Raw genomic sequence first — 57,500 nt, forward strand, 5'->3', positions numbered from 1 at the left:
CAAACAGACACCAGGAAAACCTCTATGTGGGCTACCTCTCAAACAGACACCAGGAAAACCTCTATGTGGGCTACCTCTCAAACAGACACCAGGAAAACCTCTATGTGGGCTACCACTCAAAACAGACACCAGGAAAACTTCTTGGCTCTACACCAACCTTTCTCTACCTGTTGTCTACAACCCTCGCTATATCCCAACTTATTTTGTATACATTTGCCTGACCTGTGGTCCATATTCACTGTAGACAGGCTGGTTAGGCTAGAGGTCTGATGATTGATGTTGCATATACGCCACCTTCCCAGAAACTCTGATGTCTGAGCCAAGCAGATTACAGCAATCAATCAACGTACAGCACAGACTAGCAGCTCAACCTCATATCATAAAATTAATATCTGACAGGACAATAGCTGATTCTCTGTGAACTCGAAACTCATCAGGGACTTGAAACATAAGCTTGCTGCTTGTTATGTGATTACAGTAAACTACTGTAGTCAATAAGCTAAGTACAAACACCTGATCAACAGTTGTTGATGGCGTAAAATGAATCAGTGCCATTTTAACAGAATGGAAATGTAATAGAATACAATAACAATGTAATGGAATACAATAACAATGGAATGGAATGCAAGAACAATGTAATTGAATACAATAACAATGTAATAAAATACAAGAACAATGTCATAGAATACAAGAACAATAGAATAGAATACAATAACAATGTAACAGAATACAAGAACAATGTAATAGAATACAAGAACAATGTAATAGAATGCAAGAATACACATCAATATTCATGTCACTATACACATCAATACACAATATACACATCACTATACATTATACACATCAATATTCACATCTATATACACTATATACATCACTATTCACATCTATATACACTATACACATCAATATTCACATCTATATACACTAGACACATCAATATTCACATCTATATACACTATACACATCAATATTCACATCTATATACACATCAATATTAACATCTATATACACATCAATATTCACATCTATATACACATCAATATTCACATCTATATACACTATACACATCTATATACACTATACACATCAATATTCACATCTATATACACTAGACACATCAATATTCACATCTATATACACTATACCCATCAATATTCACATCTATATACACTATACACATCTATATACACTATACACATCTATATACACTATACACATCAATATTCACATCTATATACACTATACACATCAATATTCACATCTATATACACTATACACATCAATATTCACATCTATATACACTATACACATCAATATTCACATCTATATGCACTATACACATCAATATTCACATCTATATACACATCAATATTCACATCTATATACACATCAATATTCACATCTATATACACTATACACATCTATATACACTATACACATCAATATTCACATCTATATACACTAGACACATCAATATTCACATCTATATATACTATACACGTCAATATTCACATCTATATACACTATACACATCTATATACACTATACACATCAATATTCACATCTATATACACTATACACATCTATATACACTATACACATCTATATACACTATACACATCAATATTCACATCTATATACACATCAATATTCACATCTATATACACATCAATATTCACATCTATATACACTATACACATCTATATACACTAGACACATCAATATTCACATCTATATACACTATACACATCAATATTCACATCTATATACACTAGACACATCAATATTCACATCTATATACACATCAATATTCACATCTATATACACTATACACATCAATATTTACATCTATATACACTATACACATCTATATACACTATACACATCAATATTCACATCTATATACACTATACACATCAATATTCACATCTATATACACATCAATATTCACATCTATATACACTATACACATCTATATACACTATACACATCTATATACACTATACACATCAATATTCACATCTATATACACTATACACATCAATATTCACATCTATATACACTATACACATCAATATTCACATCTATATACACATCAATATTCACATCTATATACACATCAATATTCACATCTATATACACATCACTACAAGAAAAGTAAAAGACAATCATAGAAAATAATCATAATTTTCAGTAAAAGGTGAAATCACATTCCTTTCCTTTCCCTCTCACTTGTATGTCTCTTTGCAGGCTGCAAACAAGATGGATCTCGGCCACCTTGGTAGTTTGGATGAAACTGAAGAACGGACCTGAATGTTCATTTTGAAGGACTTATTATCAAACTTGATCATACCTTATTTAACACAATTATACGCTATTATACATAATAACAAGCAGCAAGTTTCAGTTTCGTACCATAATTCATCCATAATGACTTCGTATGTCTGTCTGTCATTCTCTCTCTCTCTCCCTCTGTCTGTTTATATCTGTCTCTCTCTCTCTTTCTCTCAGTCTGTCTTTTTGTTTACGTCGACCTGTCTCTGTCTCTCTCTCCCTCCGTTCTCTCTGCCAGAACACCCATCACCTTACATCATCAGTTAGATTAGACTACATTATAAAGAAATGTCTGTGTCAGCATGATATGGATATCAGATTTACTGTGTTGCAATCAATATGTTCTATAATCTGATTAAATGTTATGACCATGTTCATTACTTTGTGTTATGTATAATGGTTAAATGGTGTTGGTCTTTGGAAGCCGAACTCTGGTTTATAGTCAGCCTATAGCTATTTAGATCAAACTCGTGTTGCACAAAATTGCATTCAGCCTACCTTTCAAAACCTATATTATCCAGATTACAGACTATACTTTTGCTGCAAAAGTTTTGCTGTTATACTGTGGTTATGAAGTGGCGACCTTAAACTGTTAGGCACTACGTGATTTGTCTATAAATACTCTAACACAAATAACATGCTTGGCCACTGTTGCTAGAGAGACATTTAACCATATTACATTTTGCGTAATGTATGCACAAGGAAAATCCATAGGTCACACCATTTCCCGACACTGTAAAATCCTGCGTAAAGTTCATCCACACAGGGCTGGAATATCGTCAACAAGTTTCATCAAGAAGTTTGTGTTGCATGTAAATGTCCGCGGCAAAGCCAACTGTCTGCGGCCAAGAAAACACTCCTCTCCCTTCATCCCGTTTCCTTCATTGCCCAATCCCCTGAACAAAAACAAACTCCTTACCTGTGATATCGACATATTCAGGTAGACGAACAGACCTGTAGTAGAAGCAATCTGTAGAACGACTACCACAATCACCACCATAGCGACCCACATCTTGGACGGCGCGGCATCGCGACGCGTGTTTGCCGCTGCCGTCGTGGCCGGGACCATCATATACGTGGTGGATTCGCTGCTGACGCTTCTGAAGTAATCTTGCTGCTGCTGTAGACTGTTTGGCGTAGCCATAGTGGCATTCCCGACGCATGAGTATCCTTTAAAAAAAACACAACAAAGAAGTCGCTGACCGGACGGGTAAATTAAATCAATGTCTTATGCTAAACGAGTGTGTCTCCTGCTATTCCGATTCCGAAAGAGTCCTTCCATTCAGTTTTGAGTGGGAGGAGAAATCAGGGTAAAACTCCTATTCCTTCCTCTTTGGCACGATGACTGCTGTGCAAGGCGAGTTGAGAAAGAAAGTTGTCTGGGGCAAGCCACGTTCCGGCGAGATAGAGATAGAGAGAGAGAGAGAGAGAGAGAGAGATAGAGAGAGAGAGAGAGAGAGAGAGAGAGATAGAGAGAGAGAGAGAGATAGAGAGAGAGAGAGAGATAGAGAGAGAGAGAGAGAGAGAGAGAGATAGAGAGAGAGAGAGAGAGATAGAGAGAGAGAGATAGAGAGAGAGAGAGAGAGAGAGAGAGATAGAGAGAGAGAGAGAGAGAGAGAGAGAGAGAGAGAGAGAGAGAGAGAGAGAGAGAGAGAGAGAGAGAGAGAGAGAGAGAGAGAGAGAGAGAGAGAGAGAGAGAGATAGAGAGAGAGAGAGAGAGAGAGAGAGAGAGAGAGAGAGAGAGAGAGAGAGAGAGAGAGAGAGAGAGAGAGAGCGGCAGAGAAAGTGCAGAGTGCAGACTAAGGAAGAGAGAGATAGAGATTTTAAATGTCTTCATTCTTTTGGAACTTCTGTGAGTGCAATGTTTACTGTTCATTTTTTATTGTTTATCTCACTTTGTTTATTATCTACTTCACTTGCTTTGGCAACGTTAACATATGTTTCCCATGCCAATGAAGCCCTTAAATTGAATCAAATTGAGAGAGAGCGGGAGAGAGAGAGAGTCATGCCAGTGCTCTAAACAGAATTGGACGAGGGAGGACAAATATTTAGCCAACACTCTGCTGGTTATTAATGTGGAAAACTTGCCTTGATTAAATAAGTGAACTTTCCAGAAAACATTACACGCCACCCGGTTGATAAAAGCTTATATATTATTGTTAGTAGGTGGAAATATGCATTTGAAATACAGGGGTTTTGTTTTTTACACATGGTCATTTAAAAGTGTGTTTTTTTTCATCTAACATTGATTTATCTGTCAAGATGATACGTTTAGGCCATGTACAACTAAAAGGAAACATTTACAGGAAAATAAACGTCTTTCATCACAAACACATGAACTCTCAATGAAGATATGGAGTTGCATTTGAAAGCACTGATAAAGTTGGGAACAGAGAAGTGACTGCTTTTAGTGGTATTGAAGTTTACATACACTTAGGTTGGAGTCATTAACACTAGTTTACATACAGTGCCTTGCGAAAGTATTCGGCCCCCTTGAACTTTGCAACCTTTTGCCACATTTCAGGCTTCAAACATAAAGATATAAAACTGTATTTTTTTGTGAAGAATCAACAACAAGTGGGACACAATCATGAAGTGGAACGACATTTATTGGATATTTCAAACTTTTTTAACAAATCTAAAACTGAAAAATTGGGCGTGCAAAATTATTCAGGCCCTTTACTTTCAGTGCAGCAAACTCTCTCCAGAAGTTCAGTGAGGATCTCTGAATGATCCAATGTTGACCTAAATGACTAATGATGATAAATACAATCCACCTGTGTGTAATCAAGTCTCCGTATAAATGCACCTGCACTGTGATAGTCTCGGAGGTCCGTTAAAAGCGCAAAGAGCATCATGAAGAACAAGGAACACACCAGGCAGGTCCGAGATACTGTTGTGAAGATGTTTAAAGCCGGATTTGGATACAAAAAGATTTCCCAAGCTTTAAACATCCCAAGGAGCACTGTGCAAGCGATAATATTGAAATGGAAGGAGTATCAGACCACTGCAAATCTACCAAGACCTGGCCGTCCCTCTAAACTTTCAGCTCAAACAAGGAGAAGACTGATCAGAGATACAGCCAAGAGGCCCATGATCACTCTGGATGAACTGCAGAGATCTACAGCTGAGGTGGGAGACTCTGTCCATAGGACAACAATCAGTCGTATATTGCACAAATCTGGCCTTTATGGAAGAGTGGCAAGAAGAAAGCCATTTCTTAAAGATATCCATAAAAAGTGTCATTTAAAGTTTGCCACAAGCCACCTGGGAGACACACCAAACATGTGGAAGAAGGTGCTCTGGTCAGATGAAACCAAAATTGAACTTTTTGGCAACAATGCAAAAAGTTATATTTGGCGTAAAAGCAACACAGCTCATCACCCTGAACCCACCATACCCACTGTCAAACATGGTGGTGGCAGCATCATGGTTTGGGCCTGCTTTTCTTCAGCAGGGACAGGGAAGATGGTTAAAATTGATGGGAAGATGGATGGAGCCAAATATAGGACCATTCTGGAAGAAAACCTGATGGAGTCTGCAAAAGACCTGAGACTGGGACGGAGATTTGTCTTTCAACAAGACAATGATCCAAAACATAAAGCATAATCTACAATGGAATGGTTCAAAAATAAACATATCCAGGTGTTAGAATGGCCAAGTCAAAGTCCAGACCTGATTCCAATCGAGAATCTGTGGAAAGAACTAAAAACTGCTGTTCACAAATGCTCTCCATCCAACCTCACTGAGCTAGAGCTGTTTTGCAAGGAGGAATGGGAAAAAAATTCAGTCTCTCGATGTGCAAAACTGATAGAGACATACCCCAAGCGACTTACAGCTGTAATCGCAGCAAAAGGTGGCGTTACAAAGTATTAACTTAAGGGGGCTGAATAATTTTGCACGCCCAATTTTTCAGTTTTTGATTTGTTAAAAAAGTTTGAAATATCCAATAAATGTTGTTCCACTTCATGATTGTGTCCCACTTGTTGTTGATTCTTCACAAAAAAATACAGTTTTATATCTTTATGTTGAAGCTTGAAATGTGGCATAAGGTCGCAAAGTTCACGGGGGCCGAATACTTTTGCAAGGCACTGTACACTTAGGTTGGAGTCATTAAAACTAGTTTACATACACTAAGGTTAGAGCCATTAAAACTAGTTTACATACACTTAGTGTCACACCCTGACCATAGTTTGCTTTGTATGTTTCTATGTTTTGTTTGGTCAGGGTGTGATATGAGTGGGCATTCTATGTTACATGTCTAGTTTGTCTAGTTCTATGTTTGGCCTGATATGGTTCTCAATCAGAGGCATGTGTTCGTCATTGTCTCTGGTTGGGAACCATATTTAGGTAGCCTGTTGGGTTTTGTGGGTGATTGTTCCTGTTCCTGTCTTGTGTTAGTTTGCACCAGTTTAGGCTGTTTTGGTTTTCATGTTACGTTGAATGTTTTTGTATTGATTCGTGTTTCCATTGTTTCATTAAACATGAATCTCAGTAGCCACGCCGCATTTCGGTCCGACTCTCCCTCACCTATAGAAAACCGTTACAGAATCACCCACCACAACAGGACCAAGCGGCGTGGTGACAGGCAGCGGCAGCAGGAGCTACGAAGTCTGGAGTATACGACTTGGGAGGAAATAGACAGGTGGGCGGTCGACCTAGGGAGAGTGCCGAAGCCCGCCTGGGATTCGCTGGAGCAGTGCGAAGAGGGTTACAGGAGAATGGAGTTGGAGAAACAAGCACGGCGACACGGATGGAAGCCTGAGAGTCAGCCCCAAAAATGTATTTGGGGGGCTCACAGGAAGTATGGCGAAGCCAGGTAGGAGACCTCAACTTCCTGTGGTTACCGGGGGGCTAGAGAGACCGGGCCGGCACCGTGTTATGCTGTGAAGCGCACGGTGTCCCCAGTGCGGGTGCATAGCAAGGTGCTATACATTCCAGCTCCGCGTATCGGCCGGGCTAGAGTGGGCATCGAGCCAAGTGCCATGAAGCCGGCTCTACGCATCTGGTCTCCAGTGCGTCTCCTTGTGCCGGCTTACATGGCACCAGCCTTGCGCATGGTGTCCCCGGGTTCGCCTGCATAGCCCAGTGCGGGCTATTCCACCTTGCCACACAAGCAGGGCGACCGGGAACATTCAACCGGGTAAGGTTGGGCAGGCTCGATGCTCAAGAGCTCCAGTGCGCCTGCACGGTCCGGTCTATCCGTCACCACCTCCGCACCAGCCCTCCGGTGGCAGCCCCCCGCACCAGGCTGTCTCTCCGGCTAATCCGTACAGGTGCTCCCGCCTGTCCGGTGCTGCTGCCGGAGTCTCCCGCCTGTCCGGCGCTGCTGCCGGAGTCTCCCGCCTGTCCCCGCCGCTGCAAGAGCCCCTCTGAAGAGCCCCTCTTCCCAGAGCTGCCAGAGCCTCTCTGCCCAAAGCTGCCAGAGCCCCTCTGCCCAGAGCTGCCAGAGCCCCTCTGCCCAGAGCTGCCACAGCCCCTCTGCCTAGAGCTGCCAGACCCCCTCTGCCCTCTGCCCCCCGCACCAGGCCTGTCCGGAGCCGCCAGAGTCTCCCGCCTGTCCGGAGCCGCCAGAGTCTCCTGCCTGTCCGGAGCCGCCAGAGTCTCCCGCCTGTCCGGAGCCGCCAGAGTCTCCCGCCTGTCCGGAGGCGCCAGAGTCTCCCGCCTGTCCGGAGCCGCCAGAGTCTCCCGCCTGTCCGGAGCCGCCAGAGTCTCCCGCCTGTCCGGAGCCGCCAGAGTCGCCAGCCAGCCAGGAGCCGCCAGAGCCGCCAGCCAGGCAGGAGCCGCCAGAGCTGCCAGCCAGGAGCTGCCAGAGCCGTCAGTCAGTACTGAGCTACCCTTCAGTCCTGAGCTGCCCCTCAGTCCCGAGCTGCCCCTCAGTCCCCAGCTGCCCCTCAGTCCCCAGCTGCCCCTCAGTCCCCAGCTGCCCCTCAGTCCCGAGCTGCCCCTCAGTCCCCAGCTGCCCCTCAGTCCCGAGCTGCCCCTCAGTCCCCAGCTGCCCCTCAGTACCGAGCTGCCCAACAGTCCCGAGCTGCCCCTCTGTCTGGAGCTGCCCCTCAGTCCCCAGCTGCCCCTCAGTCCTGAGCTGCCCCTCTGTCCAGTGGGGCCTTTAGTAAGGTTGCCAGTCCAAGGTCGGTGGCGAGGGTCGCCGTTCCTAGGAGGCCACAGAAGCGGACTAAGACTATGATGGAGTGGGGTCCACATCCAGCACCAGAGCCGCCACCACTGACAGATGCCCACACAGACCCTCCCCTATAGGTTCAAGTTTTGTGGCCGGGGTCCGCACCTTGGGCGGGGGGGTACTGTCACGCCCTGACCATAGTTTGCTTTGTATGTTTATAGGTTTTGTTTGGTCAGGGTGTGATCTGAGTGGGCATTTTATGTTGTATGTCTAGTTTGTCTGTTTCTGTGTTTGGCCTGATGTTGTGGGTTGTGGGTGACTGTCTATGTTAGTTGCTTGTGTCAGCACATTTCGTATATAGCCTCACGGTCGTTGTTCATTTATTGTTTTGTTCAGTTTACTTTGTGTTTTCGTCATCCATTAAAATGATGCATTCACACCACGCTGCGCTTTGGTCCACTTCTTACCCACGATCGTGACACCTCCCTTCAAACTCACTGCCTCTTTGCTTGACATCATAGGAAAATCAAAAGAAATCAGCCAAGACCTCAAAAAAAAATTGTAGAGCTCCACAAGTCTGGTTCATCCTTGGGAGCAATTTCCAAACGCCTGAAGGTACGTTCATCAAATCAAATCAAATCAAATTTATTTATATAGCCCTTCGTACATCAGCTGATATCTCAAAGTGCTGTACAGAAACCCAGCCTAAAACCCCAAACAGCAAGCAATGCAGGTGTAGAAGCACGGTGGTTAGGAAAAACTCCCTCGAAAGGCCAAAACCTAGGAAGAAACCTACAGAGGAACCAGGGTATGTGGGGTGGCCAGTCCTCTTCTGGCTGTGCCGGGTAGAGATTATAACAGAACATGGCCAAGATGTTCAAATGTTCATAAATGACCAGCATGGTCGAATAATAATAAGGCAGAACAGTTGAAACTAGAGCAGCAGCATGGCCAGGTGGACTGGGGACAGCAAGGAGTCATCATGTCAGGTAGTCCTGGGGCATGGTCCTAGGGCTCAGGTCCTCCGAGAGAGAGAAAGAAAGAGAATTAGAGAGAGCATATGTGGGGTGGCCAGTCCTCTTCCGGCTGTGCCGGGTGGAGATTATAACAGAACATGGCCAAGATGTTCAAATGTTCATAAATGACCAGCATGGTCCTGGGGCATGGGGCATGGTCCTAGGGCTCAGGTCCTCCGAGAGAGAGAAAGAGAGAGAGAGGAGAGAATTAGAGAACGCACACTTAGATTCACACAGGACACCAAATTGGACAGGAGAAGTAGTCCAGATATAACAAACTGACCCCAGCCCCCCGACACATAAACTACTGCAGCATAAATACTGGAGGCTGAGACAGGAGGGGTCAGAAGACACTGTGGCCCCATCCGAGGACACCCCCGGGCAGGGCCAAACAGGAAGGATATAACCCCACCCACTTTGCCAAAGCACAGCTCCCACACCACTAAAGGGATATCTTCAACCACCAACTTACCATCCTGAGACAAAGCTAAGTATAGCCCACAAAGATCTCCGCCATGGCACAACCCAAGGGGGGGCGCCAACCCAGACAGGATGACCACATCAGTGAATCAACCCACTCAGGTGACGTTCATCTGTACAAACAATAGTACGCAAGTATAAACACCATGGGACCACGCAGCCGTCATACCGCCCAGGAAAGAGACGTGTTCTGTCTCCTAGAGATGAATGTACTTTGGTCTGAAAAGGGAAAATCAATCCCAGAACAACGGACCTTGTGAAGATGCTGGAGGAAACAGGTACAAAAGTATCTATATCCACAGTAAAACGAGTCCTCTATCGACATAACCTGAAATGCCGTCAGCAAGGAAGAAGCCCCTGCTCCAAAACCGCCATTAAAAAGCCAGACTACGGTTTGCAACTGCACATGGGGACAAAGATCGAACTTTTTGGAGAAACGACCTCTTGTCTGATGATACAAAAATCGAACTGTTTGGCCATAATGACCATTATTATGTTTGGAGGAAAAAGGGGGAGGCTTGCAAGCCGAAGAACACCATCCCATCCGTGAAGCACGGGGGTGGAAGCATCATGTTGTGGGGGTGCTTTACTGCAGGAGGGACTGCTGCACTTCACAAAATAGATGGCATCATGAGGATGGAAAATGATGTGGATATATTGAAGCAACATCTCAAGATATCAGTCAGGAAGTTCACAAATGGGTCTTCCAAATGAACAATGACCCCAAGCATTCTTCCAAAGTTGTGGCAAAATGGCTTAAGGACAACAAAGTCAAGGTATTGGAGGTGCCATCACAAAGCCCTGACCTCAATCCAATAGAAAATGTGTGGGCAGAACTGAAAAAGCATGTGCAAGCAAGGAGGCCTACAAACCTGACTCAGGTACACCAGCTCTGTCAGGAGGAATAGGCCAAAATTCACCCAACTTATTGTGGGAAGCTTGTGGAAGGCTTCCCAAAATGTTTGACCCAAGCTACCAGATACTAATTGAGTATATGTAAATTTCTGACCCACACGTGATGAAAGAAATAAAAGCTAAAATAGAATAATTTATCTACTATTATTCTAAAATGTCACATTCTTAAAATAAAGTAGTGATCCTAACTGACCTAAGATAGGGAATTTTTACTCAGATTAAATGTCAGGAATTGTCAGGAATTGTGAAAACATGAGTTTTCACAATAGTCTAGTGAATGTGTATATAGTGTGTCTATATAGTCTAGTGAATGTGGATATAGTGTGTGTATATAGTGTGTGTATATATTCTAGTGAGTGTGTATGTAGTGTGTGTATATATAGTCTAGTGGGTGTGTATATGGTGTATATATAGTCTAGTGAGTGTGTATATGGTGTATATATAGTCTAGTGAGTTGTATATTGTGTATATATAGTCTAGTAAGTGTATATATTGTGTATATATAGTCTAGTAAGTGTATATATTGTGTATATATAGTCTAGTGAGTGTATATATTGGGTATATATAGTCTAGTGAGTGTGTATATTGGGTATATATAGTCTAGTGAGTGTGTATATTGTGTATATATAGTCTAGTGAGTGTGTATGTAGTGTGTGTATATATAGTCTAGTGGGTGTGTACAGTATATAGTGAAAAATAGTCTAATGAGTGTGTATATTGTGTATATATAGTCTAGTGAGTGAGTATATTGTGTGTATATATAGTCTAGTGGGTGTGTACAGTATATAGTGAAAAATAGTCTAATGAGTGTGTATATATAGTCTAGTGAGTGTGTATATTGTGTATATATAGTCTAGTGAGTGAGTATATTGTGTGTATATATAGTCTAGTGAGTGTGTATATTGTGTGTATATATAGTCTAGTAAGTGTGTATATATAGTTTAGAGAGTGTGTATATGGTGTGTGTATATAGAGTCTAGTGAGTGTGTATATAGTGTGTATATAGTCTAGTGATTGTGTATATAGTGTGTATATAGTCTAGTGAGTGTGTATATTGTCTATATAGTCTAGTGAGTGTGTATATAGTGTGTATATAGTCTGGTGATTGTGTATATTGTGTGTCTATATAGTCTAGTGAGTGTGTATATTGCGTGTAAATGTAGTTGAGTAAGTGTGTATGTAGTGTATATATAGTCTAGGTGTATATATTGTGTATATATAGTCTAGTGAGTGTGTATATTGTGTATATATAGTCTAGTGAGTGTGTATATTGTGTATATATAGTCTAGTGAGTGTGTATATTGTGTATATATACATAGTCTAGTGAGTGTGTATATGGTGTATATATAGTCTAGTGAGTGTGTATATTGTGTATATATATATAGTCTAGTGAGTGTGTATATGGTGTATATATAGTCTAGTGAGTGTGTATATGGTGTATATATAGTCTAGTGAGTGTGTATATTGTGTATATATAGTCTAGTGAGTGTGTATAGTGTGTATATTGTGTATATATAGTCTAGTGAGTGTGTATATTGTGTGTATATAGTCTTGTGAGTGTGTATATTGTGTATATATAGTCTAGTGAGTGTGTATATTGTGTATATATAGTCTAGTGAGTGTGTATATTGGGTATATATAGTCTAGTGAGTGTGTATATTGTGTATATATGTTATACGCCAACCCATGTACCCCGACCAACCTCCCTCCTCTTACGTAACCTACTAATTTACTGTGTACAAAATTGCGCACTTTTTCGTGCAAGAATGGATGCTCTTCTCTGTCGATAATGCCTCCATCTATACATCCTTCTGCTGCGATCCTCCTTCTCCCTTTTGGCAGCCCACCCCCTGACACTAGCACGAGTGGTTCTCCAGATGCAGTGTGTGTGTGTGTGTGTGTGTGTGTGTGTGTGTGTGTGTGTGTGTGTGTGTGTGTGTGTGTGTGTGTGTGTGTGTGTGTGTGTGTGTGTGTGTGTGTGTGTGTGTGTGTGTGTGTGTGTGTGTGTGTGTGAGGGGAGCTCTGAGTATTTTGTCCACATCTCCTCTGACACCACAGCTGGCCGCCCAGCCCTACATGGGTGGGTGTGTGTGTGTCTGTTTCTGCCCCTGCCGTGAAGCCTACTTTTCCAAACCTCTGTGCGTTTCCATGTATCCGTCTAAACCTGGCCTCTTTGTATATATATTTTTCCTGTATGTGTGTGTGTGTGTGTAACTGTTCCTGTCCGTGTGTGTGTGCATATGTTCCTGTCCGTGTGTGTGTGCATATGTTCCTGTCCGTGTGTGTGTGTGTGTATGTCCTGCGGTGGGGCCGCCCTGTGGCCAAATATGGGAGGCAAAAGTTCACAATCTACATTCCTGCCATGTTAGCTATCTGAGCAGGGGGAATACCTCATTAAAACATGCACACACACACACACACACACACACACACACACACACACACACACACACACACACACACACACACACACATACATACAGTAGTTGAACTGGAGAACTAGACGAGGGGTCTTGATGGGACCTTACAGACTTCCCAGTGGGCAGCATACAGGAAGGAGGGAGGGAGGGAGGAGAGAGGAGGAGAGAGGGAGGAGAGAGGGGGGAGGGAGGGAAGCAGAGAGAAAGTAGAGAGTGATAGGAGGGAGAGAGGGAGGAGAGAGGGGGGAGGGAGTGAAGCAGAGAGAAAGTAGAGAGTGATAGGAGGGAGAGAGGGATGAGAGAGGAGGAGAGAGGGGGGAGGGAAGCAGAGAAAGTAGAGAGTGATGAGAGGGAGGGAGGGAAGGAGGGAAGCAGAGAGAAAGTAGAGAGTGATAGGAGGGAGGGAGGGAGGGAGAGAGGGAGAGAGAGAGAGAGAGAGAGAGAGAGAGAGAGAGAGAGAGAGAGAGAGAGAGAGAGAGAGAGAGAGAGAGAGAGAGAGAGAGAGAGAGAGAGAGAGAGAGAGAGAGAGAGAGAGAGAGAGAGAGAGAGGGAGGGAGGGAGGGAGGGAGGGACAAACCTCTCACCTGGGAACTGGACATGTTTTTTTGAAGGGCAATTATTAGAAACACACACTGATTAATTGCATTTCATACTTGTCTCAAATGGCACCCTATTCCCTATTCAGTGCACTACTTGGCACCCTATTCCCTATTCAGTGCACTACTTGGCACCCTATTCCCTATTTAGTGCACTACTTGGCACCCTATTCCCTATGTAGTGTACTACTTGGCACCCTATTCCCTATTTAGTGCACTACTTGGCACCCTATTCCCTATTTAGTGCACTACTTGGCACCCTATTCCCTATGTAGTGTACTACTTGGCACCCTATTCCCTATTTAGTGCACTACTTGGCACCCTATTCCCTATTTAGTGCACTACTTGGCACCCTATTCCCTATTTAGTGTACTACTTGGCACCCTAATCCCTATTTACTGCACTACTTGGCCCTGGTATATATGGAATATTGAGCTATTTGGATTTTATGCTAAAATCATTGTTTTGTCGAGTCCGAGTTTTCTTGTCTTCTCAATATGCCTCCCTGTCTGAGTAACTTCACCAAAGCAGTTCAACTGAGTGAATAACCCAAAACATACACACTGACCTCATCCTCTCTCCCACTCACTGTGGCAGCTGTGGATAGTGTGTGTGTGTGTGTGTGTGTGTGTGTGTGTGTGTGTGTGTGTGTGTGTGTGTGTGTGTGTGTGTGTGTGTGTGTGTGTGTGTGTGTGTGTGTGTGTGTGTGTGTGAGTGCGTGAGTGCGTGCGTGAGTGCGTGAGTGCGTGCGTGCATGCATGTACAGGTGCATAAGTATTTGCACAGTGACACAAATTGCATCATTTTGATTTTTGCCTTCAGCAAGTGAAATGCATGCTCAATTGGATTCAGGTCAGGTGATTGACTTGGCCACTTGCTGAACATTCCACTTCGTTGACTTTAAAAAGTATTGGGTTGCTTTCACAGTATGCTTCGGGGTCGTTGTCCATCTGCACTGTGAAGCGCCGTCCAATGAGTTTTGAAGCATTTGGCTGAATCTGAGCAGATAACAACATCAGCCCTAAACACTTCAGAATTCATCCTGCTGTTTTTTATCAGCAGTCACCACATCATCAGTAAATACAAGGGAACCAGTTCCATTGGCAGCCATACATGCCCACGCCGTAACACCACCTCCTCCATGCTTCACAGACGAGGTGGTATAGTATGTTAGTATAGTACAGTATGCTTCACAGACGAGGTGGTATAGTATGTTAGTATAGTACAGTATGCTTCACAGACGAGGTGGTATAGTATGTTAGTATAGTACAGTATGCTTCACAGACGAGGTGGTATAGTATGTTAGTATAGTACAGTATGCTTCACAGACGAGGTGGTATAGTATGTTAGTATAGTACAGTATGCTTCACAGACGAGGTGGTATAGTATGTTAGTATAGTACAGTATGCTTCACAGACGAGGTGGTATAGTATGTTAGTATAGTACAGTATGCTTCACAGACGAGGTGGTATAGTATGTTAGTATAGTACAGTATGCTTCACAGACGAGGTGGTATAGTATGTTAGTATAGTACAGTATGCTTCACAGACGAGGTGGTATAGTATGATAGTACAGTATGCTTCACAGACGAGGTGGTATAGTATGTTAGTATAGTACAGTATGCTTCACAGACGAGGTGGTATAGTATGTTAGTATAGTACAGTATGCTTCACAGACGAGGTGGTATAGTATGTTAGTATAGTACAGTATGCTTCACAGACGAGGTGGTATAGTATGCTTCGGATCACAAGCAGTTCCTTCCCTTCTCCATATTCTACTCTACTCATCATTCTGGTACAAGTTGATCTTGGTTTCATCTGTCCATAGGATGTTGTTCCAAAACAGTACAATCTTTTTTTTAGATGTTTTTCAAACTCTAATCTGGTCTTCCTGTTTTTGAGGCTTACCAATGTTTTACAACTTGTGGGAAACACTCTGTATTTACTCTGGTGAAGTCTTCTCTTGATTGTTGTCTTTGACCCAGATACCTCTACCTGCTGGAGGGTGTTATTGATCGGGACAACGGTTGTGAAGGGTTTTTTCTCCACCAGGAAAATAATTCTTCTGTTATCCACAACAGTTTTTTTCCGTGGTCTTCTGGGCCTTTTGATATTCCTGAGCTCACCAGTTCTTTCTCTTTAAGAATGTAGCAAATAGTTGATTTGGCCACAGCTAATATTTTTGTTATCTCACTGATGGGTTTGTTTTGATTTGTCAGCCTAATGATGGCTGGCTTCACTGGCAGTGACAGCTCTTTGGACTTCATATTGAGGGTTAAAATAGCAACAGATTACAAATGCAAATGCCACACTTGAAGTCAAATCTAGATGTTTTATCTTGCTTACCTGTAAATGAACCATTGAGGGAATAACACACACCTGGCCATGGAACAGCTGAGCAACCAATTCTCCAATTACTTTCGGTCCCTTAAAAAAAGGGGGGGCCCACATATAAGAAGTGCTGTAATTCCTAAACCGTTCACCTGATTTGGATATCATTACCCTCAAATTAAAGCTGAAGTCTGCACTTTCAGCTCATATTCATTATTTAATTTCAATAACTTGGTCAATGTCCAAATATTTATGGACCTGACTGTATGTGAGTGTTAGGCTGACCCAATAATGTGAATGAAGCTGACCCAATAATGTGATTGAAGCTGACCCAATAATGTGAATGAAGCCGACCCAATAATGTGAATGAAGCTGACCCAATAATGTGAATGAAGCTGACCCAATAATGTGATTGAAGCTGACCCAATAATGTGAATGAAGCTGACCCAATAATGTGATTGAAGCTGACCCAATAATGTGAATGAAGCTGACCCAATAATGTGATTGAAGCTGACCCAATAATGTGATTGAAGCTGACCCAATAATGTGATTGAAGCTGACCCAATAATGTGATTGAAGCTGACCCAATAATGTGAATGAAGCTGACCCAATAATGTGATTGAAGCTGACCCAATAATGTGAATGAGGCGGACCCAATAATGTGAATGAAGCTGACCCAATAATGTGAATGAAGCTGACCCAATAATGTGATTGAAGCTGACCCAATAATGTGAATGAGGCTGACCCAATAATGTGATTGAAGCTGACCCAATAATGTGAATGAAGCTGACTCAATAATGTGATTGAAGCCACCCAATAATGTGACTGAAGCTGACCCAATAATGTGAATGAAGCTGACCCAATAATGTGATTGAAGCCACCCAATAATGTGACTGAAGCTGACCCAATAATGTGAATGAAGCTGACCCAATAATGTGAATGAAGCTGACCCAATAATGTGATTGAAGCCGACCCAATAATGTGATTGAAGCTGACCCAATAATGTGACTGAAGCTGACCCAATAATGTGAATGAAGCCGACCCAATAATGTGAATGAAGCCGACCCAATAATGTGAATGAAGCTGACCCAATAATGTGAATGAAGCTGACCCAATAATGTGAATGAAGCTGACTCAATAATGTGAATGAAGCCGACCCAATAATGTGAATGAAGCTGACCCAATAATGTGATTGAAGCCGACCCAATAATGTGAATGAAGCTGACCCAATAATGTGAATGAAGCTGACCCAATAATGTGAATGACGCCACCCAATAATGTGAATGAAGCCGACCCAATAATGTGATTGAAGCTGACCCAATAATGTGACTGAAGCTGACCCAATAATGTGAATGAACCCGACCCAATAATGTGATTGAAGCTGACCCAATAATGTGATTGAAGCAGACCCAATAATGTGACTGAAGCTGACCCAATAATGTGATTGAAGCTGACCCAATAATGTGAATGAAGCTGACCCAATAATGTGATCTGAAGCTGACCAAATAATGTGAATGAACCCGACCCAATAATGTGATTGAAGCTGACCCAATAATGTGAATGAAGCTGACCCAATAATGTGTTTGAAGCTGACCCAATAATGTGAATGAAGCTGACCCAACAATAATGTGATTGAAGCTGACCCAATAATGTGATTGAAGCTGACCCAATAATGTGAATGAGGCTGACCCAATAATGTGAATGAAGCTGACCCAACAATAATGTGATTGAAGCTGACCCAATAATGTGATCTGAAGCTGACCCAATAATGTGAATGAACCCGACCCAATAATGTGATTGAAGCTGACCCAATAATGTGATTGAAGCTGACCCAATAATGTGATTGAAGCTGGCCCAATAATGTGAATGAAGCTGACCCAATAATGTGATTGAAGCTGACCCAATAATGTGATTGAAGCTGACCCAATAATGTGATTGAAGCTGACCCAATAATGTGAATGAGGCTGACCCAATAATGTGATTGAAGCTGACCCAACAATAATGTGATTGAAGCTGACCCAATAATGTGATTGAAGCTGACCCAATAATGTGATTGAAGCTGACCCAATAATGTGATTGAAGCTGACCCAATAATGTGATTGAAGCTGACCCAATAATGTGATTGAAGCCGACCCAATAATGTGATTGAAGCTGACCCAGTAATGTGACTGAAGCCGACCCAATAATGTGAATGAAGCTGACCCAATAATGTGAATGAAGCTGACCCAATAATGTGAATGAAGCTGACCCAATAATGTGAATGAAGCTGACCCAATAATGTGAATGAAGCTGACCCAATAATGTGAATGAAGCTGACCCAATAACGTGATTGAAGCTGACCCAATAATGTGATTGAAGCTGACCCAATAATGTGAATGAAGCTGACCCAATAATGTGAATGAAGCTGACCCAATAATGTGAATGAAGCTGACCCAATAATGTGATTGAAGCTGACCCAATAATGTGATTGAAGCTGACCCAATGCAGTGGTTACAGACGAGACAAACAATTGCAAAATGACAATCCCTTCCTAGTTCTGCACTGTTGGATCTAGGATCCATCATTTCGCTAAACCCGCAATAACATCTGCTAAAAATGTGTATGTGACCAATACAATTTTATTTGATTTGATAACAATGCCAATATGATAGCCCCATAGTAACTTTGCCATTCCAAACGTAAAAACCGTGAAAATAAACCAAAATACACAACGCGGCGGCAGTAGTGGCGCTTGTTTTGATCCTAAAATGAAGAAAATCTATGCGAAATGGAAGGAGTAGACTAGACCCTCCCGCAGCTGAAATACTTACGGTATTAGACTATTGCTAATATCGATGATTTAGCTACCATTTATAATGGTTGGATCTTGAAATGATCCTATAAACGTTATAGGCCTACTTTTAAAACGAATAGCCTAGCCCCATTAATGTATTTTCCCGTGTCTATTCCTTAGTTGTCTGTCAGTGTTATAGCGAGAGTAAACGTTTATGAATGGATAATTTGCCGTTTATAATGGGTGGCATCCAACCGTTGGAATGTGTTGTCAACGTTTTAAATAAATACATTGTTTTAATGTATGTATTTATTAGGGACAGATACAATGACTCAACGTTTTAATTGTAGTCTATATATCCCTAACAGGCTATTACTATCTAGGCTACTTATCTATAATTAACTCTACTGCCTAAAACTCTTATAAACCATTTAATAATAAAAAGTCAAAGTCATAACAGTTTTAGGTAAAAGCCCATCTTTTATTTAAGCAGACTTTAACATCGCTACACTACCAGGGTTCGGGAGGGAGAACAGGCAGAGGGGGCGGTTATGTCAGGTAGGTTGCCCGGCCTGTCTTAACGCCTCCTACGGCCTCCTCTTCTGCGACGACGGGACACCCTCGGGCGGCGGCGTCTGCGGACAGGGCGGCTGCTTGATCTGCGTCTTCTGGGCATTTTTGATTGATAGATAGATAATACTATGAATGACTTTAAGACGAACCGGGGGTCCATTTTATAGGGCTGGAGGGTGCGGGCGTGACGTCATCGTGTGTTTAAATGATGACGCAATAATTATTCATGACTGTTTGAATTTTGAAAACTGCAGGATGAGGCAATGGGGATCTTTTTTGTTTTGCAAATTTAAATAGTGTTTGTTCTTGGTCATTCCATCAATTCGGTGCCTTTTCAGAAGTGTTACTTTTCATTTCAAATAAATGTAACATTCTGTCATAAAGGAAACATGTTCATCTTCAGAAAAAACGTGTTTTCCCATCTCAAGAGGTTCAATATACAAATAAATGAGTGAGAGGTTAGACATGTGTTTTCCACCAGAAAAATCCCCAAAAGTGTAGAACCAGCTCACCTGCTTTTACACTTGATTTGATTATTAGGTGTTCAATGTTTCTGTTGAAAATATATATTTTTTAATTGAATAACGTTTAGTTTCACCATATTAAAACGAGAATTCAGTTCACGTAACGGGGTTGACCTTAAAATGAGGGAAATATATACACTACTGTTCAAAACGTTTGGGGTCACTTAGAAATGTCCTTGTTTTGAAGGAAAACGTGTTTTTTTTGTCCATTAAAATAACATCAAATTGATCAGAAATACATTGTAGACATTGTTATTGTTGTAAATGACTATTGAAGCTGGAAACAGCTGATTTTTAATGCAATATCTACAAAGGCGTACAGAGGCCCATTATCAGCAACCATCACTCCTGTGTTCCAATGGCACGTTGTGTTAGCTAATCCAAGTTTATAATTTTAAAAGGCTAATTGATCATTAGAAAACCCACAGACGAAGCACAGATAAACTGTTGTTCTGATTAAAGAAGCAATAAAACTGGCCTTCTTTAGACTAGTTGAGTATCTGGAGCATCAACATTTGTGGGTTCGATTACAGGCTCAAAATGGCCAGAAACAAAATACTTTCTTCTGAAACTCGTCAGTCTGTTCTTGTTCTGAGAAATGAAGGCTATTCATGCGAGAAATTACCAAGAAACTGAAGATCTCATACAACACTGTGTACTACTCCCTTCACAGAGCAGCACAAACTGGCTCTAACCAGAATAGAAAGAGGAGTGGGAGGCCCCGGTGCACAACTGAGCAAGAGGACAAATACATTAGAGTGTCTAGTTTGAGTGTCTAGTGTCTAGTGTCTAGCCTAATCATCCAGGGCCCAATCTCTCCAGGGCCGAATCACTCCAGGGCCTAATCTCTCCAGGGCCTAATCTCTCCAGGGTGTAATGTCTCCAGGGCCTAATCTCTCCAGGGCGTAATCTCTCCAGGGCCTAATCTCTCCAGGGCCTAATCTCTCCAGGGCGTAATCTCTCCAGGGTGTAATCTCTCCAGGGTGTAATCTCTCCAGGGCCTAATCTCTCCAGGGCCTAATCTCTCCAGGGCGTAATCTCTCCAGGGCCTAATCTCTCCAGGGCCTAATCTCTCCAGGGCGTAATCTCTCCAGGGCGTAATCTCTCCAGGGCCTAATCCCTCCAGGGCCTAATCACTCCAGGGCCTAATCTCTCCAGGGCCTAATCACTCCAAGGCATGGTTTCCTAAAAGCATATTTGGGCTAAAGATCCTATGATTCTAACAATAAATTTATCCTTAAGGTGCTTTTGGGAAACCGGGCCCAGGGCTTTAGTAATTTGGAATGTAAAATCAATGAGCATTATGGGTAAAATGTACAAAACACAACAGAAGAGGACAACACAATTATTTTGATCCTGAAATGGATCAAATCTGAGCCAAACTGTAGAATATAATTTTTGGTTGTTGTATAACCCATATATGTCAAGCTCATCCGTTCTGACAACATTGTCCGACCACTAACTCTAACCTTGTTGCAGCGTCAGGAAGGAAATATAAGGCTACAATAAATTATCTTTTAATGTTGGGTTAAATTCATTAAACTCTAAAGTTCTATCAACTTTGCAAAGTTGTTCCTGAGATCTGGAGATAAATAATTTTAACTACCAACTCTAACCTTGTGGTAATATCATCAGTGAGTAAACAAATACAAAGTCAATTTAATCCCAGGTTTAATTTGAGGTTCAGGTTATGGATCAAGCTCATGAATTCAATTTAGTCAAATTGTGACCACTAACCCTAACCTTGTGGAAAGCAATATTGTCAGTAAGCAATTATACACAAGCAACGCTATAGCTCATGAACATCGAGGTCATCAATTCTGACACTTGTCCAACAGTTGCTCCAGGAGCTGAATATCCATCCGGATGGCGCCCTCTTGTGGTCATTCTGTGTCATTACCACCAGGCCTCCCACTGTGTCATTCAGCCACTGGAGAACGACATGTCAAACTACACGTGGAAAACATTTCTAGTTTCTATTGTCATGTGTACAAGTATATTGAAATGCCTTTATTGAAACTCTTTATCAGTAATCAATATCAGTAGTACTGTAAAGTTACACAGAACGTAAGCAGAGAACAGTCTATGGCTTGGGTGGCTGGAGTCGAACCATTATCATGGCTCTCCTTTCACACCGCCTGATATAGAGTTTGTGAATGGCAGGGAGCTCAGCCCCAGTGATGTACTGGGTTGTCTGTGACATACCACCTCACCACAGCTTAGGCCAAGCACACAGCAGCGGAGTGACTGGGGTGAAGAGTGGGCTGTCATGTTGGGGGTCCGATCTGAATTCAACTCATAGGGTTTGGGTGAACCAAGCTGGATGCTGGATGACGGGCTGGGACTGGTTAGACAGGGATATGGATAGACAGTGGTGTGGTTAGGTCAGCTTTTGTCCACTGGCCTTGGTTCCACTCTCCCCTTCTGCTCCTGTTGGAGAACCAGGGAGTCATGGAGAGAGGCCAGGCTCCGCTCTAGCCAGAGAGACCAGCCTTCCAGCATAGTTGGTGGTTGGATGTAGAACCAGGGTATCTTGGACTGAGGCTATCTTTAGGTCTTTCCAACCCAGGGAGAATATATCCGAGACCAGCCTTCCAGCATACCCCCTCAACCTCACCTCAGTTAATAAAGACGTGATGATTTTATCAGACAAATGAGAGCAGAGATCGTCAATATTTGTTGTGTTATTGTTCAGCCATGTGATTATGTCATCAGAGATCGCCTCTGCGTATGTCATCAGCTTGGCACGCCTTCCGTGGGGTCCTCGCTCTTCATATCTGACCTCACCGGAGGAGTGGGTGTCCATGGAGGGGCGGAGAGTGGAGCTGGAGGATCCAGAGGAATGATACTTGATGGTCCCGTTGAATTGATGTGTCTCACCATTTCCACTCATCTCTGTATCCAAATGAACCTCCCTTTTCCTTCTATCTGAGGATGAGCTGGCATTGGAATAGGACAAAGATCTTGTGCTGAATGAAGAGGGCATGTTGGACCAAAAGCTCTCACTACCAACTGTTTCCTTACAGCAGCTATGATGGCCTGAGGCAAGCTTCTCAGCCAATCTCTCCTGAACTGGAAGACAGGTGGATGAGGACTCGTAATATGTAGCTGAGTGTACTACATCTTCAGCCATGGTGTGGGCCAAAGAGTGAATGATCCATCCATTGTCTTGGCTGGGTTCTAGAACATTCTGGACTCCACTCATTGCCTCCATTGGAACCTATAAGAGAACAACGAGAATCCAAAAGAGACACATTTGTTTCAATTTGTACTATATGACTATGTTATAATAGGCCTATATTATTTCAGTTTTTGTGTGGAAAGACAATAATTGAATGTTTAAGTTGTCTGTGTGTGTTCCTGGCTTCAGACTAGGTGTGGAAGCCAGGAACACACACAGAAACCAGAGCCAGTGTGTGTCTATGTGTGTGTGCATGGTGCGTGAAAAAGACATTGGTTGGAAACCCACTGCCAGGCTGTCAATCACCACATGAGCTGTCAAGGTTCCAGGAAGTCAGAGAGTCACATGACAGACTGACCGGATTTAGATCAAAAGACAAAAGAGAACCTGAATGGCCTTCTGTAACTCCCAGAGAAAGTCTAATGAAATGTATATGAGAGAACATAGAATTGAATTGACACAGTCAGGCTGGTAATTCCAACAGGGAACTTACCTGGAACCCAAGACTTGCTCTGATAGATGATGGAATTGTGTGTGTGTTGGATAATTTGGCAGGTGTAATAGATGTCAATATAGGATCATCCACAACAGTGTCAGACTGTTCCAAGCGGTAACTTTATCCACGTGTGAAATAAATGTGGTGTTCTGTGTGCCTGTGCGTGCGTGAATATATTTTATTATCCAAAGCTAAAGCACACGCCTTAACCTGCCAAGCATAGATGATGCTATCAGAGGTCTATTTTTATTAAAAACAATGACAGTTTCCAGACACAGTAGAAGATATAGCAATAATCATCAGTTTTGTTCTGAAGGGTGAATCTGTGTCAAAAATGGCACTCTCTTCTCCATATAGGCTCATAAGACGCTGGTCAAAACTAGTCAAAACTAGTGCACTACATAGGGAATAGGGTGCCAGCTCTGGTCAAAACTAGTGCGAAATGCTTGTGCTTCTAGTTCCGACAATGCAGTAATAACCAACAAGTAATCTAACTAACAATTCCAAAACGAATTTCTTATACACAGTGTAAGGGGATAAAGAATATGTACATAAAGATATGAATGAGTGATGGTGCAGAGCAGCCCTGGGCAAGATACAGTAGATGGTATCGAGTACAGTATATACATATGAGATGAGTATGTAAACAAAGTGGCATAGTTAAAGTGGCTAGTGATAAATGTATTACATAAAGATGCAGTAGATGATATAGAGTACAGTATATACGTATACATATGAGATGAATAATGTAGGGTATGTAAACATTATATTAGGTAGCATTGTTTAAAGTGGCTAGTGATATATTTTACATCCTTCCCATCAATTCCCATTATTGAAGTGGCTGGAGTTGAGTCAGTGTGTTGGCAGCAGCCACTCAATGTTAGTGTTTGCTGTTTAACAGTCTGATGGCCTTGAGATAGAAGCTGTTTTTCAGTCTCTCGGTCTCAGCTTTGATGCACCTGTACTGACCTTGCCTTCTGGATGATAGCGGGGTGAACAGGCAGTGGCTCGGGTGGGTGTTGTCCTTGATGATCTTTATGGCCTTCCTGTAACTTCGGGTGGTGTAGGTGTCCTGGAGGGCAGGTAGTTTGCCCCCGGTGATGCGTTGTGCAGACCTCACTACCCTCTGGAGAGCCTTACGGTTTTGGGCGGATCAGTTGCCATACCAGGCGGTGATACAGCCCGCCAGGATGCTCTCGATTGTGCATCTGTAGAAGTTTGTGAGTGCTTTTGGTGACAAGCCGAATTTCTTCAGCATCTTGAGCTTGAAGAGGCGCTGCTGCGCCTTCTTCACGATGCTGTCTGTGTGAGTGGACCAATTCAGTTTGTCTGTGATGTGTACGCCGAGGAACTTAAAACTTACTACCCTCTCCACTACTGTTCCATCGATGTGGATAGGGGGGTGTTCCCTCTGCTGTTTCCTGAAGTCCACAATCATCTCCTTAGTTTTGTTGACGTTGAGTGTGAGGTTATTGTCCTGACACCAGACTTGTTTCTTCTGTATTATTGACTGTATGTTTGTTTTACTCCAATGTGTAACTCTGAGTTGTTGTATGTGTCAAACTGCTTTGCTTTATCTTGGCCTGGTCGTAATTGTAAATGAGAAGTTGTTCTCAACTAGTCTACCTGGTTAAATAAAGGTGAAAAAAGCCTATCTGGTCTTCTTCTGGTATAAAAGACGAGGTCTGTTAACAATTAACCACAGCAGACAGAGTAGATGGGCGCACACACACACACATATACACACACACACACACACACACACACACATACACACACACACACACACACACACACACACACACACACACACACACACACACACACACACACACACACACACACACACACACACACACACACACACACACACACACACACACACACACACACACACACACACAGACTGGGACACACACACACACACACACACACACACACACACACACACACACACACACACACACACACACACACACACACACACACACACACACTCACAAATATCTCTTTGGCCTCTCAGACAAGGATATCTCTTTGGCCTCTCAGACAGGGATATCTCTTACTACATTCAAACATAAGGAGGAAGACACATACTATGCCCCAAATGGCACCCTATGCCTTACATAGTGCACTACTCTACCGGCCCTGTTCGAAAGTAGTGCACTATGTAGGGAACAGGGTGCCATTTCAGAGGCACACAGAGATAAAGACCACAGGGAGAAATTTAAAAAAAATCCCTTTGAGGTGTTTGATGTCTTGGGAGTCGTATTTCTCTTACTCTTGATATCTATACAATGCCTTGGATTACTTATCAAAGGATGCACTGGTTTGAAACACACACACACACACACACACACACACACACACACACACACACACACACACACACACACACACACACACACACACACACACACACACACACACACACACACACACACACACACACACACACACACACACACACACACAGCCCTCTCATATCTCCATTGGCCCTATCAAAGCCAGGGAAGACTCTTCATGCTTTAACAAGAGGTACCCTGAGGTCTGTAGGAATAAGAACCAGACAGCCAAAAGCCAATTTTGTCACATGTATTGTGTGTGTATGTTATCGTCCGTGTGTGTGAGTTTGAGTGGGTGTATGTACACAACTAGATTGATATTCCAACATGTATTGCCCTATATCATATTGAGCTTTGAAAGGCTGAAACAGCATGGAAATATTTTCTCATCTCATTTAATTGACAACTGGACACATTCTCTCAATCTCACAATTTAAACTGTTGTTGTTCAGCTTGAAGGTATAAGCTTCATGTAAAATGTTTCAGGAGGAACAGAGGAGTAAGGAAATAAAGAAAGAGATTGAGATGAAACCAGTTTACTAAAGAAAGTTTCTTCAGATATGTACCATTTTGCTCTTGTGAAAGACAACAGAAGACAAGACAAGGCCGGTTTGCTGTAGCTGAGATGCAAATGGCCATGATGCGGAAATAGATATGCTGTTGTGAACCTATAGTCACTTCCTGAATGCGTGTGCGAGTATGAGACATTAAAATATTAAAGGTGGGTCCAATCTGGCCCTTGGGTGGTTTGAGTAAAATATACTTTAAAATGACTAAAACCAAGTGGAAACTGTGTAGAAATTATAATGGTCATATAGTCACACAGTTTCTTGACTGTCCAGTTCACTAATAATCACTAGACAGTCAGGGAGCATCCTTGAAGATTGAATGCAGTACCCCTGGTTCACAATGAGTGACACCCCTGTTATAGTTAGTTGTCATTTTTTTCTTCAAATACAATAATATCATTCCATTTTATTTTACTCTAGCAAATGAAAATAGGGCCTGCCATTTTGTTTACGGAATCCTAGGGACTTTTTGTAACTCAACCATATGAATAGCAGAGTGACTTGTTTTAACAGTTCTTTAAAACCAGACTTGTTTCAAGACAGAGGGTTTAACATGTTGACATGTTAAACTATAGCTTGCTAACGTTATGTAGAATGTGCAAATGAAATCGCATCCAGAAACTGTTATTTTTAGTTATTGTGAAAGAAAGAAAAATATATAGTTCCTAGAATTCTTACAAGAAATGTCACCGCGGTACCGTTCATAACTACAACATGACCTGTGAAAACGCATTTACTTCAGCAAACACCGACCAGCTCCCATTGGTTGCTAAGAAGTTTGAAAATTCTAAAGACTCCGCCCCCTAACAACGGCATCGTAGCTGAGCGCTGATAGGCGAACTATCGACGAATTTCAACCAATCAGCACCGTCCGCACGATGTTTGGAAGTAGTTTTGCTTACAAATGTGTTTTAGCTCGCCGCTTCGACCCGTGTTGAATGTTGTATTTTTCCGCTCAGAAACTTTTGCAACCAATTTTGACAGCACGGAAAATACGATAAGGTAAGATGTTGTTTCATTAACTGATAAGCTAGTTGCTACCCTTTCGAAATCACGTGCGGTCGGGTGCAGGACCCTTTGAGCAGTAGGCTGACCAACGTTAACGTTAGATCCTTTCACACAATTTACGTTTTCTGCTTGTGATACCAACATATTGCCCTTTGAACCAGTATCTGGATGTGAGGAAGCGAGATTTTATCTGATGTCCAGGGTCCTTCTATTCAAAGTCCCATTAACCAGCTCTCTAAACGTTATAAGGTTCAAATATTGATCGTTAACGTTACCGTACGCTTCAGAATATGGAGTTTCGCAGAGTAACTATCGTAATTACTGCCACTGTGCACGGTATGTTTATTTTTATATTTTTAAAGTGTTTAAATCAAAGTTATTTGTTTTTGACGAAGTGCACATGTCCAAATCCACCTTCTGGACGTTTAATGTAATCACTCATTACCGCCGCCCTCAGGTCGGCTGATACAGCAGCAGGACAGTATCCGGAAGGAATATTGATTATTATTTTTTTTAATTTTTTTTTTTGGGGGGGGGAGTACATACCGTGCGGAACGGCAATAATAATGATAGTTGCACTGCGACACTCCATATTTTGTTGGTGCGCAACGACCGTGTTTTGACAACGTTTGCACAGCTGGTTAAAGGGACTTGGAATTGAAGGATCCTGGGAGTCAGAGGCGATGTCGGGTCCCTCAACTCCAGTGAACAACCTGTTGATCACAGAAACAGGCCTTCACGTTTATGTTTCTTAGCGCATTCAAATGTTATGTTTCCTCTTGTAGGATACAACCACTGACCGTCTGAACCCATTTGGTGAAAAGTCCCAAGCTGAAGTCATGCCTTTTCCCAGGGGGAAGAAACCAAGTGTTACTGCTGGCAGTAAAATACCCAAGTTACGTGGCAAAGGGATTGAGAATCAGGTAAATTGACTAATAATAGCCTCCCACTGTTGATTTAGGGTTGGTGTTTTTCTAGTAGTGCTGGAACAAAAACGTGCACCACCCGGTTGCCAACTAGCTCTCCAGGAGGAGCGTTGGCCAGCTCTGCCTTTGACAGTTTTATTTTTGATATTGTTGGTCTGTATCTAGCTTAGTAACCAGCCAACATATTTATTGCATAGTGAGGTACATCATTTGGGGTGAGCTAGCTACATTTATTTGCCTGTGTTGCCAGGGCATGTTGCATACCCCACAACTTTTTGAAATTGAGTGTCTGATATCTACTGGTTAACTTAACCCCTTTCTTATCTCTCAATGAAACCGCTGGTCCTGCGTGCACTAAACTAACCTCAATAGTGTCTTGCTATCACTCTTCATTGCATAGCTCCATATCAAATAACATAGCTCTGTGTTTTAGGAGGAAGGCCCCCAGGTCAAGAGGTCGTCGTCCCCTCCCCAAGGAGCCCCTAAGAAGAGGACAGCCTTCGTAGACCTCACCAATGTAAACCTGTTCTCTTTGTCGCTCTATCTGGGGTGTTTTACTAGAATCAAACAACCTAATTTCAACTGGGAGGGACTAACCTGAATTTGTCCAACAAACTTGTTTTCCGTTGCGAAACGTTTTTGTTCATGTCTAACATTTCACGTAAAAGTTTCTTGTCTGTATGGAAGTAGCGGTCCTTGTCCCTGGCATGGTGGAGACAGCAGTACATAGACTAGAGTACTTTTCCAAGTTAACTGCTGACACAGACCGGGGTTTTGTTGAGTAGGTGTCTCGACGCATGAGAACCAGCACAGCCTTGCTGTGCAATATGGCTTTCCTCCGTACGAGATCCTCGTCGACCAACTCCTGTCAGACTCGGCATGCTCATGGGACTGAGATCGCTGGTCCAAATGTCAGTCGTGAAGCTCATAGCAGTGGCGCCCATAGCAAGGAGCTCATAGATGTACGCTTCACAAAACTGCTCAAACAGTCGGGGAAAAGCCAACATCATCCACGACAGAGGACTGTTGATTGTCAAGGGCATTGAATTCCAGTATCCTGGTTATCCGGGCGTTAACGGATTTTGAGTTGTCTCCCTGAAGTGTTCTTACTCTTTGAAATGACTGCTCCACTTGTTGACAGCTAGATCCACACAGCAGACATTATGGGCCAGGTTAGGAATGCTGTGTTGCACTATATTAGTGGCGTCGTTGCGTTATATCGGTATGCACGTCAGCGTTGACATCGGAGTTAAACTAGACGACATCGGGCTGATTCTGGCATTTTTAGCGAATATGGTCCGATTCCAATCTGCTTCTTGCTATCGTGCAGCCCTCGTTTTTGCCACTGTTTTCTACGGTTTTGGTTTGAAATGAATACAGAACAGGGTCTGAATGGTCTCCTGGGGAGTGACCCTCTACCAGTCTCCCACCAGGTTGTCTGCTGGTGTTTACTGCAGACTGGCACTGAAACCCACTTTCGTTCTTGTTTGGCAGTTGGGTATATGGTGGGGTAGATCTCAACTTGAGAAACAAGAACCACAAAGTTCTGTCTTGGCAATAATAATGAATAAACATATTATGCCAATAGGGGGATTGGTGTCAAACGTCTGAATAGGGTGACGCACGGGTCGATCTATAACAAGGGAGTGTTCTGCCTCATCTGCACACTATGAAAAGACTGTGGCGTTGACTCCCGAGTCTCTCCTTGGCTTCCAGGCACACAAGGTTCACATCAGCCTTCCAGGTACCAAGAAGAAGAACTCCCTTAAGAAGACGCAGAAGAAGAAGGCCACCTCCACTGTGTTAGACAAGAATGAAGCCAACCTTAAAAAGTAAGTGATTTTTCTAGACCCGCCCCCGCCGCCCCTCTCTCCAGCTGTACTCTCGTTAGGTTTGATGGGCTGTGAAGAACGGTGTAGTTTTTCGGTGAAGGTGAGCGAGAAGGGGGCCAATCTATAAAGGGACAGGGTAATTGTATATGTTTATGATGCTTGCTATGGGGGCAATGGAATATGCCTATCCTGATACTGCATTCCTTGATCAGTCATCTCTTATTACGATAGAACTTTGTCGTCCTTTTTTGTGTGTTCATCGATATTATAGATTCATAACATTCCACATCAAAACATTAGCTTTCTCTGCCTTTTACCGAGGGCCGTTTTGCTTGCAGTGACTGCTATATAGACACGGACTGTTGCTCTGGATAAGAACATCTGCTCAATGACTAATGTCAAATCTAAACACTTCACCCTATTCCTACCTGTCTCTCCTCTCCAGGTCTGGCTCAATAAGCCCAGAGAGTCAGGAGGAGGAGATACAGAGGGGGGAGGAGGAGACCCCAGTTGAAGAGCTTGTGGTGGTGGAGGCTGTTCCACCCAGAGAGTTGCCCCCCCACCTCCGGAGACCACAGGTAGGCTAAAGGAGCACCAGACTATTGTCACATCAGTGGGATCTACAGTACCAATCAAAGGTTTATACACCTTCTCATTCCAGGGTTTTTCTTTATTTTTACTATCTTCTACATTGTAGAATAATAGTGAAGACATTAAAACTATGAAATAAAACATGGAATCATGTAGTAACCATAGTGTTAAACAAATCAAAAATATAATTGAGATTCTTCAAAGTAGCCAACCTTTGCCTTGACAGCCTTGCACCCTCTTGGCATTCTCTCAACCAGCTTCATGAGGTAGTCACCTGGAATGCATTTCAATTAACAGTTAAAAGTTAATTTGTGGAGTTTATTTCCTTCCAAATCTGTTTTTGCCAATCACTTGTGTTGGCGGCAGTGTAGCCTAGTGGTTAGAGCGTTGGACTAGTAACCGGAAAGTTGCAAGTTCAAACCCCCGAGCTGACAAGGTACAAATCTGTCGTTCTGCCCCTGAACAGGCAGTTAACCCACTGTTCCTAGGCCGTCATTGAAAATAAGAATTTGTTCCTAACTGACTTGCCTAGTTAAATAAAGGTAAAAAAAAAAAACCAAGGTAGGGGGAGTATAGAGAAGAAAGCCCTATTTGATAAAAGACCAAGTCCATATTATGGAAAGAACAGCTGAAATAAGCAAAGAGAAACAGCAGTCATTACTTTAAGACCGGCCTTCATGGTTGAATTGCTGCAAAGAAACCTCTACTAAAGGACACTAATAAGAAGAGACTTGCTTGGACCAAGAAACACGAGCAATGGACAATAGACTGCTGGAAATTGGTCCCTTGGTCTGATGTGCCCCAACCGCCGTGTCTTTGTGAGATTCAGAGTAAGTGAACAGATCTCTGCATGTGTGGTTCCCACCGTGAAGCATGGAGGAGGAGGTGTGATGGTGCTTTGCTGGTGGCACTGACTTCTTTAGAATTCAAGGCACACTTAGCCAGCATGGCTACCACGGCATTCTGTAGCGATACGGCGTCCCATCTGGTTTACGCTTAGTGGGTCTATCATTTTGTTTTTCAACAGAACAATGACCCAACACACCTCCAGGCTGTGTAATGGCTATTTGACCAATCACTAGAGCGATGGAGTGCTGCATCAGATGACCTGGCCTCCACAATCACCTGACCTAAACCTAATTGAGATGGACCACAGAGTGAAGGTAAAGCAGCCAACAAGTGCTCAGCATATGTGGGAATTCCTTCAAGACTGTTGGAAAAGCATTCCTCATGAAGCTGGTTGAGAGAATGCCAAGAGTATGCAAAGCTGTCATCAAGGCAAAGAAAGGGTATTTACTTTAAAGAATATAAAATATAGTTTTTGGTTACTACATGATTTCATAGTGTTGTCTTTACTATTCTACAATGTAGACAATAGTAAAAAATAAAATAAACCCTGGAATGAGTAGATGTGTCCCAACCTTGACTGGTAGTGTACATGGGAACAGTCAGGAATAGCTCTATGGAACTCGCTTGGGCACAGTCGAGCAGTGTTTTGTACTGCACCTACATAGCGCTCTTCCCCCCTCTCTGCCCCTCCCGCTCTCAGATCCCTGAGGAGTTTGATATAGACTCTCAGCAGCAGGATGACCCCACTCTGACTGCTCAGTACGCCAAGGAAATATTTGACTACCTCAAGGCCAGAGAGGAGAAGTTCATCCTGTCTGACTATATGTCCATCCAGCCCAGTCTGAACGCTGGGATGAGGGCCATCCTCGTGGACTGGTTGGTCGAGGTGCAGGTCAGGAGACCAGTATACTTCCTACTATAATAACACGACAACGCAGTATGCCCGTAGAACAGACCATTTTAAAATAGGAGTGAAGATGAGACACTGTGGTTCTTTGTGTGCTGGAGCGAGTGTGTGTTTACTCTGTGCTTCCAGGAGAACTTTGAGCTGAACCATGAGACTCTGTACCTGGCTGTGAAGGTGACAGACCACTTCCTGTCCGCAGCTCCGGTCAACAGAGAGAATCTACAGCTTATAGGTTCTACAGCCTTGCTCATAGCATCCAAGTTTGAGGTGAGGGATATTAAACACACACTAACTGTCTGCTGTTCCGGTTAACGGTAGAAGAGGTGAGGGATATTAAACACACACACACTACCTGTCCGCTGTTCTGGTTAACGGTAGGAGAGGTGAGCTATTGAGGGTGGGGGAGACAAGCTCATTGTGCCCAAATGAGTGTTGTCCTCACTTGGGCTCTCTTTCTGTGTAATACTCTTTCTCTTACCCACCATCCTCTCTCTCCCTCCATCAGGAGCGCTGTCCGCCCTGTGTGGACGACTTCCTGTACGTCTGTGATGATGCGTACAAGAGGGAGGAGGTTATTGCTATGGAGACGAGCATCCTGCAGGCGCTGGGGTTCGACATCAACATCCCCGTCCCCTACCGTTTCCTCAGGCGATACGCCAAGGTACAGGGTTTTTCCTGGGTCAAAATGAGGCTACGGTGGTGGCCGACGGTGCGATGGCCAACTGAACATTTTTAAGAGGCCCTCCCGTTTGCCGCAGCGACACAATGTCGCTTGTTAAAAGCAAATTTCCTGCAATTTGACACACTATATACTAATTGAGTGACTCAAACATAACAAAATCTATGGGGGCCCCATGCCATAAACACCCCTGAATGCTAAATGTTTTACATCTTAGATTCTGACTGCTTTTATGATGATTGTTAGCGCTCAAAGATCTTTAAACAGACGTTATATTTTCTCCATACTTTATCTGGTTCTAGTTTTTATTTATTTCTTTACACACTGTTTAGTCATAGGCGGCCCAATACTTGTCTATGCAGAAAAAACTCTGCATGTGAGGGACCCCCGTTCTATAGGGGGGTGAGGGACCCCCGTTCTATAGGGGGGTGAGGGACCCCCGTTCTATAGGGGGGTGAGGGGCAGAGAGACCATGTAGAATGGAATGGCATCAAACGTATGGAAACCATGTGTTTGAGTTTGTTACCATTCTAGTCCTCCCCTGTTAAGGTGCTGTCAAACCTCATTTGAGTTGGATGTATGTTTAGGGCTGCAAAGGGTCAGAAACCTTCCGGTAAATTTCTAGACATTTTCTCCATGGAATGGAGATGGCTGAGATCCCGTTACCGGGAGCGATATGACAACATCCAGTGGAAGTACAGGGCGCCATATTCAAAAGAACAGAAATCTCATTAAAATTCATCAAACATACATGCTTTTTATATCGTGCATGTTTTGTTAACGTTCATATTTCAGAATCTGAGTTTACATTGGATTCACTAGTTCCAAAAACATCCAGTGATTTTGCATAGCCACATCGATTCAACAGAAATACTCATAAATGTAGCTGATAATACAAGTTATACACATGGAATTATAGATAAACATCTCCTTAATGCAACCCCTGTGTCAGATTTTTTTTTTTTAAACTTTACGGAAAAAGAAACCCCATGCAATAATCTGAGACGGTGCTCAGAAGTAAAAACACCACAGCCGCAAAGATGGCGTCAACATAAACAAGAAATTACATGATAAATATTCCCTTACCTTTGATCTACATCGGAAATCACTCCAGGAATCCCAGGTCCACAATAAATGTTTGTTTTGTTTGAAAATGTCTTATTTATGTCCAAATACCTTCTTTTGTTAGTGAGTTTGGTATACATATCCAAACGCTAATTCTGGTCAGCGTTATATCGGACGAACTTCAAAAAGTGATATTACCGGTCGAAGAAACATTTCAAACTAAGTACAGAATCAATCATTAGGATGTTTTTAACATATAGTTTCAATAAAGTTCCAACCGGAGTATTCCTTTGTGTCTACGTGAGCAATGGAACGCAGGTGGATACCATGATGAATGGAACGCAGGTGGATACCGTGAGCAATGGAACGCAGGTGGATACCGTGAGCAATGGAACGCAGGTGGATACCGTGAGCAATGGAACGCAGGTGGATACCGTGAGCAATGGAACGCAGGTGGATACCGTGAGCAATGGAACGCAGGTGGATACCGTGAGCAATGGAACGCAGGTGGATACCGCGAGCAATGGAACGCAGGTGGATACCGCGAGCAATGGAACGCAGGTGGATACCGCGAGCAATGGAACGCAGGTGGATACCGCGAGCAATGGAACGCAGGTGGATACCGCGAGCAATGGAACGCAGGTGGATACCGCGAGCAATGGAACGCAGGTGGATACCGCGAGCAATGGAACGCAGGTGGATACCGCGAGCAATGGAACGCAGGTGGATACCGCGAGCAATGGAACGCAGGTGGATACCGCGAGCAATGGAACGCAGGTGGATACCGCGAGCAATGGAACGCAGGTGGATACCGCGAGCAATGGAACGCAGGTGGATACCGCGAGCAATGGAACGCAGGTGGATACCGCGAGCAATGGAACGCAGGTGGATACCGCGAGCAATGGAACGCAGGTGGATACCGCGAGCAATGGAACGCAGGTGGATACCGCGAGCAATGGAACGCAGGTGGATACCGCGAGCAACGGAACGCAGGTGGATACCGCGGGCAACGGAACGCAGGTGGATACCGCGGGCAACGGAGCGCAGGTGGATACCGCGGGCAACGGAGCGCAGGTGGATACCGCGGGCAACGGAGCGCAGGTGGATACCGCGGGCAACGGAGCGCAGGTGGATACCGCGGGCAACGGAGCGCAGGTGGATACCGCGGGCAACGGAGCGCAGGTGGATACCGCGAAGAATAAACATGATCAGAAAATGGCTGACTGCCAGACACCTGACTGATTCTGCTCTCATTCACTCCCACAACAACATAGTGTCATTATAATTTCTATTGATGGTTGACATCTAGTGGAACCCCTAGGCAGTGCAACATCAGTCATATCTCAAAGGGATTTCATTGGGGACTCTGGTGAATACACACAAAGCTCAGATTTCTGACTTCCTGTTTTGATTTCAACTCAGGATTTTGCCTGCCAATATGAGTTCTGTTATACTCGGACATCATTCAAACAGTTTTAGAAACTTTAGACTTTCCTATCCAATACTACTAATAAAATGCATATATTAGAAACTGAGACGGAGGAGCAGGCCGTTTTACTTTAGGCACCTTATTTGTCCAAGCTACTCAATACTGCCCCCCCCCCAGCCATAAAAAGTTATGCCTGGGATTTTTGCTTTAATTCATCAAAAGTTAGCTTATAACACTACCTTTTTTGGGGGGGGATACGTAAGGCAATTCTAGGTCTTGTGGCATATTTTCGTTAAACTATCCCCAATTCAATGAAATTGCAACCCTCTGCATGCACATTGCACTCTTCCACCACATGTACTCAAGATCTTGCACACTAATGAGATGCTATTGAGCCCACACTACTACAAATACTGTGCCAAATCATATGTGAAGAATGCAACAACAAAGATGCAGAATCGTCTGGCCAAGTGCATAAAGTTCCCTCAGCGCTCACATAGTAACCTCTGACAAAAGTCCCTCTTTCTATTTGAGGTGAAAGTGATGAATCAGACACCTTATCGATAGCAACAGCTTATGGTCCTGGAATCAGAAGTTTTTTTGACTCAATGGAGGAACGTAGTCGGAGAAATGCTGATGAATGTCTTGCTCGAGCTGTGTATGCAACTGGTTCACCTCTGATGCTCACAGGCAATGTGTATTGAAAGAGATTTCTGAATGTTCTTCACCCAGCATACACCCCTCCAACCAGACATGCTTTATCTACTCATTTGCTGGATTTAGAGTTCAAGTGAAGGTCAAGCAAATCATAGGGAAAGCAGACTGTATTGCAATCATCTCTGACGGGTGTTCGAATGTTCGTGGGCAAAGGAATAATTAACTACATCTCAACCAGTATTCTACAAGAGCACAGACACAAGGGACAACAAACACACCGGTCTCTACAATGCAGATGACCTGAAGGCTGTTTGAAAGCAAAGTGAGAAGAATAAGAGCACCACATTGAAGTTGCCCAGCAACACCTGTTGGGGTGGTGTTGTCATCATGATTGACAGTTTCCTGGAGGGGAAGGAGTCTCGCCAAGAAATGGCCATATCACAGTCTGCCGATATGGGTTCTGTCCATCAAGAGGATCCTCCTGGATGATGTATTTTGGGAGAGAGTGGTAAGCGGCCTGAAACTCCTGAAACCTATAGCAGTAGCCATTGGATGGATTGAGGGTGACAATGCCATCCTGTCTGATGTTCAGACTCTGCTTACAGATGTACGAGAAGAAATCCAAACTGCCCTGCCCACGTCACTGTTGCTCCAAGTAGAGGAAACTGCAGTTCTGAAATGCATCGAAGTATCCAGACTTCTGCCTGAAGCCCATACACGCTGCGGCGTACATGTTGGACCCCAAGTATGCTGGCATTAGCATCCTGTCTGGTGCAGAGATCAACAAGGCCTATGGTGTCATCACTACCGTGTCTCGCCACCTTGGCCTGGATGAGGGCAAGGTTCTTGACAGTCTGGCAAAGTACATTTTCAAGCAAGGGCTTTGGGATGGAGATGCAATATGACAGTCTTGCCAACATCTCATCAGCCACCTGGTGGAAGGGACTTTGTGGATCTGAGGCTCTTTCCTCTGTTGCCTCCATCCTCCAAATCCCACCAACATCAGCTGCCTCAGAGCACAACTGGTCCTTGTTTGGGAACACACACACCAAAGCACGCAACAGGCTGACCAATACAAGGGTTGAAAAATTGGTGCCCACCCGGGAAAATGTCAGGCTCAAAAAGCTTCACAATCGGCCATCCTCAACAAGGTTGGAAAGTGACAGTGAAGATGAGGCCTCAGTCTGATGTTCAAGAGGTGGACATTGAGGAGGTCCAGGGAGAAGACATGGAAGCCTGAGAGGAAGACAACCAAAGCTTTAGTGTCTAGAGTATCATTTTACAGATGTATTTGGAAAATGTTTTTGGGAGACTTATCATTCAATATTCCCTGGTTGTTCAGTGAAATCATCCCATGTGAAGAGCCAACTCATTTAAAGTTTAATTTGTAACTAAATAATTGTATTCCTATTGGAAGGATTTAATGTATAACTCTCTACTTATGATAAACCTTTTTACCTTTGTCTCCATCTGATAAATATATCCAATGCATAAAAACAAACATTTTAAATGGTATTCATTTGCATATATTTCTGTTAATTCCCACGAAAGTTCCCATCTCTGAATATTCCCCAAATGTGCAACCCGATTCATGTTTATCCTCTTGTCTGCAGCGTGTGTCTTCCATGTCTCTCTCCGGTGTGTAACCCATCTGTGTCTCTCGCTCTCTCTACAGTGTGTGAGTGCCAGTATGGAAACTCTAACCCTGGCCCGGTATGTGTGTGAGCTGAGTCTTCAGGAGATGGATCTGGTCCCAGAGAGAGGATCATTACTGGCCTCCGCCTGTCTGCTGTTGGCTCTAGTCACCAAGGAGCTGGGAGGATGGGTGAGTTTACACACACACACACGTCTCCTGCCCTTCATTTACACTGATTTTGAAGTGTATTTAACAAGTGACATCAATGAGGGACCATATCTTTCACCTGGTCAGTCTGTCATGGAAAGAGCAGGTGTTCTTAATGTTTTGTCCACTCAGTGTATTTCTGTGCCGTTCTGTCGAGATCGGTCTCTATTTTCGGCTCCTGGTTCTTCGATGCCTTGTCTGGCATCTTACTGTCCCCGTAGTCAGTACAGAGGGGCTGGTAATACTTTTATAGTCCGTATTTAATCACCCACACCCCTGTCCTCTAGTCCCCCATCCTGGTGTTCCACTCTGGGTACGGAGTGTCAGAGCTGGTCCCTGTTGTCCGGAGGCTCCATTCCATGCTCACCTCCTCGCCAGACGACAAACTCATGGCCATCCGAAGCAAGTACTCTCACAAGTAAGTGTACTGTGGAAACTAGGTATTATAGTACTCACACAAGTTACTGTACTGTGGAAACTAGGTATTATAGTACTCACACAAGTTACTGTACTGTGGAAACTAGGTATTATAGTACTCAAGTTACTGTACTGTCCATCAGCTTAACCTTTAGCTCCCAGGCTTTGCTCACCTTCAAAATAAGGTATGAATAGAGTGACTGAATAAATGCCAAAAAAAAATTCTTTTTAATCATTAGTCAAATATAAAAAACACAAACTGTGCTTGGAAGTAGTTTGTACATGGAACTAAAATGGCTACAGGAGACTTATTTACTTGCCCTTTGCCAAATATATGGGGGTTGGGTTGGCGTACCAGTGGGGGGGGCTTTGCTCCCCGGGGGGTTGCATTTCTAAGTGATTATTTTCAATGGAGACCTTTATTTTGTTGCCCTCAGGGTTTTCTTTGAAGTGGCGACCATTCCGATGGTGGACCTGGACACACTGGAGAGGGCGTTGCAGTGACCCGTAGAAACCAGTTGCTGGGAGAAGATCTACTTGTCTAAGGAAGTCCCTGTATATATTCTGTAATATTTATATCACTGTTTTATAATGAAGGGATGGTATCTGTTCTGTTGTATAAATCAAGCAGATTTATTTCTTTTCAGCAGCAATGCTATTTTTTTTTTTTACTTGTTCAAGTTGTATCTGTTTTTACACTAAGAAAAAAACATGTTTAAACTTTTTATACAAAAGTGTTGAAGGCTAATCTAAAAGTTACAGAGGTATTTTTAGAGGTGTGTAGTGAAAAAGTAAATTGATTTACTCTTAATATCATCGACCATTTGATATTGTTGTGTAACCCACGGTAACAGTGTTCTTTATAGGTATAAACGATACGGCTGTCTCTGTCTGGGGTTGTCAAGGTTTTAGCTCCAATTGACACAACTGGTTCTCATCAGGACCTTGAGTAGCAGAAGCAGGTGTGTTAGACTGGTGCTGGAACGAAACCCTGCATACTACTCAGTACCTCTCCAGGTCTGTCTGCCTCCCAAAAATGTATTTTATGTTGTACAGTTGTGTATCATGTATAGAAACTCTTTAATGTTTTGAACGAGAGGATTTTTTTTTACTGTTATTTTTAAATGGCTCAGACCTCCTGAATTAAATAAATCCTGTTTTATTGTTTCTAAAACAAATGATCTTGGTGTTTTTTTTTGCGTCTTTCAGTCCTTACTCTAAAGGTGTGATACTTAGTTGCATGGAGAAGACCATCGCTACTTGCAACAAATCACAATGCTTTTGTTTACGGTTTCAGTTAAAGGCTGGGGGAATGGAGCTGCTGGAATTCATACGCTGACCAGCCATGCTGTTTTGTGTTTATTTACTTGGTTAAAACGAGCTTATATTTTGGGTTCTGTTGGTACGACAGATGAAATAAACTCATGGGGTTTTTCTCCGACAATCAATGAGTCCATGTCTGTAAATGGAAGTGCATATAGTGATACATTTAAGGCTGACTGAGGACACACTACCCAGTGGGCTCTGGAGAAAAGTTGTCCCTAGACACACAGCTGGGATTGGTTGACTGTCCAATCGTTACCTTAACCAGCAGGTGTGGGAACGCCACACTCTCAAATGCATTTCCTTGACTCCTCACCTCTGACCCTCTGTTTCATCCAATGGGTTTTGAAGGAAGCAAGGAAATGTAATTGAGATGCTTCCCATATTTGGATCAATGAGAGAGCTCAATTGCGTACTCCTCATTCTCTCCTCAACCCATTGGTGGAGAAAGCCAGAGACCACTTTGACCTCATCCAATGGGTTTTGTGAAGGGGAGCGGACTTGGGGCATTTGCGATCTTACAAGGTATCATGTCATCTGACCTCCCGTTTCCTTTTTGGGATGCAGTACACCCATTGGACCAGCAAGTGGCAGTGGAGCGTCACCATTTAGGAGCACCTAGTCATTTGTCCAACTGAATGCATTTAACCCAATGCCTCAATCAGAGGTGTGTGGGGCTGCCTTGATTGACATTGGCATCCAGGGAGCAGTTCTTGGGGGGGGGGCTTGGCTCCCCAGTGGGTGGGCCTATGCCCTCCCAGACCCATTCTTGGCTCCCCAGTGGGTGGGCCTATGCCCTCCCAGACCCATTCTTGGCTCCCCAGTGTGTGGGCCTATGCCCTCCCAGACCCACTCTTGGCTCCCCAGTGGGTGGGCCTATGCCCTCCCAGACACACTCTTGGCTCCCCAGTGGGTGGGCCTATGCCCTCCCAGACCCACTCTTGGCTCCCCAGTGGGTGGGCCTGCCCTGCAAATCAGAACGAGTTTTTCCCCTTAAAAGGGGTTTATTACAGACAGAAATACTCTTCAGTTTCATCAGCTGTCCGGGTGGCTGGACTCAGACGATGGTGAAGACGCCGGATGTGGAGGTCCTGGGTTGCCGTGGTTACACGTGGTCTGTGGTTGTGTGGCTGGTTGGACGTACTGCCAAATTCTCTAAAACAATGTTGGAGGTGGCTTATGGTAGAGAAATTAACATTAAATTCTCCGGCAACAACTAGTGAATATTCTTGCAGTCAGCATGCCATTTGCACACTCCTTCAAAACTTGAGACATCTGTGGCATTGTGTTGTGTGACACAACTACACATTTTAGAATGGCACTTTATTGTCCCCTGCACATGGTGCACCTGTGCATGTTCACACACACACACACACACACACACACACACACACACACACACACACACACACACACACACACACACACACACACACACACACACACACACACACACACACACACACACACACACACACACACACAGTGACTGCTGATTACAATCTATCATTGTGAACTATTGTTTAAGACAAATAAGCTGTTTGTGTGTAGCTTTTTGTGTGTATGGAACATTTCTGGGATGTTTTATTTCAGCTCATGAAACATGGGACCAACACTTTACGTTACATTTATGTTTTCTATTCAGTATAGTTTGTTTCCTCTGCAGTACTAGCAACACACAGTCCCCTCCTCTGTTCCTCCTCTCTTCTGTTCCTCCTCTTCTTAATTCCTCCCCTCTGTTCTCTTCTGTTCCTCCTCTTCTTAATTCCTCTCCTCTGTTTCCCCTCTCTTCTGTTCCTCCTCTCTTCTGTTCCTCTCCTCTGTTCCTCCTCTCTTCGGTTCCTCCTCTTCTTAATTCCTCTCCTCTGTTCCTCCTCTCTTCTGTTCCTCTCTTCTGTTCCTCCTCTTCTCTGTTCCTCCTCTTTTCTGTTCCTCCTCTCCTCTGTTCCACCTCTTCTCTGTTCCTCCTCTCTTCGGTTCCTCCTCTTCTTAATTCTCTCTTCTGTTCCTCCTCTCTTCTGTTCCTCCTCTCTTCTGTTCCTCCCCTTCTCTGTTCCTCCTGTCTTCTGTTCCTCCTCTTCTCTGTTCCTTCTCTCTTCTGTTCTTCCTCTTTGTGCCTCCTCTTCTTAATTCCTCCTCTTCCCTGTTCCTCCTCTCTTCTGTTCCTCCTCTTCTTTATTCCTCCTCCCTCCTCTCTTCTGTTCCTCCTCTCTTCTGTTCCTCCTCTCTTCTGTTCCTCTTCTCTTCTGTTCCTCTCCTCTGTTCCTCCTCTCTTCTGTTCCCCCTCTTCTTTATTCCTCCTCCCTCCTCTCTTCTGTTCCTCCTCTCTTCTGTTCCTCCTCTTCTCTGTTCCTCCTCTCTTCTTAATTCCTCCTCTTCCCTGTTCCTCCTCTCTTCTGTTCCTCCTCTCTTCTGTTCCTCTCCTCTGTTCCTCCTCTCTTCTGTTCCTCCTCTCTTCTGTTCTGTTCCTCCTCTCTTCTGTTCCTCTTCTCTTCTGTTCCTCTCCTCTGTTCCTCCTCTCTTCTGTTCCTCCTCTTCTCTGTTCATCCTCTCTTCTTAATTCCTCCTCTTCCCTTATCCTCCTCTCTTCTGTTCCTCCTCTCTTCTGTTCCTCTCCTCTGTTCCTCCTCTCTTCTATTCCTCCTCTCTTCTGTTCCTCTTCTCTTCTGTTCCTCTCCTCTGTTCCTCCTCTCTTCTTAATTCCTCCTCTTCCCTGTTCCTCCTCTCTTCTGTTCCTCCTCTCTTCTGTTCCTCTCCTCTGTTCCCCCTCTCTTCTGTTCCTCTTCTCTTCTGTTCCTCTCCTCTGTTCCTCCTCTCTTCTTAATTCCTCCTCTTCCCTGTTCCTCCTCTCTTATGTTCCTCCTCTTCTTTATTCCTCCTCCCTCCTCTCTTCTGTTCCTCCTCTCTTCTGTTCCTCCTCTCTTCTGTTCCTCTTCTCTTCTGTTCCTCTCCTCTGTTCCTCCTCTCTTCTGTTCCTCCTCTTCTTTATTCCTCCTCCCTCCTCTCTTCTGTTCCTCCTCTCTTCTGTTCCTCGTCTTCTCTGTTCCTCCTCTCTTCTTAATTCCTCCTCTTCCCTGTTCCTCCTCTCTTCTGTTCCTCCTCTCTTCTGTTCCTCTCCTCTGTTCCTCCTCTCTTCTTAATTCCTCCTCTTCCCTGTTCCTCCTCTCCTCTGTTCCTCCTCTCTTCTGTTCCTCCTCTCTTCTGTTCCTCTTCTCTTCTGTTCCTCTCCTCTGTTCCTCCTCTCTTCTGTTCCTCCTCTTCTCTGTTCCTCCTCTCTTCTTAATTCCTCCTCTTCCCTGTTCCTCCTCTCTTCTGTTCCTCCTCTCTTCTGTTCCTCTCCTCTGTTCCTCCTCTCTTCTGTTCCTCCTCTCTTCTGTTCCTCCTCTCTTCTGTTCCTCTTCTCTTCTGTTCCTCTCCTCTGTTCCTCCTCTCTTCTTAATTCCTCCCCTTCCCTGTTCCTCCTCTCTTCTGTTCCTCCTCTCTTCTGTTCCTCCTCTCTTCTGTTCCTCTCCTCTGTTCCTCCTCTCTTCTGTTTCTCCTCTCCTCTGTTTCTCCTCTCCTCTGTTTCTCTTCTCCTCCTCTCCACGGATCAATTAAAGTGATTGATAGCCCAGTGAGTCCATTGACCTACTATCTATCGAACCAATGTCTACACGCACACGCACACACACTGATTACAATCTATAAGTGAGAACTATCATTGTAGCAGGGTAGACATAATCAGAGATATTGATTGGGTGATGGGAGTAGATTGTTGACGTCCCAGGAAGTTGATTCTGAGTTCTAAGTACTTATCTGTTCTGACATAAATTATGCTGTGTGCAGTCTGTGTGTGTGCATCTTTGTCCATCTGTCTGCGTCTGTCTGCCTCCCTGTCTGTCTGCCTCCCTGTCTGTCTGCCTGCCTGCATTGATATGTTAGTTGTAGCATTCCCTGGTCAGGAAAGGGCCACGTCTCCTTCGGAGGAAACAAGGAAAGAAGAGGAATATATCAAATGATCTGTCCTCCAGGCCCCCACTGGCCCGAGTCAACAACCCACCAATCAAATCACTGTATGAATATGGAAAGAGTAAGATCTGTGTGTGTGTGTGAGTCAAACCCAATGTGTGTCACTCGCCATGCAGTTTTAATATGACCTTTTCAAATATCATTAAACCTCTGTGTCCACAGTACACACGCAAATATCATTAAGCCTCTGTGTCCACAGTACACACGCAAATATCATTAAGCCTCTGTGTCCACAGTACACACACAGATATCATTAAACCTCTGTGTCCACAGTACACACGCAAATATCATTAAGCCTCTGTGTCCACAGTACACACACAAATATCATTAAACCTCTGTGTCCACAGTACACACGCAAATATCATTAAACCTCTGTGTCCACAGTACACACGCAAATAGCATTTGACATTGTGGGGACTAACAAAATGTCCCCAGTTGTTCACATTTTTGTTTGTTTACCATTTTTTGGGGGACTTCTGGTCCCCACAAGACTCGATAAACATGTCCACACACACCACTCTCTCTCACAATTATTATTTGGTCTGGGTGTTATATTCTCCTACATTATTTTAACATTTCTACAAACTTCAAAGTGTTTTCTATCCAATGGTACCAATTATATGTTATATTATACATATCCTGGCTTCAGGTCCTGAGCTACAGGAAGTTTGGGCACGTCATTCAGACAGGAAGTTTGGGCGCGTCATTCAGACAGGAAGTTTGGGCACGTCATTCAGACAGGAAGTTTGGGCACGTCATTCAGACAGGAAGTTTGGGCACGTCATTCAGACAGGAAGTTTGGGCACGTCATTCAGACAGGAAGTTTGGGCACGTCATTCAGACAGAAAGTTTGGGCACGTCATTCAGACAGGAAGTTTGGGCACGTCATTCAGACAGGAAGATTGGGCAAGTCATTCAGACAGGAAGTTTGGGCACGTCATTCAGACAGGAAGTGTAGAAAAAAAGGGGCACAGCCCCAAGACATTAAAATAACATCAAATCACAAATACAGTGTTGTAACGGCTTTCTTCTGTTGAAGGAGGAGCGGCCTAGTAGTCCTCACCCAGAACCCCACTGGACTGAGGGGCAGCTCGGGACTGAGGGGCAGCTCGGAACTGAGGGGCAGCTCGGGACAGAGGGGCAGCTCGGGACAGAGGGGCAGCTCGGGCCAGAGGCAGCTCGGGACTGAGGGGAAGCTCGGGACTGAGGGGAAGCCCAGCACTGAGAGGAAGCCCAGCACTGAGAGGAAGCCCAGCACTGAGAGGAAGCCCAGCACTGAGAGGAAGCCCAGCACTGAGAGGAAGCCCAGCACTGAGAGGAAGCTCAGCCAGGTATTTGGATCCGGCAGATCCTGGCTGGTTGACGGTTCTGGAAGATCCTGGCTGACTGGCAGATCTGGAAGAATCTGGTTGACTGACGGATCTGGCTGCTCCATGCAGACTGACAGCTCCATGCAGACTGACAGCTCCTTGTAGACTGACAGCTCCTTGCAGACTGACAGCTCCTTGTAGACTGGCAGCTCCTTGTAGACTGACAGCTCCTTGCAGACTGACAGCTCCTTGTAGACTGGCAGCTCCTTGTAGACTGACAGCTCCATGCAGACTGACAGCTCCTTGCAGACTGACAGCTCCTTGCAGACTGACAGCTCCTTGTAGACTGGCAGCTCCTTGCAGACTGACAGCACCATGCAGACTGGCAGCTCCGGCTGCTCCATGCAGACCGACTGCTCTGGCTGCTCCATGTAGACTGACAGCTCTGGCTGCTCCATGTAGACTGACAGCTCTGGCTGCTCCATGTAGACTGACAGCTCTGGCTGCTCCATGCAAACTGACAGCTCTGACTGCTCCATGCAGACTGACAGCTCTGGCTGCTCCATGCAGACTGACAACTCTGGCTGCTCCATGCAGACTGACAGCTCGGGCTGCGCTAAACATGCGGGAGACTCCGGCAGCGCAAGAGAGGCGAGGCGCACTGTAGGCCTGATGCGTGGTGCTGGCACTGGTGGTACTGGGCCGAGGACACGCACAGGAAGCCTGGTGCGTGGAGCTGCCACTGGAGGGCTGGTGTGTGGAGGTGGAACAGGATGGGCTAGACCGTGAAGGCATACTGGAGATCTTGAGAGCAGTGTTGGCACAGGACGTGCAAGGCTAGGGATGTGCACAGGAGGCCTGGTGCGTGAGGCTGGCACCAACTTCACCAGCCGACTAACACGCACCTCAGGACGAGTATGGAGCGCTGACCCAGGTGCCATTAAATCCCTGACACGTTCCGTCGGGCGAATTCCATGCAAAAAGCACCAACACAGCAACTCCCTCATTTCTCTCTCCTCCAATTTCCCCATTAACTCCTTCACAGTCTCTGCTTCGCTCACCTCCGACACCGGTTCTGGTCTCCTCCTTGGCTCCTCACGATAAACAGGGAGAGTGGGCTCAGGTCTGACTCCTGACTCTGCCACACTCTCCCTGAGCCCCCCCCCCCAAGAAATTTTTGGGGCTGACTCTCGGGCTTCCATCCGCGTCGCCGCGCTGCCTCCTCATACCAGCGCCTCTCAGCTCTCGCCGCCTCCAGTTCTTCCTTGGGGCGGCGATATTCTCCAGGCTGATCCCAGGGTCCTTCTCCAAACAATTCGTCCTCCCATGTCCATTCCTCCTTTCGCTGCACCTGCTTGTTACCACGCCGCCTGGTCCTGTTGTGGTGGGTGATTCTGTAACGGCTTTCTTCTGTTGAAGGAGGAGCGGACCAAAATGCAGCGTGGTATTTTTTTAGACATGTTTAATGAATGACGAAAAAACACGAACAATACAAAAAACAACAAAACGGCAACGTGAAAACCTAAACAGTCCTATCTGGTGAAGACACAGAGACAGGAACAATCACCCACGAATACACTCAAAGAATATGGTTACCTAAATATGGTTCCCAATCAGAGACAACGATAATCACCTGACTCTGATTGAGAACCGCCTCAGGCAGCCATAGAATATGCTATACACCCCACACAACCCCAAGACGAAACACACCACAAATGAACCCATGTCACACCCTGGCCTGACCCAATAAATGAAGATAAACATAATACATATAGACCAGGGCGTGACAAGTGTAGACATAGTTCATGTTGTAAATGACCATTGTAGCTGGAAACAGCAGATTTTTAATGGAGTATCTATAAAGCTGTACAGATGCCCATTATCAGCAACCATCACTCCTGTGTTCCAATGGCACGTTGTGTTAGCTAATCCAAGTCTATCATTTTAAAAGACTAATTAGTCTTTAGAAAACCCTTTGCAATTATGTTAGTGCAGCTGAAAACTGTTGGTTTGATTAAAGAAGCAATAAAACTGTCCTTCTTTAGACGAGTTGAGTATCTGGAGCATCAACATTTGTGGGTTCGATTACAGGCTCAAAATGCCAGAAACAAAGATCTTTCTTCTGAAACATGTCTATTCTTGTTCTGAGAAATGAAGGCTATTCCATGTGAGAAATTGCCAAGAAACGGACGATCTTGTACACCGCTGTGTACTTCTCCCTTCACAGAACAGCGCAAACTGGCTCTAATCAGAATAGAAAGAGGAGTGGGAGGCCCCGGTGCACAACTGAGCAAGAGGGCAAGTACATTAGAGTGTCTAGTTTGAGAAACAGACACCTCACAAGTCCTCAACTGGCAGTTTCATTAAATATTACCCGCAAAACACCAGCCTCAACATCAAAAGAGGCGACTCCGGGTTGCTGGCCTTCTAGGAAGAGTTTAAAAGAAAAAGCCATATCTCAGACTGGCCAATAAAATAAAAGATTAATATGGGCAAATGAACACAGACACTGGACAGAGGAAGATTGGAAAAAAGTGCTATGGAAGATTGGAAAAAAGTGCTATGGACAGACAAATCTAAGTTTGAGGTGTTCGGATCACAAAGAAGAACATTCGTGAGACACAGAAAAAATGAAAAGATGCTGGAGGAGTGCTTAGCGCCATCTGTAAAGCATGGTGGAGGAAATGTGATGGTCTGGGGGTGCTTTGGTGGTGGTAAAAGTGGGAGATTTGTACAGGGTATGAGGGATCTTGAAGAAGGAAGGCTATCACTCCATTTTGTAACACCATGCCATACCCTGTGGATGGTGCTTAATTGGAGCCAATTTCCTCCTACAATGAAAATGACCCAAAGCACAGCTCCAAACGATGCAAGAACTACTGAGGGAAGAAGCAGTCAGCTGGTATTCGGTCTATAATGGAGTGTCCAGCACAGTCACCAGATCTCAACCCTATTGAGCTGTTGTGGTACGTAAGAAGTGCCCATCAAGCCAATCCAACTTGTGGGAGGTGCTTCAGGAAGCATGGGGTGAAATCTCTTCAGATTACCACAACAAATTGACAACTAAACTCAGCAAATATGAAACGTCCTCTCATTGTTAACTGCGTTTATTTTCAGCAAACTTAAGATGTGTAAATATTTGCATACGATTCATCAACTGAACAAGTTCCACAGACATGTGACTAACAGAAATGGAATAATGTGTCCCTGAACAATGGGGGGTGGGTCAAAATCAAAAGTAACAGTCAGTATCTGGTGTGGCCACCAGCTGCATTAAGTACTCCAGTGCATCTCCTCATCGTGGACTGCACCAGATTTGCCCGTTCTTGCTGTGAGATGTTACCCCACTCTTCCACCAAGGCACCTGCAATTTCCCGGACATTTCTAGGGTTGAAATGGCCATAGCCCTCACCCTCTGATCCAACAGGTCCCAGACGTGCTCAATGGGATTGAGATCCGGGCTCTTCGCTGGCCATGGCAGAACACTGACTTTCCTGTCTTGCAGGAAATCACGCACAGAACGAGCAGTGTGGCTGGTGGTGTTGTCATGCTGGAGGGTCATGTCAGGATGAGCCTGCATTAACCTCTTGAAACTCTGGGGGCGCTATATCATTTTTGGATAAAAAGACGTGCCCGTTTTAAGCGCAATATTTTGTCACAAAAAGATGCTCGACTATGCATATAATTGGTAGCTTTGGAAAGAAAACACTCTGACGTGTCCAGAACTGCAAAGATATTCTCTGTGCGTGCCCTAGAACGTGAGCTACAGGCAAAACCAAGATGAAACGGCATCCAGGAAATGAGCAGGATTTTTGAGGCTCCGTTTTCCATTGTCTCCTTATTTGGCTGTGAATGCGAGAGGAATGAGTCTGCCCTTTCTGTCGTTTCCCCAAGGTGTCTGCAGCATTGTGACGTATTTGTGGGCATATCATTGGAAGATTGACCATAAGAGACCACATTTACCAGGTGTCCGCCCGGTGTCCTGCGCCGAAATTGGTGCGCAAAACTCAGCTGCAAGTATTTTTCCATGGAATTCAGAGAAGAAAGCAGGCTTCCACGAACGATATATCAATGAAGAGATATGTGAAAAAACACCTTGAGGATTGATTCCAAACAACGTTTGCCATGTTTCGGTCGATATTATGGAGTTAATTCGGAAAAAGTTTGACGTTGTTGGTGACTGAATTTTCGTTTCGTTTCGGTAGCCAAATGTGATGTACAAAACGGAGCGATTTCTCCTACACAAAGATGCTTTCAGGAAAAACTGAACATTTGCTATGTAACTGAGAGTCTCCTCATTGAAAACATCCGAAGCTCTTCAAAGGTAAATTATTTTATTTATTTGGTTATCTGGTTTTTGTGAAAATGTTGCGTGCTAAATGCTACTCAAAATGCTAAGCTAGCTTAGCATACTCTTACACAAATTAGTGAATTGCTATGGTTCAAAAGCATATTTTGAAAATCTGAGATGACAGTGTTGTTAAGAAAAGGCTAAGCTTGAGAGTAGGCGCATTATTTTCATTTTATTTGCGATTTTCAGAAATCGTTAACCTTGCGTTATGCTAATGAGCCTGAGGCTTTATTCACCATCCCGGATCCGGGATGGGGAGTTTCAAGAGGTGCATTAAGGGTACCACATGAGGGAGGAGGATGTCTTCCCTGTAACACACAGAGTTTTGTTTTTCAGAGTCAGTAGAAAGGCCTCTTTAGTGTCCTAAGTGTTCATAACTGTGAACTTAATTGCCTACCGTCTGTAAACTGTTAGTGTCTTAATGACCGTTCCACAGTTGCATGTTCATTAATTGTTTATGGTTCATTGAACAAGCATGGGAAACAGTGTTTAAACCCTTTACAATGAAGACCTGTGAAGTTATTTGGATTTTTACGAATTATCTTTGAAAGACAGTTTCTTCAGAGTCTAGAACACCAAAGGTCTGCAAGGCTGTAATTGCTGCAAATGGAGGATTCCTTGACGAAAGCAAAGTTTGAAGGACACAATTATTATTTCAATTAAAAATCATTATTTATAACCTTGTCAACGTCTTGACTATATTTCCTATTCATTTCATGGAAAACAAGGACATTTCTAAGTGCCCCAAACCTTTGAACGGTCGTGTGTGTGTGTGTGTGTGTGTGTGTGAGTGAGAGAGTCTGTCTGTGTCTGAGAGAGATTATAGCAGTTCCGGTTTTAAAATAACAGCCAGACCCCCCCCCACACACACACACACACACACACACACACACACACACACACACACACACACACACGCACACGCACACGCACACGCACACGCACACACGCACACACACACACACACACACAGTCAGCAAAGCACTCCCCTTGCTTCTCAACTATTCATGATGCCCAATCTGGTTCTGAGCAGGTTGCTGTTCCGATGAGGTTAGAGAGATGGGGAGGGAGAAATGAGGGGGGAGAGAAGTGGGGTTAGGAGCATGAAGTGAGTGTCTGTAGGAAGAGAAGATGGGATAAACAGAGGTTGGAGATAGGGGGAGAGTAGAGGGAGAAAGAAGGGGAGGGGGAGTAGAGGGTGAGAGAAGGGGAGGGGAGAGTAGAGGGAGAGAGAAGGGGAGGGGGAGAGTAGAGGGAGAGAGAAGGGGAGGGGGAGTAGAGGGTGAGAGAAGGGGAGGGGGAGCGTAGAGGAAGAGAGAGAAGGGGGGAGAGTAGAGGGAGAGAGAAGGGGAGGGGGAGTAGAGGGAGAGAGAAGGGGAGGGGGAGTAGAGGGAGAGAAAGGGGGAGAGAGAAGGGGAGGGGGAGTAGAGGGAGAGAGAAGGGGAGGGGGGGAGAAGAGGGAGAGAGAAGGGGAGGGGGAGGGTAGAGGGAGAGAGAAGGGGGGAGAGTAGAGGGAGAGAGAGAAGGGGAGGGGGGGAGTAGAGGGAGAGAGGAGGGGGAGAGAAGGGGAGGGGGAGTAGAGGGTGAGAGAATGGGGGAGAGTAGAGGGAGAGAGAAGGGGGGTGGAGTAGAGAGAGAGAGAAGGGGGAGAGAGAAGGGGAGGGGGAGTAGAGGGTGAGAGAATGGGGGAGAGTAGAGGAAGAGAGAAGGGGGGAAGTAGAGGGAGAGAGAAGGAGGGGGAGATTAGAGGGAGAGAGAAGGGGAGAGGGGAGAGAGTAGAGGGAGAGAGGAGAGAGGGGGGAGAGTAGAGGGAGAGAGAAGGGGAGAGGGGGGAGAGTAGAGGGAGAGAGAAGGGGAGAGGGGGGAGAGTAAGAGTGGTTTTATGGTTGAAGGGAAAGAAGTGCTAAAGAGGAAGGACAGATAGAGAACTGAGAAGTCTGGAAGAGGAGGAGAGAGAACTGAGAAGTCTGGAAGAGGACGAGAGAGGACAGAGAAGTCTGGAAGAGGAGGAGAGAAGACAGAGAAGTCTGGAAGAGGACGAGAGAGGACAGAGAAGTCTGGAAGAGGAGGAGAGAGGACAGAGAAGTCTGGAAGAGGAGGAGAGAGGACAGAGAAGTCTGGAAGAGGACGAGAGAGGACAGAGAAGTCTGGAAGAGGAGGAGAGAGGACAGAGAAGTCTGGAAGAGGAGGAGAGAAGACAGAGAAGTCTGGAAGAGGAGAATGAGGGAACTGAAAAGTCTGGAAGAGGTGGAGAAAGTGAGATGAAAGAGATCTAGGAGAGAGAGAAAGTGAAGGATGAGGAGGAGGCGTTAAAAGGAAAATATAACAAGCAGTCACACCCAGCTGCCCAGGCACATCCTAATTAAAGTTGTTATAAAAAGCTCTCCACTGGGAAAGCACATATACACTTCAGACACGTCATTTTGACTAATGTTCTCTCACTCCATCTCCCTCCTCTACCTCCAGCTCTGCCTCTTTCTACCGGTCACACTTTACATCACTCTCTAGTTGCTCTTCATGTTGTTCCTATCTGGCTCGAGGGACCAGGAGAAGTTGTTGTGAGCTGATTTCTAATAGACTATAGAGTAATAGATCATAGTCCGTCTGTAGTGTTCAGTGTGTTGCTTTGTGAAGCTTCTCAGAGGAAGTTAGTGGACAGTGCAAGGAGACGGTACTAATGCAATTTTCTGCTGTTTCAGAATCAGTAGATTCAGCTCTTAAGTTAATCTGTTAGCAGCAGTGTGTGTGTGTGTGTGTGTGTGTGTTCTCTCTCTCCTTTCTCTCTTCTCATCTCTCTTGGGTAAACACTGATAAAATGAACGAGGGAGGGAAGGAGGGAGGGATAGAAAAGGATAACTCTCTCAGAGGGTATCTGAAAGGCTCAGGCGACAGATCCCATAATTATGTCTTTCCCACAGGACTCCAAAACAAAACCCCCAACAAGCGCAACGACCCCACAGTACATCAAGATATTACACATCAAACCAACTCTAAACTCCCTAAGATTGAGGGCGAGAGAGAGAGAGAGAGAGAGAGGAGACAGACAGACAGACAGACAGACAGACAGACAGACAGACAGACAGACAGACAGACAGACAGACAGGAAGAGAAAGAGAGAATGAAATATATTTTCCTTTATTATATTCCCCTAAACCTGCCACCCCTCTCCTAATTGGAGTAAACTAATGGACAATACTTAGGCTTCTACTTCCAGCTCATACATACTATATACATTTTATGGACACAATATATTTTAAAATAGTTATCTCATTTTTAGTCCCATCCTTCAGCTCCACTCAACCCCTCCCATCTCTCTCTGAACACCATCCAGTCCCATCCTTCAGCTCCACTCAACCCCTCCCATCTCTGTCTGAACACCATCCAGTCCCATCCTTCAGCTCCACTCAACCCCTCCCATCTCTCTCTGAACATCATCCAGTCCCATCCTTCAGCTCCACTCAACCCCTCCCATCTCTCTCTGAACACCATCCAGTCCCATCCTTCAGCTCCACTCAACCCCTCCCATCTCTCTCTGAACACCATCCAGTCCCATCCTTCAGCTCCACTCAACCCCTCCCATCTCTGTCTGAACACCATCCAGTCCCATCCTTCAGCTCCACTCAACCCCTCCCATCTCTCTCTGAACATCATCCAGTCCCATCCTTCAGCTCCACTCAACCCCTCCCATCTCTCTCTGAACACCATCCAGTCCCATCCTTCAGCTCCACTCAACCCCTCCCATCTCTCTCTGAACATCATCCAGTCCCATCCTTCAGCTCCACTCAACCCCTCCCATCTCTCTCTGAACATCATCCAGTCACATCCTTCAGCTCCACTCAACCCCTCCCATCTCTCTCTGAACACCATCCAGTCCCATCCTTCAGCTCCACTCAACCCCTCCCATCTCTCTCTGAACACCATCCAGTCCCATCCTTCAGCTCCACTCAACCCCTCCCATCTCTCTCTGAACACCATCCAGTCCCATCCTTCAGCTCCACTCAACCCCTCACATCTCTCTCTGAACACCATCCAGTCCCATCCTTCAGCTCCACTCAACCCCTCCCATTTCTCTCTGAACACCGTCCAGTCCCATCCTTCAGCTCCACTCAACCCCTCCCATCTCTCTCTGAACACCATCCAGTCCCATCCTTCAGCTCCACTCAACCCCTCCCATCTCTCTCTGAACACCATCCAGTCCCATCCTTCAGCTCCACTCAACCCCTCCCATCTCTCTCTGAACACCATCCAGTCCCATCCTTCAGCTCCACTCAACCCCTCCCATCTCTCTCTGAACACCATCCAGTCCCATCCTTCAGCTCCACTCAACCCCTCCCATCTCTCTCTGAACACCATCCAGTCCCATCCTTCAGCTCCACTCAACCCCTCCCATCTCTCTCTGAACACCATCCAGTCCCATCCTTCAGCTCCACTCAACCCCTCCCATCTCTCTCTGAACACCATCCAGTCCCATCCTTCAGCTCCACTCAACCCCTCCCATCTCTCTCTGAACACCATCCAGTCCCATCCTTCAGCTCCACTCAACCCCTCCCATCTCTCTCTGAACACCATCCAGTCCCATCCTTCAGCTCCACTCAACCCCTCCCATCTCTCTCTGAACACCATCCAGTCCCATCCTTCAGCTCCACTCAACCCCTCCCATCTCTCTCTGAACACCATCCAGTCCCATCCTTCAGCTCCACTCAACCCCTCCCATCTCTCTCTGAACACCATCCAGTCCCATCCTTCAGCTCCACTCAACCCCTCTCATCTCTCTCTGAACACCATCCAGTCCCATCCTTCAGCTCCCCTCAACCCCTCCCATCTCTCTCTGAACACCATCCAGTCCCATCCTTCAGCTCCACTCAACCCCTCCCATCTCTCTCTGAACACCATCCAGTCCCATCCTTCAGCTCCACTCAACCCCTCCCATTTCTCTCTGAACACCGTCCAGTCCCATCCTTCAGCTCCCCTCAACCCCTCCCATCTCTCTCTGAACACCATCCAGTCCCATCCTTCAGCTCCACTCAACCCCTCCCATTTCTCTCTGAACACCATCCAGTCCCATCCTTCAGCTCCACTCAACCCCTCCCATCTCTCTCTGAACACCGTCCAGTCCCATCCTTCAGCTCCACTCAACCCCTCCCATCTCTCTCTGAACACCATCCAGTCCCATCCTTCAGCTCCACTCAACCCCTCCCATCTCTCTCTGAACACCATCCAGTCCCATCCTTCAGCTCCACTCAACCCCTCCCATCTCTCTCTGAACACCATCCAGTCCCATCCTTCAGCTCCACTCAACCCCTCCCATCTCTCTCTGAACACCATCCAGTCCCATCCTTCAGCTCCACTCAACCCCTCTCATCTCTCTCTGAACACCATCCAGTCCCATCCTTCAGCTCCCCTCAACCCCTCCCATCTCTCTCTGAACACCATCCAGTCCCATCCTTCAGCTCCACTCAACCCCTCCCATCTCTCTCTGAACACCATCCAGTCCCATCCTTCAGCTCCACTCAACCCCTCCCATTTCTCTCTGAACACCGTCCAGTCCCATCCTTCAGCTCCACTCAACCCCTCCCATCTCTCTCTGAACACCATCCAGTCCCATCCTTCAGCTCCACTCAACCCCTCCCATCTCTCTCTGAACACCATCCAGTCCCATCCTTCAGCTCCACTCAACCCCTCCCATCTCTCTCTGAACACCATCCAGTCCCATCCTTCAGCTCCACTCAACCCCTCCCATCTCTCTCTGAACACCATCCAGTCCCATCCTTCAGCTCCACTCAACCCCTCCCATCTCTCTCTGAACACCATCCAGTCCCATCCTTCAGCTCCACTCAACCCCTCCCATCTCTCTCTGAACACCATCCAGTCCCATCCTTCAGCTCCACTCAACCCCTCCCATCTCTCTCTGAACACCATCCAGTCCCATCCTTCAGCTCCACTCAACCCCTCCCATCTCTCTCTGAACATCATCCAGTCCCATCCTTCAGCTCCACTCAACCCCTCCCATCTCTCTCTGAACATCATCCAGTCCCATCCTTCAGCTCCACTCAACCCCTCCCATCTCTCTCTGAACATCATCCAGTCACATCCTTCAGCTCCACTCAACCCCTCCCATCTCTCTCTGAACACCATCCAGTCCCATCCTTCAGCTCCACTCAACCCCTCCCATCTCTCTCTGAACACCATCCAGTCCCATCCTTCAGCTCCACTCAACCCCTCCCATCTCTCTCTGAACACCATCCAGTCCCATCCTTCAGCTCCACTCAACCCCTCCCATCTCTCTCTGAACACCATCCAGTCCCATCCTTCAGCTCCACTCAACCCCTCCCATCTCTCTCTGAACACCATCCAGTCCCATCCTTCAGCTCCACTCAACCCCTCTCATCTCTCTCTGAACACCATCCAGTCCCATCCTTCAGCTCCCCTCAACCCCTCCCATCTCTCTCTGAACACCATCCAGTCCCATCCTTCAGCTCCACTCAACCCCTCCCATCTCTCTCTGAACACCATCCAGTCCCATCCTTCAGCTCCACTCAACCCCTCCTATCTCTCTCTGAACACCATCCAGTCCCATCCTTCAGCTCCACTCAACCCCTCCCATCTCTCTCTGAACATCATCCAGTCCCATCCTTCAGCTCCACTCAACCCCTCCCATCTCTCTCTGAACACCATCCAGTCCCATCCTTCAGCTCCACTCAACCCCTCCCATCTCTCTCTGAACACCATCCAGTCCCATCCTTCAGCTCCACTCAACCCCTCCCATCTCTCTCTGAACACCATCCAGTCCCATCCTTCAGCTCCACTCAACCCCTCTCATCTCTCTCTGAACACCATCCAGTCCCATCCTTCAGCTCCCCTCAACCCCTCCCATCTCTCTCTGAACACCATCCAGTCCCATCCTTCAGCTCCACTCAACCCCTCCCATCTCTCTCTGAACACCATCCAGTCCCATCCTTCAGCTCCACTCAACCCCTCCCATTTCTCTCTGAACACCGTCCAGTCCCATCCTTCAGCTCCACTCAACCCCTCCCATCTCTCTCTGAACACCATCCAGTCCCATCCTTCAGCTCCACTCAACCCCTCCCATCTCTCTCTGAACACCATCCAGTCCCATCCTTCAGCTCCACTCAACCCCTCTCATCTCTCTCTGAACACCATCCAGTCCCATCCTTCAGCTCCCCTCAACCCCTCCCATCTCTCTCTGAACACCATCCAGTCCCATCCTTCAGCTCCACTCAACCCCTCCCATCTCTCTCTGAACACCATCCAGTCCCATCCTTCAGCTCCACTCAACCCCTCCCATTTCTCTCTGAACACCGTCCAGTCCCATCCTTCAGCTCCACTCAACCCCTCCCATCTCTCTCTGAACACCATCCAGTCCCATCCTTCAGCTCCACTCAACCCCTCCCATCTCTCTCTGAACACCATCCAGTCCCATCCTTCAGCTCCACTCAACCCCTCCCATCTCTCTCTGAACACCATCCAGTCCCATCCTTCAGCTCCACTCAACCCCTCCCATCTCTCTCTGAACACCATCCAGTCCCATCCTTCAGCTCCACTCAACCCCTCCCATCTCTCTCTGAACACCATCCAGTCCCATCCTTCAGCTCCACTCAACCCCTC

General features: G+C 45.2%; 2 protein-coding genes across 2 annotated transcripts in view; one reads left to right on the plus strand and one right to left on the minus strand.

Annotated features, from left to right (window-relative positions):
- LOC135510295 (tumor necrosis factor ligand superfamily member 10-like) overlaps positions 1-3,722 on the minus strand; it is a 72,391-nt gene extending 68,669 nt beyond the window's left edge. The window contains exon 1 of the mRNA XM_064931110.1: positions 3,260-3,722. Coding sequence (XP_064787182.1) covers positions 3,260-3,484 — 225 coding nt within the window. The 5' untranslated portion in view covers positions 3,485-3,722. The remainder of the gene's footprint in view (positions 1-3,259) is intronic.
- A 23,823-nt stretch (positions 3,723-27,545) lies between these two features.
- Positions 27,546-40,326, plus strand: ccnb3 (cyclin B3). Its single transcript, XM_064931111.1, has 11 exons — positions 27,546-27,681; positions 28,473-28,610; positions 29,047-29,130; positions 30,330-30,445; positions 30,891-31,023; positions 32,586-32,777; positions 32,922-33,059; positions 33,298-33,453; positions 38,298-38,447; positions 38,753-38,883; positions 39,320-40,326. The coding sequence occupies exons 2-11, from the start codon at positions 28,527-28,529 to the stop codon at positions 39,384-39,386; spliced, it is 1,251 nt and encodes a 416-aa protein (XP_064787183.1). The 5' UTR covers positions 27,546-27,681; positions 28,473-28,526; the 3' UTR covers positions 39,387-40,326.
- Positions 40,327-57,500: the final 17,174 nt, after the last annotated feature.

This window comes from Oncorhynchus masou, chromosome 23, assembly GCF_036934945.1.
Source record: "Oncorhynchus masou masou isolate Uvic2021 chromosome 23, UVic_Omas_1.1, whole genome shotgun sequence".
Lineage (NCBI taxonomy): Eukaryota > Metazoa > Chordata > Actinopteri > Salmoniformes > Salmonidae > Oncorhynchus > Oncorhynchus masou.

Coding starts and splice junctions, on each gene's coding strand:
- ccnb3 (XM_064931111.1), top strand. CDS start 28,527: ATGCCTTTTCCCAGGGGGAAGAAACCAAGTGTTACTGCTGGCAGTAAA. Junction 29,131..30,329: donor CCTTCGTAGACCTCACCAAT/GTAAACCTGTTC, acceptor CTTGGCTTCCAG/GCACACAAGGTTCACATCAG. Junction 30,446..30,890: donor AATGAAGCCAACCTTAAAAA/GTAAGTGATTTT, acceptor TCTCCTCTCCAG/GTCTGGCTCAATAAGCCCAG.